Here is a 71,527-nt window from a genome sequence, read left to right as displayed (position 1 = left end):
CCAAGATGGAAATTCAAGGTGGGGCAGGGGGCTGGCGGGGCCTCCCAGAGCATCTCTACAGGCGACTTGTCCTTGGAGCCTCGAATACAACAGAAGAAATAGACAGGGCAGGAAACAGAGAGTGTTTTAATATGCTGAAGATGAAACAACACAAAGGGAGAAATCTTACATATTTCCCCAGGCTAATCAGCAGTTCAGTGTGGCCATCCAGGCTGGGGTTCAAACTCAGGGCATCCCAACCTCTCTAAGACCAGCTTCTTTGTCAGTCTAAGGGTGCTGATGAGGCTGCATCATTGTGCATTAGTCCAGGGAAGACTGCCTAACAAATACTCCAAAACACAGAGACTTTAAAAAAAAAAACAAGCATTTATCGGGGCACCTGGGTGGCTCGATAGGTTAAGCCGCCGACTTTCACTCAGGTCATGATCTCGTGGTTCGTGAGTTCGAGCCCCGCGTCAGGCTCCGCGCTGACAGCTCAGAGCCTGGAGCCTGCTTCCGATTCTGTGTCTCCCTCTCTCTCTGCCCCTTCCCTGCTCACGTTCCGTCTCTCTCTCAAAAATAAATAAACATTAAAAAATTAAAAAAAAAAACATTTATTGCTCATGCCTCCGCAGTAAGCTGGTAGCTCGGCTTTCGCTGTGACTCACTCACATGCCTGGCGGCATGCCTGGCGGCTGGGGCAACAGGTGACCCGGCCACACGTCTCTCATCCTCCAGCAGATGAGCCTGGGCTTGGTCACAAGGCAGCTGGGCAGCTCTGAGAGCCACAGAGCAAGTGTACCGGCGTCTTGAGACCCAGGCTGGGAAATAGAACACTGCCACCTTCTACTGGCCAAAGCAGGTCCCAGGCTAGCCCAGAGTCAGGGGTGGAGAAATGGATTGCACCCCTTGATGGGAGGGGCTGCATCGCATGGCAAAGGGCACGGATACAGGCAGGGATGAGGGACTGGACCCACTTTGTAATCAATCTGCCACGACCCGCCTCATGGGGTTCCTGCAAGATTTATGAGAGCCGGCTCGTAATGTTCTTTGCATGTGCAAGTGTTCAGTAAAGTGGAGGTCTGCTAGTTATTGCGAATAAGAATAAAATAGTGGCAGTGATGAGCATGGACTCCTGGTGCCTGACATCCAAGCCTCTGCCTTTCCCTGCGCAGGGGAGACAGTGGTGCCGTGGAAACACCTAGCACAGACAATGAGTCCCTGTCCCGCCTGCCTCTTGCTGTGTGACGTGGGCAACTCACTCCCCACTTAACGCCTAAGTGTCTGTGGCACCAGGAGTGGCCCCACTCCACGGAAGCAGCACAGGATCAGAGTGGCACCTCGCATGCCAAGACACAGCTGGCCCCCGGCCCCCCTAGCTGTGTCTCTGTCTTTTTAAACCCAAACCCCGCTGCCCTGAGGGCTTTGTATAGCTCTGCTTCCCATTGCTTCCAACATAAGAAAAGTAACTGCTTTCCTTTCCTTTTCCAACTCTTACATCATTCTATAATCTAGAAATGCTTTCTAGAATATCTAGAAACTAAATATTTATTCACAGAGATTCTGGAACATTCCCTGGTCCATCCGGCCCCCTGCCCACACCCCCAGGCAGGACCATAACCCTCATACGCTTCTCCAATAGTCACGACTATTTCTTCCCATAAACTCAGTTGTCATTGTAGAAGTAATTACGCTCTCTGCTTTTGACTGACCCAGAAAATACAAAGTCCCGCGTGCCCAGCCCCCATTGCATGTCCCTCCCCCAGACCCCACCGCAGATGTCGTCTTCACTTCCCCAAAAACCACCACAAGTGCCCACACACTGCACATCCTCAGACCTTTTCCTCTTCATTAACATATATATTAATTTAATTAGTTCTCGGTAATTTACATGAAATATATATGTTCCCATAGAAGTGGGAAGTCTAGTGGGAAGTATATCTTCATTTGCAGCATTCTTTTTTCACCCCGACTATAAATATCTACCTCTGTGGATGCACATAGATCTGGTTCATTCCATTTACATTCTGGTATTCCGTAGCACGAATGGAGCACACTTTATTCATCCATTCCCTACTTGATACTAAAAGTACTCACTGTGGCACTCTTCTAAACAAGCGTTCAGGACAGGTGTTAACACATTTAATCCCTCTCATGAACCAAGGATGGAGTAGACACTATCATTTCCATTTTGCAGTTTTGAAGAAAGCATGGCACAGAGAGGGTAGTGACCTATGTAAGGTCACACAGCAAATAAGGGGCAAGGCCAGGACTGGAGCCTATGTCGTCTTGCTCCAGAGTTCCTGCTGCCTCTCAGAGCACCTGTGTGTGGGTTCTTCTGGGTTTTGTTGGTTTTTAGGGGGGTTGATTTGGGCTTTCTGCCTTTGCAAAACTAGCCCTGCCATTCTCATTTACTCCCAAGTTCTTTTCTTTTTTTATTTTAAATGTTTATTTATTTATTTTGAGAGAGAGAGAAGAAAGGGGGAGGGGGAAGAAAGCACAGGGGAGGGGCAGAGAGAGGGAGACAGAAAATCCCAAGCAGGCTCCATGCCTCGAGCACAGAGCCCAAGGCGGGACTCACTCTTACAAAACCGTGAAGTCATGACCTGAGCCGAAATCAAGAGTCAGAAGTTTAACCCACTAAGCCGCCCAGACACTCCCCCACCCAAGTTCTTTTCTTAGAATCGGGAATTTCTCTTTGTTTCCCATGTTTGAATTTGAAGCCAACTTGCCATCAGAAACCCCTCCCTGCACTTTGCCCACCCCCAACCAACACTCGGCCCCAAAGCACCTTTTCCCACACACCCGGGGGCCTGCCACGGATCATCCCAGGGCATTTTCAGAGATGCTGCAGACGGCCGGAAACCTTGGCTCCCTGCTCTGACCTGTCCCCGAGCCCAGATGGGCTGGGGCCTTTCCTTCCCACCTCACTCTGTGCACCCATCGGGATGCAGGGTTATCCCTAAGGCGTGTGGAGGGTTAGCTCCTGAGAGGGGGCTTCACTGGTGGAGGGGGGAGGATCTCCGCCCGCGTTCTGGGATCAGCCTGGGGCTCAGTCAGTGCAGCATTGAGTGACAGCAGAAGGAGAGCTCTTTCCAGACATTGGCATCCCCGAGACAAGAAGGGCCCTCCGGGTCACTAAGTGCCACTCCCCGAAGGGCCAAAAGCGTGTGCCAAGGCAGGATGGCAGAAGGCAAGGGGGCACATTCTGGAAATTCTACGTGATTCAGTACTGGGGCCATAGTGCAAGGAGAAAAAGGAGCCTGGGAGGGCTGGATGGTCAGAGACTAAACCAGGGAGGCTGTAATGCCAGGTTCAATCCCATAAGCCTCTCTGAAAGATCAGAGCAATGAGGCTGGACAGGCAGGAATGGGGAGGGTGTGGCAGGAAGGGAAATGGCCCGGAGGGGAGAGGAGCAGAGGGACTGAAAGGGTGCCAAAGGACGTGCCATATCGGAGAGAGGTAACAAGGTTAGCGGGAGCCACGGCTTGGGGTCTGAACGCCACACACAGTAAACAGCCCAGGCTCCGTCCTGCATTCGCCAGGAGCCACGGAGGTGTGTGAGCAGGGACACGAGCTGATGGAGTTGGGCTCGGGGAGGGCTTCTCCAGAAGAGAAAGATGGGGGGGGGGGGGGCTGGTATTTCTGAGGAGTAGCTCCACCTAACGGGGCTGGAGCCAGGACCCCATTCCGGGGGGCCACAGGGAAAACAGCCTGCCAGAGCCTCAGCAGAGAGGTGCGTGGGTACGAGGTGGATGTCCTCTGCCCCTGTTTCCTCACCTGGAATCCTCTGCAGTGTCCCTTGAGTCCCGTGGTTTGGGGGGCAGAGCCTTCCAGGAGCGTGTTGGAATTGGCTCCGTGTACAGTGCTCTGCTGCCAGTGGGTAGAGGAGGCAGCAACTCCGGGGAACCCTGCAGGCCCTAGCCCCTCCCCAAGGGTCACCCCCGTCGCTCCCAGGTGATTCTGTGGCCATGAGAGAGGGCAGAGCACCACCTTTAGTCACCCCTAACCTAACGGGGAGGAGGTACAGCCCCGGCACACAGCAGGTGCTTAATAATTACTTTCAAAGTGCCATCCCATGACACAGACTGCAAGCAGGATTCTGAGGTGTCTAAGCTCAGCTCCAGACAGGAGGGAAAAGAACGATCAGGTCCCTCTGGAGAGGAAGGTTCGAATTCTGTAAGCCAACGTCACACGGCCATCTTCATAAAGACACAAACAGGGTCTCTCTTGATCGTCTGAGACATATGCTGGGTGTCTTGAGGGGTGGGGGTGGGAGGGTGATCCTGAGACAAGGGTCAAGTTCAACACATTTATTTAGGAGGTGGCTCTAGGTAGCACCAGTAGGGAAATGGGGCTGAGCCAAGGAAGGGAAGGAGACCAACGCTGTGCAGCCTCAAACAAGTCACCTCGCCTCTCTGATCTTTGTTCCTCGGTAGAACTGGGTACAGCTACATCTCCCTGAGAGGATTCCGGGGAGGTTAAAGGGAAGTGCCTGGCAGAAACAGGGTAGGTCATTATGTGGCAGTGCAGGGGGCCTTCTAAGCGTCAAGGACTGGCCAAGCCCCATAGCAAAGGACATGCTTACACCCATGTATAGCAAGGCTGCAAATTGCTGGCCACTGCCATGTCTGGGGCCCTTTCAGCCTCGCCCAGTGGATTCTGCCCTCTGGGCTCCATGCTTGTCCAGGGATGTGACCTTCCTTTGGGAGTCCGGGACCCTTTGGAACCCCCAGTGGATAGCAGGGGAGGGGAGGGCTTTTCATTCCGAGCTCTGCTGGCCTTTTTAGACTCCGCACCGATAAAGGTCAGTCAATCCATGCCACCCCAAACCAAGAGTACTCCAAGGCCATATTGGGCACAGCCATGAGGTCGTCTGGGCCCATCCTAGGTAGGGGGCCTGGGGTCCCACAGTCCGGCTAATACCGGAGTCAATTGGACAACAACTCGTCATTTGTTTCCCCGCCAGTTGCCCTGCAACCTTGGCAACTTCCTTAGCCCTTCTGAACCTCCTTTCCAGCATCTATAAAATAGCAGGAACAACAATACCTACCTTCTGGCTTGTTGGGAGGGGAACTGAGCTCATGCACGTAAAAGGTCCAGGCACCCAGTAAGTGCTCACAGAAAATGCTGGCTGGTAGTGCTATGTTGAAAGAACGATCAGGGTCCCAAACGTCAGGGCTGCTGTGGGACAAGGAGCTTCAAGTCAGGTGGGGATAGATAATATCCCCGTGGCTGACTTCACCAGGAGCAGGAGGGAAGCCCTGCCCACCCATGACTGTCCAAGCAAACTGAAGCTTAGGGAGGGGCTGACAGAGCCCGCCAAGGGACACAGCCAAGGAGGGGCTGACAGGTGAGCTGAGGAATGAGGATGGGGGTGTTCTGAGCCCCGAGTAGGCCTAGGCTCTGAGATCTGTATATGAGCCAACCTTGGTGAGCGTCGTCCTATGTCTGACATGTCCCCTAATACAGATGACTCCATTCGTGCCCACAAAGTTCTGTCAGGGAGGGCCCAGTGCCAGCCCACCTTTCAGATAAAGAAACTGAGGCCCAGAGAGGTCAGGTGCTCGCCTAGGCAGCAGAGCCGCGATTCTTCTCAGCGAGCCTGCAGGAGAGTTTTTACTTCCCTCACTGCTGCTTTGGAAGGGGAGGGGGAGGGCACTCTCCAGAGTACCCCATATTCTCTTTCCCTGACCTGCACTCCCTCTGCAGCCAAGTCTCCTTGATTAAGCTGGGTCTCTGAGTTTGGGCATCCAGGCTCGGGGAATAGGGGCGGGGGTTCCCTGACCTGGAGGGATGAAGAGAGATATTAGGTATGCTGTCTACCACCCCTGTTTCCCGGGACCTGCCAGGCCCAGACCCCGCTTAGCCCGCTCTGCGTCAAACCTGGGCTCTGCACCCCTGCCCGCCGGCTGCAGGCAGGCCTGGCCGCCCCGCTGCAAAAGGGGCGGGGGGCAGGGGGGGGGGCAGGAAAGCTGCTTCCCTCCGGGCCCACAGCTTCTACATCAAACCCGTCCTCATTAAGAAGCACTGCGTGTGCCAGGGTGACATCTTTATTCGTGCGCCCGGAGACTTCAAAGCCTTCAGGAGATCTCCTCGGTGGATTAGACATGAAAAATGTCGGAGATGAGTTGGAGCAAAGAAGCAGACGGCCGCTCCAGGCGTTAATTAGGCAGGGGGTGGGGGCCCACGGGACGGGACACGTACCCAGGGCTCCTCAGCCTTCTGGCCCGGGGTAGGGGTGCCGAGGGCGGGCTTGTCTGGGGCAGGGAGGTCCAGCCTGCTGCAGGCTCTCTAAGGCCACGTTCCCAGCTGCCTGCAGGCAGGCCTTTCCCACGTGGGAGAATTTACCGTACAGCCACCATGACCAAGGAACTCCGCTCCTGGCCCACAAATGTGGGTTGAGTCTTGGCCGGGCAGGTCCGTGAGGCTGCCGTGGGGCACGTGAGGAAGAAGGGCACCCAGGCCACTCCCAAGGAGCTCACAGTTTGGGGAGGCAGGGAGGACCTGTTCCAAGCCCCTGCAGAAAGTTCTGGAGAGACGGGTCCCGGAGGCATGGGAACTGGGGTTCCGCAGAAGGGACAGCACATGAAAGCTGTTCTCTCGCTGGAGTGTCACCATGGGATCCAAACTGAGACGGACAAAAAACCATAGGTAGTCTTCAGTGTGGGGCAGTGTGGTCACAGTTAGGGTCCTGAGGATGCTTTGATGGCCCAGCTGGGTGTGGGGCAAGGGTCTGAAGCCTGGAGAGCCTTGATCCTGGTGGAAGATGCAGACCCGAAGCAAGAAGCAGCCACAGACATACAGAGGAGGCAGAGGGGGTGGAAACCATGAGGTGAGGGGTCCCGATTGATATCCAGAGTCCTGGCCCTGGGTCCAGGTAGAAACTGAGCCATCCCTCAGGTGAGGACATGGAGAAAGGACAGGCACGGGGAGGATGCTGAGCCTGGTCTGGAACCTGCTGGATTTGACGTCCTAGGATACCGGTGAGAAGGTCAGAGGTGGAAGAACTTTGGGACCAGAGCTCAGAGAAGGCACGGGAACAGGTGGATGGCCCACCATCCACACAACACAGATGTATGGGCTGTGGGGGTGGGGCTGGTTCTCTCTAGATATCCTATCTCCAAAGAGCCTGTCTCAGGCCCTCTGGGGCTAGGCCTCCATTGCTGCTGGGAAAGAGGAGAGCAGCCAAGCCCACAGGGCAGGGCGTGCAGAGCACAGAGGAGCAAAATGAGGGGTTTGGAAAAGGGGGAAATGACTACCATCGGGCCGAGGTGCCACAGGGGACATGAGTCCTGGCCGAGGAAGGACTTTAAAGGCTGGGGTGCAGACAGTCCTCCCCAACCCCACCATGGTCCTTGCCCAGTGCCCAGGAAAGATAGATGTTCAGACCAGGAAGGAGGATTCTGGCGGCCCAGGGGTGCCTCCCAAAACGTCTCCAGGGGGAGATGGAAAGAGGAAACCTGCCAGCTCAGAACGCAACTTGGACGTTATGAAACATTCATAAAGTAGCTCTCCCTCCCCGAGTAGGGTGGGAAGGGGAAAATGGAGCTATTGATTGGCCCATTTGGAGTGTCGACTTTGATTTGGTGTGTGTCACCCGGGTGACTAATTGGAAAAAGCTGGGACCTCTGATCAAGGGGCGGCTTCAAGGTCTCCTGGCAGGTGAGGCCGAATCCGTGCCTGCGGTGTGGATGGGAGCCGCCGCTCCTGCCCGCTCAAGGCCGGGCCGGCAAGATGTCGGACTGTGCTCGTGGACCTCGTAAAACTCGCCCCGGCTCCTCCCCACCCTCTAAGGGCAGAGCACTGGAGGCGAACGACTCTGCTCCTGTCAGGGGCCAGGCCGGGGGCAGTTCTCTCCAACCCTGGTAAAGCCCCACACTGCTGCTGCCACCCTCGGTCAGAGCTCTCTGAGAGTAGGGCCTGTGCCAGGCCAGCTGTGGATCTACTGGCATCCATTCCCTCATTCCGGAAACGGGACCGTAGCCGGTCCCGGTTAAGCCCAGCCTCAGCTGAGCTTATGGACCAGGGCTCTAGGTTGACCAGATGTCCCGGGCCTGGCCAAGGAGAACATTGTATTTCTCGGGTCACGGTGATTGGGTCAAGGAGCGATCATGTGACCCAGACAGAGCCCTTCGGAGGTAGAGAGTAGCCGACTAAGATTTTGTGACACTTTTGGGAAAGAGGAGGTCCTTCCTGTTCACTGGGGGTCACTAAGCCAGTAAGACACTGACAAGGAGATCGTTAGGCAACTTCCTGGGGGAAACAGACTCTGAGACAGATTTCAGCGAGTGGGACGTTTGTTAAAGAGGGCCCTGGGGATCAGTCTTCAGAAGGCAGGTGAGGGCAGCAGGGTGTGCAGAGGAGGACAGCCTCAGCCACCTCATGGGGATCCCTGGAGCTCAAGTGGCCCTTCTCAGTTGTCCCGAGCTGGGCTGAGATGGCCAAGCCTTTTCATCACCACGTCCATCAGCCATTGGGTCTGGGCCACCAAAGGAAAGTTTGTGACCCTAGGCCATGGGTTCTTGGCAGCCAGAGCGGGAGCTAAGAACTGTCTGCTGACAGCCCTTTGTCAAAGGGGGGGGTCTGTGTGTGATACGGGCTCCACCAGGGTGGCCATCTTTGTTACCACGCAGGGGGGAGGGGAGGAAGAAATCCATGGGAAACCAGAGGTAAGAAATGGAGCCATGTTGAGACTCCAAGACCTTGTTGAACCCCTACATGCTGCTCTGTGTGATGCATCCGGACCTTTTGCTTAAACCAGTTTGAGTTGGGTTTCTGTCCCTTGCCAATGAGGGCTGGGCACTCAAATCAAGCTTAGCCTAATTAGTCATTTTAGGGTTTAGCATAGGAAGGACATGGGATGCCAAGGGCTGGGGAGCAAGGAGGGGTCTGAGGGGAGCTTAGGTCAGAGACAACACAGGTCACAGCCAGGGCTGCTGAAACAGGCCAGGGTGAGGGTGGGAGATGGTGGGCACACCAGGAAGGGAAGCAGGGAGCACAGGGCTGGAGGGATGTCTGCTGATACCCACCACACCCTCCAGCCCCAGCCTCCCAAGGCCCAGGGTCACGGTGAGTGTCGCAGACACTGGCCACGGCGGTTGCTTCAGGGGGCGGGAGTGTGACCCTAGTAGAACCAATCAGAGTCCAGGCACATCAGACCCAAGAGTTCTGCCAGAGTTGATATCTCTGGCCAGGACCCCCTGTCCACTTCCTTCCCCCACTCCCACCACCTCCTCTGCGTGTTCCCCCTCCTTCAATCCAGTTAAAAGCAGGCTTCACCTTGTTGAACCCGCAGTCTTGTGCCCTCTGGGTCAGACATGTGGGCTAGGAGAGGAAAGGGGACGTTCCCTGACAGAAACAGAAAAGAAAGCAAAGTTCAGCTCAAACCGATGATCTTGTCCTCAAGGCTCTGTGTAGAATGCCCAGCAATGGGGCTCAGAATTAAGGAGAGAGCAGAGATGGGGAGGGAAGGAAGGGGGCGGGACGGCTGCATTAGCCTTTCCTGAACGCCTCTCTGTATGCCTGGCTTGCCACTGTGTCACTTCGAATGCCCACCCAGCAACCCTCATGGAGGGTTTTGTTCATTCCCTTTCACAGATGAGGAGACTGAGGCCCCATTCCCGTCGGGAAGTGGCTTACCGAAGGATGCACGTCAACTTCATGGCTGTTGCCTTCACAGTAAGGAGTTGTGGGGCGGGGGCAGTATTTGGAGTGAAGTTATAACAGGAGACAGAGACATAAATCTGCAAGAATGATTAAGTGATTCCCAGACTGAGTCTCCAGAATTACAGATGATCCCAGCTGGAAAAGACTCTGGAGTCACAGATTCGACATCCCATTTCACAGATGGGTAACTGAGTTCCCAAGTGGGCCCCAAGTCTTCCAATAAATGACAGGACCAAGCATAAAACCCAGATCTCCAGCTTACCAGCCGGAGGCTCTAGAAACCCCCCTTGGGCTTCTGTTCCTCCTCCCAGAGACACCCCCGCGTCCATCCCTGGGCCGATGAGGGGGGAGAAAGGTCTGCAGAAGGCCCTTCTGACTGAGCTCTGATCTGCCTTCCTTTTGTTCAACCCCATCGTCTTCTGTAATTAGAAAATAAATTACTTTTTCTGAAAGAAACATGCCTGGTTCTAGCTATGTGGATAAGGGGGATAAGAGGGAGGGAGCGGTCCACAGCCTGACAGGTGGAGAACCAGCGCCCTATCAGCGGGAACAGGCAAGAGAGAGAGAGCAGGAGGAGAAGGGGTGGGTGGGTGGGGAGGTGATATGAAGAGGGCCGGGCGGGCCAGCAGCTTGGCTAATGGACCCTTTGTGTCGGCAGCACCGGTCCAGCAGCCAAAAATGCAGAATCCAAGCATCTTTGAAATGGGACCCCTTGGATTAGCACTCCAAAAAGAGAGTGGATAGAAAAGCACCCTCCTTGTGCCCCTCCCCCTTCTGAATTGACAGCATTCATCCAGATGTGGTTAGCTGGCTGGAGTCTGCAAGGCCAAGGCTCCCACAGAGGCCCAGCTGGGTCCCCCCACCTCTCTCCTTCACTCACCCACCCCAGCCACTCGGCCCAAGTGCACTCCCAATGCAGGGCCTTTGCCCTGTCTCTGTCTGCATACAGACATTGGTACCCCCCCTGATCTTGTCCTGGAGATCTCTGCTCAACGGGTCACTGGCAACCACCCCACCCCACCTGGAGTTCTCTTTTCCCTTCCCTGCTGCGGTTTCCTCCGTAGCACATACGACCATACGACCCTCTCACATGCGATCACACTTCTATTTCATGTACTGTCTACCTCCCCGACTGAGATGCAGACTCAGCCCCGGGCCCCCAGCCCTGACAACGGCCCTGAGGGTGCCTTGATGCACATGTTGTAGCATGAGGGGCCAGGCCCCTGGAGTCCTGTGGGAAGGCCACAGACAGCCCTGGTGAGGGATGACCCTTGTCAGTATTTGCCTGGAGCTTCCTTGCGTGTGCCACGCCCGTCTCCTTCCGGGCTTGTTGCAAGCCCCCAGCACACGGGGCTAGAACGCAGAGCACAGACAGGACCCAGGGCTCCTTGGAGGACACCACAGCTGGAACCCGGAAGAGATTCCCCAAGGGAAGGAATCTGGGAGGTCAAGACTCAGGCAGTAAGAACCAGCCTCGGTCCCTACGTGGGGTGTCTCCTCCATGCAAGCTACAGAGATCTGAACTGTGTCCGGGTTAAGGGAACTGTCATCGAAGTTGGCATCCTTTTCTGCTGGCACACCATCTGCCAGGGGCTCCCCAGGCTCCCACCCATGAGGGTCTACAGAGAATAATACCCTTTGGCTGATGAACACCACCGGGTGGAGACCCCCGAGAGGTTACAGCCACCGCTCCGCCACACCCCCAAGAAAGTGGGCAGCCATGCCTGGTTGAGAGGAGCGCAAAAGCCCAGGCCCCTCCCCTCAAGGCGGAACAACTCTGGTGAGATTTATTCTTCAGAGCTCTACCCCACTCCATCCCCAGTGAGTCAGGCTTGAGACCACAGCCCTGCCCATCCTCCCTTACATCCTCTCCCCATCCTCTCCCCTGAGAGTTCCCTCAAATGCATTCAATCCCTGTCTCAGGCTCTGCTACTGGGAAACCAGCCTACAAGAGTGTGATTGATGCCTGAGCCCTTCTTTGTGCCTGAGAAATGATAACCAGGTTCTCTGGAACCCCAATTAAAGAGCCTGCGAGGATGGGAGGCTATAATAGGGAGGTAGGGCCGGAAGTTCCCACACAGGAAGATGAGGCAGGACACACAGGCTGGGAAAATGGGTCAGGGACCCCAGCAAATTTCAGTCCAATCAGGCCTTTGTCAGAGTCCAAAGGGTCAAATCCCAGGACATGGGTAGGATTGAGCTTTACCGCTTCTCCCTTTGGCTTAAGAACTCAGTTTGCCAGGGAGACCTTTCTGAGAGATGGTTGGTGACTCAGGCTCTAAGGCTCTGCTGGGACTCCTGGGCCCCTGATATCAGAAAGGGCCTCAGACATGCCCCAGATGTGTGGAATTGTACGACTGCTGTGCAAGCCTGCCAGCTTCCCTGAGTTAGGAAGAGTAAGAGACGAGACACGATAATGTAAGGGCCAATTTCTTTAATATATAAAGAGTTCCTACAGATCACTAAGAAGCACAATGGAAACTTCCACGGGGGGGGGGGGGGGGGAATAGACAGACATTAGGAGCGAAAAAGGAAATAAAAGAGCAAGAAAGGTGCGAGAAAGGAAATAAAAGTTTTCTACCCTATCAGGAGATGGTTGTGCTCACTTATAATAATATGTACACAAATTCAATAAGCTGGCGTTTTCACCTGTTAGATCAGTGAATATCACCAAGTGTGATAGTAAAACACTGATGAGGGTGCAAGCAAACAGACATGACGCCCTCCATGCAGGGTACCTTGGCGATATCTGTCCGCATGACGCGTACACGGGCCCTGTACCCAACACCCGCTTCTGAGAAGCTCGCCTGCGGGGGTACAGGGACTTGACCTCTGAGATGCACGTAAAAAGACGGCAGGGCAGCAGAGGACAGAGAAGCAATCTCAGTGCCCATCCAGAGGGATTGGCCACATGAGCTGCAATACATCCATAAGGCGGGGCCCTCCACCGCCATTTTCAAAAGAAGGAAGCCGATCTATATGGGTGAATCTGGAACCATCTAGCGTGAAGACTAATAAAGCAAAAAGCCAAAGAGGTAGAGTGTTCTGTGTGACACGCGACTGTCGGTGTGGGGGGAATAGGTCTGTGTGCCTGTGTAAAATACCTCCGGAAAGGTGCTCGTAAAACTGATGAGCGGCCGCCTCGGGGAAAGGAAACCAGTTGTCAGGGGTGGCTGAGACAGTTAGTTACCACTATATATTGACTCTCATTTATGGGACCTTTCCAAGAAAAAAAGTGTAACCGTGTAAAACAGTGACAGATGTCTGAGACCCAGGGGAGGAGAGCCCAGTGTCAGGAAGCAGCGAGGAGGGCCCTGGGCCACACTCAGCAGGAGGGCCCGCAGGGGTACCCATGCAGCCCAGGGGTGCCGGGGAAGAGGGGGTTGGGGGCCAGATCCTACCGGCTGGACCCGGGCCCAGTGAGGGGTGGGCACATTGGGGACCAGGCCTCAGGAGGGTCCCTACCAGAGGGAAGCAGATTCAGGTGGCAAGGGACAACCTGGAAGGATCCACAGGGTAGATGGAGAGGGGGGCCCAGCGACTGGACTCCACTCCAAGGACCCCAGGCTACACCCCCTGCTGCACACACGAATCTTGTACTTAAAGCCCTGAAGCGCTTGTCGTCACTTAGAATAAAGATGAAAACCCTGCTCGTAGCCTGCAGGGCCCTGCGTGGCCGGCTGGCCTGGCCCCTCCTATGGCCACACCGCCTCACCTCCCTATGGATATGCCCCGGGGTTCACCAGCCTGGAACCCACCAACCTCTCCTACCACAGGATCTCGCACCCAGGATGCTCTTTCCCCCACTGGAGCCACCCCTCCTGGTTAACTCCTGTTCATCCTCCCGGTGATGGCCCGTCACCGCCTCAGCAGCGGCCTCCCTTACGAGCACACGCGGTCACCTCGGCCCTTGCCGAGTTACTTGTGCCATCCTTTAACCCGTATCTGCCTGCCCCCCCCCAAAAGACAGGGAGCCCATGCTTTCATTTTGTCTTATTTTCTATCCTCTTCTCACACACTTAGAAGCACATGCACACTGAGCGTCTACAGCATGCACACCTGTGTGTAAACACGCCCACCCTCCAGCAGCCTCCTACGTCACCAGCCCCACCCCAAGGGTGTCACGTAAGATTCCGTGGCGCCGATGTGCTGAAGTTGACCTACGGCCGACGGGCACGGGAGCTGCTCTGGTCTGGGGTCTCTCTGGATGAGGCTGCAAGGCTCCTCCTTTTTTTTAAATTTTTTTTTTTCAACGTTTTTTTATTTATTTTTGGGACAGAGAGAGAGACAGAGCATGAATGGGGGAGGGGCAGAGAGAGAGAGGGAGACACAGAATCGGAAACAGGCTCCAGGCTCCGAGCCATCAGCCCAGAGCCTGACGCGGGGCTCGAACTCACGGACCGCGAGATCGTGACCTGGCTGAAGTCGGACGCTTAACCGACTGCGCCACCCAGGCGCCCCATGCGAGGCTCCTCCTTGTGCAAACCTTTGGGTACACGTGTGTAGACCTTTCTGCTGCAGGTAGACTCCGGTGTGGAATTGCCGGGTCGTGAGACAACGACGTTTTAGTCGATGTCAGACTGCCCAACGGTTCTCAGCGTGGGTGCTCTGAGTCACTCCCGCCGGCACCCAGCAAGCATGGCAGGGGCTCCACATTCTCTCCTCTTCGTCGTGGAGGCTCTGATGAGTGGTTGTGACCCACAGGTAGACATTTAATAAGTGTTTGTCAAAGAAGGGAGACAGGGAAGCAAGGAGGGAAGGAGACAGAAAGGGAGAGAGGGAGGGAAGGACAGGAGGGGCCGTCTCTTAAATTGGTTTGCTTCTGCCTCTGAACCACGAAGCCAGCAGGCTCCGCGGATCCAACGAGAATGCCCTCAGCCCCGGGGACAACTCCTCAGGCAAAGATCAGAAGTCTAGAACAACACAGGCACTTTGATCCGTCTCTTGCTAAGATGGGAAACGTTCCTGGAGGGCTGGCAGGAGGTGGACACCTCTGGACCAGCTCAACCTCCCGGGAAGGAGCGAAATCAGGAAGATGAAGAGAAACGGTCCAGGTGGCCCCTGTCAGGCAGGGAAAGGAGAGCAGAGAGAATCAAAGGTGCTTCCAGAACAACGCTGGTCGGGAGGCGGGGGTGGCCTGGAGCCTCTTGAGGCAGCCAGGCCGGAGGATGCAGGTCAGCAGGCTGAACCCCTCCTTTGTTTACGAGGGCACACAGTGAAACCTGAGGGAGGGATTGCAGAAGGGAAGGACGCAATTCGGGGCCTCACATCAAGTGGAGAAAACGAAGAGGGAAGTCAAAGGGCAGGGAAGGGCCAGGCAGGTCTACAACTCCTGCGTGTGTGTGTGAGTGCGGGGGTGGGGGGGTGTGTGCGTGAGTGTGTTCGATTTAAACTTGAACAAAAGATGCGCCGCTGGTGGGAATGCAAACTGGTGCAGCCGCTCTGGAAAACAGTGCGGAGGTTCCTCACAAACTTAAAAATAGACCTACTCTACGACCCAGCAAGAGCACTGCTAGGAATTGACCCAAGGGATTCAGGAGTGCTGATGCACTTGTACCCCAATGTTTATAGCAGCACTTTCAACAAGAGCCAAATGATGGAAAGAGCCTAAATGTCCATCAATTCATGAATGGATAAAGAAATTGTGGTTTATAGACACAATGGAATACTACGTGGCAACGAGAAAGAAGGAAATATGGCCGTTTGTAGCAACGTGGATGGAACTGGAGAGTGTGATGCTAAGTGAAATAAGTCAATCAGAGAAGGACAGATAACAGATGTTTTCACTCATACGTGGGTCTGTGGAAACTTAACAGAAGACCATGGGGGAAGGGCAGGGGGGAAAAATAGTGACAGAGAGGGAGGGAGGCAAACCATAAGAGAGTCTTAAATGCAGAGAACAAATTGAGGGTGGATGGGGGGTGGGGGAGAGGGAAAAGTGGGTGATGGGCCTTGAGGAGGGCACTTGTTGGGATGAGCCCTGGGTCTTGTATGGAAGCCAGTTGGACAATCAATTATATTTTTTTCAAAAAGCTTGAACAAAAGAGAGCAAAAAGGCGTATCATACCAGACGAAACAAACAAATTGAATATGATGGGGAGGTTCGCTGCTTAACGGAATTAACGATCCCCGGCTATATGCCGGGTGCTGTGCTGACTGCTTCCCACGTGTGAATTTACCTTCTCCTCACAGGTCCATGCAGGGAACACTGCTTCATCCCCACTTTCGAGATGAGAACACTGAGGCACGCACAGGGGAGTCAGCCAGACGGCACGGGGACAGAGCCCGGGTTCGAGCCACCGCAGCCCAGCTCCGGAGTCCACGCTCCCGGAGGATCGCGAAAAGATCCAGGTAATCACGACTTTCCCTTTTGCTCACGCTTCTATACGCCACGTGGTTACAAAACACACCTCTTAAATGTTAGAAATGAAAGGAGAGAGAGAAATTCGATTGTGGTGTGATGCTAATTCACTAATACGTCTTTATGAAATATTAAGTAAACAAAAATGAGCACAGAGGATATGAGCTGTGTAATTAAGAGGATAGAATTAATACATAAACATCTCTCATTGCGCCCCATAGGGAGTGTGCCACTTGGGCGAGTTCCGTGAAACATCTCGGAAAGCTCGTCCTCCGGCCAGTCACAGCGCAAATGTCAAAAAGAAAAAAAAGAAGTTTGACCAGATCTTTCAGAGATGATGGTCTTGACCACAATAAAATAAAGCTGGCGATAAATTCTTTCTAAATACAGAAAGAAAATTGGAGATTTAAAACTCCTCTCCTAAATAACATGTAGGTCAAGAGGAAATCGAGCACACAACAGACTACCTGGGAAACAATGAAAATAAAGCCCCACATATCAAAACCTCTGGGACAGTCCGCGCCGGCCTCAGAGGCTTCTCCATAACTTTGAATGCTTTTATTGTCAAAAACCCACTCGCACACACAAAGGGAACATGAACAGATGGGGCTTTCAACCTCAGATTTTTAAGAAAAGAGCAAACCCAAAGGAAAACAGGAGAAAGGAAATAATAAAGATAAAAGCAAATAAATAAATTAGGGAACATAAAAGCATGAGAATGATAAATAAATAACAGGCCTGGTTCGTTTGAAAAGAAACTAATAACATAGAAAACCCTCCGATAAATCTAATCAAGGAAACCTGTAAACGTGAAGGTCTTCCACTTCAAATTCAGTGCTCTTTAATTTTTTAAAGACGGGAGGGCTATTCTAATGAGAGAAAGAAGAAAAAGAAACAATCTTCGCGAAGGTCGTAGGGAGGGGAACTGTGTGGACACACACATCACATGTTTCTCTGCAGCAGCACCTGTGGGCTTGGGGACACAAAGGTCCCGCCTTGTGTCGGGGGGGCCTTGTGTGCAGGTTCTGTGGGGGGACTGTCCTTCCAGAGGTCCTGAGTGTGGGGAATGGGTGAGGCCCAGTGGCTTCCCGAACCCATTTCACGGATGCAAATTGTAAACTCAGACAAGCTGAGTGGTGTCGAAAGGCACCCCCAGACCTGGCCACCTCTGTGCCCCCTAGAAGGGCCTCCCGCCCTATCCTCCATTTCTCTGTCCTTCATTTTCTTTTATATATATATATATATTTTTTTTTTAAGTTTGTTTATGTATTTTGAGAGAGAGAGAAGGAGCATGCACGCACAGCAGGGGAGGGGCAGAGAGAGAGGAGACAGAGAATCCCAAGCAGGTTCCAAGCTGTCAGCACAGAGCCCGACGCGGGGCTCGACCCCACGAACCGTGAGATCATAACCTGAGCTGAAATCAAGAGTCGGACGCGTCATTGACTGAGCCGCCCAGGCGCCCCTGAATTTTCTTTTCTAATGAATTTCTCTTCTGGATTCTTTTCTTTTTAGGCAAGGAGGCAGAAGTCGCAACAGACCCAAGCAGACTATTGGCAACTTTTATCCCCAAGAAACTACTTCAAGGTTCATGGTCTCCTGGAGTCGAGGATGCCCGTCTCCACGGGGCTGTTCCATCCTCCCCCCCACACACCCTCAGCCCCGCTCACAAAAGAAGTCAAACTGGTTATCATCACCTTGATATAAAGATGAGGTGTGTTATACCACACCAATCGCTTAAAGCAACCAAGTGGAGAGTTTATTTTGATGGCCAAATTTATTTTAAAATGATCTCACAGGGGCGCCTGGGTGGCTCAGTCGGTTAAGCATGTGACTTCGGCTCGGGTCACGATCTCATATTTTGTGGGTTCACGCCCCACGTTGTGCTCTGTGCTGTCAGCTCAGAGCCTGGAGCCTGCTTCGGATTCTGTGTCTCCCTCTCTCTCTGCCCCTCCCCTGCTCATGCTCTCTCTCTCTCTCTCTAAAATAAACAAAACATAAAGAAAATATTTTTAGTATTTTCATAAGAAGGGGCGCCTGGGTGGCTCGGTCAGCTGGGCTCCAACTCTTGCTTTCGGCTCAGGTCATGGTCCCATGGTTCATGGGATCAAGCCCCACGCTGGGCTCTGCGCTGACAGTGCGGAGCCTGCTTGGGATTCTCTCTCTCCCCCTCTCTCTCTGCTCCTCCCCCGTTTGCTCTCTGTCTCAAAATAAATAAATAAACGTTAAAAAAATAATATAAATAAATAAATGTTTTCATAGGAAAGGTAACAGCTACCTGGCTTTCAAATAACGAGGGAATAATGCAGATTTTACTAACAAAGATGGAGTTCACGGGCAGGAAGCTGAGGGCCCCTTTCCGGGGGGGGGTGGGGGGGGGGGGGTGAGCAAGGGGCCCAGGAGGGTGACCCCTGAACAGTCCCACACAAGGGCATTGGCCAGCAGAGGAGGCCCCTCGTGGTTAGGCCCTGCGGTTCTCCGAGAGCCACGAGCTTTCCCCCCACGGGGGGCTGGTCTGCGGACAAGGGACATGGTGTGACATCCGCCCGTCCCTGCAGCCCGGCTCCAGGCCCCGCCTCTCCCAGGCTGCACAGCCTGCCAGACAAGAGAGGGCATTCTCCCCTGGGTGTTTACATCCAGCCCAGGAAGCCGGAAGGGAAAAGGCTCTCCACAATGAGATCGGGCCCTTTCTCCTCCCCGCAAGAAGTGGGTGTGGAGGGGACTTCTATTGTCCAGGGAGAGACAGATGGGGAGGCGGGAGCCATGTGAACGACATATGAAGTGCTGGGCTTTGAGCAGATCCACAAACACTCAGATTCCATCAATGCTTCTTTTGATAAAGAAGGACAATGCATCAGGAGGAAGCAGCACACAGACTCTGGAGTCCGATAACGCTGGCATCACTTGCAGCTCGGCCAAGCCTTTGTTGGGGTGACCGCGGACGATTATTTACCTTCCTTTTGCCTTGACTTGCTCATCTATGAAATGGGGATAGTACCTCCCGACTGGGTTGTGATGATTAAGCAATGCTCCAAGGATCCACAAGGTAAGGAACGAATCGCAGACCACAGGTCGGTAAGCCACTGTTGGAAGGCGCGGGCTGATGGCTTCCCATCCCAGCCCCCACCCCCTATCCTACCGCACAATTCCACGCTCCCCCAGGGACCGTCCCCCACGGCTTCTCTGCCCGAGCACATGGTGTGTTTGTGGAAGTCTTCGGGGTTCCCGGGAAGAGACCAGGAGATCTTGAGGGAGAGAACTCAGTGCAGTGTCCATGGAGCCCCCCCTTCCGATCCCTGGTTGCAACATACGACCAATCGCCAACCTCACAGAGAACAGGACCCAGAGTAACAGCATTTCAGATGCATCCACGACTTGGGAAGCCCCAGGGAGTGCAGACAAGTGCAAGCTAAGACCGCCCCCCCCCCCCCGTCACGAGAAAGTCCGTGCATGCGTGGAGCGGTGTGCACTCCACACACACACACACACACACACACAGGAAATAAACGCAAGAGTAAACAGAACTTTCAGAACGACGCCAACTACTCCGATCCATCCAATGTTTACCATCTGCCCATCCCTCACCCAGATCTCATATCACCCTGGAAGGTCACCCCACTTGATGCTGAGAAGTGGGTCTGAATTTGGGCTCCCCACTGTCACTAGAAGTCACAGATGACTTCTGAGCCACCCACCCCCATGCGTTTCCATCAGGAGGCATTTAGCTGCTTCAGAAACACCCTCCCCAGTCCCAGCCCCGGGACACGTGGGATCCTACAGTGGTTTCTATCTGGCTACTATGCATGTGTCTCCCGGCTGAGCAGCCCTGGCCAAGGCACATGCCCCCCCGCCTGCAGGGCTGGAGGCTCCAGAAAGGGTGGAGTGGCCCAGGGGCTGCTGGAACCCTCCTGCAGGGGTCGGCAAATTAGGACCAAATGCCGCCTGCCTCCTATTTTTGTACAGCCCTGGAGCTAAGAATGGTTTTTACATTTATAAGTGGCTGGGAAAGCATTTTTTAGGAGTAATTTTTTTATCACATTTTTTAATGTTTTATTTATTTTTTGAAAGAGAGAGAGTGTACGTGGGGGAAGAGCAGAGGGGGAGGGGACAGAGGATCCCAAGTGGGCTCCACGCCGACAGGCTGACACCAGCGAGCCCGATGCAGGACTCAAACTCATGAACCGCGAGATCATGACCTGCCCTGAAGTCAGATGCTCAACCGACTGAGCCACCCAGGCGCCCGGAGGGTAATATTTTGTGGCCTGAGCAAATTTTATGCAATCCAAATCTCGGTGCCCATAAATAAGGTTTCATTGGAACGTAGCCACACTTCTTTGTTTGTGTATTGTCCCTGGCTGCTTTCACACTGCCCCAGCAGAGCTGAACAGCAGCGACAGTGACCATGTGGCCCGCAAAGCCAAAGTTATTTACCGTCTGTCCTGTTACAGAAAAACTTTGCCGACCTCTGCATTATCACCCCAGTCCTTCTCTTCATATCACCCGGAGGCAGAGTGTCTTTTCCCAACCACTCAGTGCTGGGTTTGGCCAAATGTGTGAGCAGACGTGAAGGTGCACAGAAGCTCTAAACACGTGTGTCTAGCTGGCTTTGCTCTTGTCCACGAGAAGATTGTGCCTGGGGAAGCCACCGCTGTGAGAGGGTGAGCAGCAGAAAGCAAAGGCAGCCAATAGTGGCATGCCCCTACCCCTGGGCCTTTGCACTGGCTGCCGGTTGCCTGTGCCCCTGAACTTCCCCGGGGACTTGCAAGAGCACTCTCTGTCCCAGGGTCTTTGCTCAAATGCCAATTCTCAGGGAGGCCCTCCCAAACATTCTATTGTAAATCGAAACCCCGACCTGTTTGTCTTTCCCACCTAGGACTTAACCACCTTCTAACAGCACTTATTTTATTATTTATTTCATTTCTTTCCTTTCTTCCCCCTCTAGAATGACAGGGCACAGATGACAGGCCCCTGAGCAAGGATATTTGTTTTGTTCATGGCCAACCCACAGCCCTGATCCTGTTTCTCCTCTCCTTGGGGCCCTTGATTCTTTCCCAGCACACTCAGGGCACAGGCCCCTACCTGGTCTGTCCTGCTGTCACCCTGTGACCTCTCAGACCTCCTCTTCCCCTCACTCACTCTGCGTCTACCACCCCAGCCTCTTCAATGTTCCTCAAACAAGCCAGGCACACTCTACCCCAGGGCCTTTGCGCTGGCTGCTGCCTCTACCCAGAACACCTTTCCCTCATACGGGCACATGGCTGCTTTACCACTTTTTCGGTGAGGCCTTCTCTGAGTGCCTTCATTTAAACTGTAACTTAGTAGGTGCTCAAAAAAAATTCATTGAATGAATACGAGGAAAGGAAGGAGATAAGAAGGGAAGAAGCAGGACCCAGAAATACTGAAAAGCTGTCAGTCTGCTATGGAGAAAATAAACACCCAGGAGATGGAGTTTAGGAAAGGTCACACCTGAGGCATCCCCATCCTTGGATCTAACAATTTACATTCCCAGATGGCCGTATCTCCCCACCACAAACATCCTGAGGCTCCCCTGCCAGCTCAGCTGTCTGGGGGGTTGGTTGCTCGAGAGAAGAAAGGTGGGTTTTGCACGGGGGGTGAGTGGTAGAGTGACACATCACAGACTGGGCTCAGGCCACAGTGTGACTGTGCTGGCAGAGACAGCAGGCCCGGCCTGGCCTGGGCCCAGGGCTAAGTGGGGGGCTTTGGGAACCAGAAGCAGGGCAGGGTTTTCTGGAACAGGTAATTGCAAACCAGGTGGCCGGTGAGCAAGGCCCTCCCCACAGCCTGTGACGTGTGGTCCTGGTGTCCCCGGCACCCCTGGGGGAAGAGTGAGTGATAGGAGGAACAAAGACCCTAACCTACCCTGGAAGCCTCCATTTCCCGTCTGTAAAATGGGCATGACACAGAGCCTGGAGGGCTCCGTGAGCACATGACCTCGCCAACACTCAGCAAATGCTAGCTTGTCCCCAGGCGTGGCTCTAAGTGCTTCCCTTGCACTAACTGCCTCACCACCAGCCCCAGCAACAGTGAGGGACGAAGAATCAGTGCCCTTTGAAGACAGGGAAACTGAGGGCCTGCCCCCGGCGCCAGACCCGGATCCCATTTCCCCGTCCTGTCTTCTCCAGTCTACTGCAGACAGCCTTGCCTCTGTAAGTCCAGCATGTAGAACGGAAGTGCTAACCACAGGCTGTAAAATGTTACTCATCTCTGCCTGGAGATGAGTAAAGGTGGGAGGAAGAATATGGCCCCAACATTCCAGGCTAGAAAGGGCATCCCTATTTGCTGACGACTGGTCCCAGGGCCGTGCCTGGCTTAGCCAGCAGCCCTGGACTTCTGGACACCTGAGGACACAAAGCAGGCGCGGTCTCCCCCTCCCCTCCGGCTCATCTGAGAGTCTCCTGGGTGAGTTACACAGTCCCCCTGAGCCCCACCTAGCAGGGACTGACAAACTGCCCAGCAGACCCTCATCCCTCCCGTCTTGGGCCCGCAGAAGTAGCTGGACACCATGTTCCAGCCTCCTATGCTCGGGGGTGCAGCTAGTGAACACGTGTGGGCAGAAGGGATGCCCATCCCACCCAGCTCAGGACCGTGAGGCCTCTGTGTGACCCTCCACCCGTGTCCTGCCCATGTCTGCCCATCAGATGTTGGCACCCGGGATGACTTAGGAGCCACACTTTGAAGGTGGCCGAGGGACGCCTGGGTGGCTCAGTCGGTGAAGCGTCTGACTCTTGATTTCAGGTCGGGTCATGATCTCACAGCTGTGAGATTGAGCCCTGCGTCAGGTTCAATGCTAACAGCATGGACGCTGGTTGGGATTCCTTCTCTCTCTCTCTCTCTCTCTCTGCCCCTCCCCAGCTCCCGTTCTCTCTCTCTCTGTCTTTCTCAAAATAAATAAATAAACTTAAAAGATTTATTAAAGGGGAAAAAAAAGAAATACGCTTCTATGGCGTGAAGCCGCACGGTTTGTTTTTCTCTGCTACAGCAGACAAGAATCACTACGATGTACCCACATTCCTCATCTCTCAAACGGGGACAATGGGAATGTTCCAAAGTTGTTGGGTGGGTTAGATCAGACGTGATAAAGTGCCAGCGTGCAGGGGATACTCAGCAAACGTTGGATTAAATGTCTGCTGAACGTCTGAATGGGTCCGGGGGTGGTGTGGCGGGAGCGTTAGTCAGGAAGCCTTGGGCCTGTGACCGGCCGGACGCTGGATGAACAGTTGCTGAAACCAGACGGACGCGGATTGTTTACTTAGGAAGTCGTCTGGAAGCAGCAGTTCTGGGGCTCCTCTCGCGGCTCAGCCACGGCAGACCCTTCCCTCAGACCCTTCCCGCCCTTCCGCTCCGCCGTTCTCAGGGCGATGGCTCTTCCTTATCACCCCTGCCACTGCTCGGTCACCTCAGCTCCAGGCATCACATGGCCACACCATGTGCAAACTGAGAAAGCCAGAGGCAGGGGCCGAACGCTTTCTCCTGGAGACGCTCTAGCTTCTTCCCTGGGAAGCCGACCTTTTCCCAGAAGCTGCCGGGAGACTCACCATTTCCTCCCACCGACCAGGAGTGGGTCGCGTGGCCATTTCACCTGCCCGGGAGCCGAGAAAGTCGAGTGGCTAGCGGTGAGCCGTCGAGGTATCTGCCGGAGACGGGGAAGAACGTGAAACATGGGTCACAACCCACAGAGGGGTCACACACATGATATACAGAAACCTTAGCGGCCTTGATCAGGAAGGGCAGCGTCTTTGGGGGAAAGGGGGACCAGGAAAAGATTGGGGCAGGTGGAGGGAGCCGGGCAAGACATCACAGCCCACATGCACAGCCAGACCCAAAGCAGCGGCAGGAGGTACGGGCGGAAATCGGTGACCCAGAGGTGCAGGTGACCCCTGCACACCCAGTGCTGCACTCCACTATCTTTGGGGGTTAGACTGAATTATTTCCTTTGTAAGCAACAGATGCCCACTGGAGCTGCTCTGAGCCTCCAGGATGATGGGCCACCTGAGCCACCCAAGAGTGTCCTGGAACATCAGACTGAGATGCGTCCTTTATTCAGATGTCCCCAGGGCTGTCTCTTCTCTGCGCCTCCCTTCTGTTTTCCTCCAAGCTGGTCCTACCTCGAAAGCTTTTCCCCGCCGCGAGGAAGGTGGTACAGGTGACTTCTAGCAGCTCCCGGACTGTTCATTCCTCGGCTTAGAGACCCTGGTGGGCTTAGAGACCCTGCTGAGCTCTCTTCCCAGAGAGCTCAGCAGATACCCTGAAGTTCACTCGGGGTGACTCATGGGGTCACACAAGCGGCTCTGGGGTGTGAGTGTCCTCAATGCACAGCTGAAGAGCAGTCGTCCAGAGTGTGACAGGCACCGGGATGTCAGAGCGGGGGACAGAGGCTGGCCATGGCGAAGGGCTGGCTGGTGCCCGTGGGCAGGTGCCCAGACTCAGGACAGAGGCGTAGGCTACGGACTGGCAGAACCCACATGGGAGGATAACGGGCCGGGCTGCATAGACCATGCCTCTCATACCCCATCCCCCGACCTGCCTGGGAGTCCCTCCTGCGATGGACGACCGCAGCCGGCCAGGCTTGCTGGGTCACCTCCAGAGGGGGAAGCCTGCTGGCTCTTCCCTGCCTTAATGCGACCACTGACATTAGTCATTGTTTGCAAACTTCTCTGCACTGGTGGGTCCCACCCCCAGCCTGGACTCTCTTCAAAGCTCCAGACCCCTCTACCTGCCTCCTTGTTGGCACAGCTTTAAAACTCTGCCCAGAATCCAGCCAGAATTCCCACCCCCTCCTGCTGCCACCCTGGCCCGAGTCACCGCCAGCTCTTGCCTGGACAGTTAGAGCAGCTGCTTCTCTGTCCTGCCTGCAAACCACAGCCAGAGTGAGCCTTTAACATGTGCATCAGATAACATCTCTGCTCAACCTTCCCCAGTGTCTCCCCACCCCAGAGGACTTTCAGTGGCTGACAGGGCGCTATGATCTGAACCCCCACCATAACCTCATCCCCCACCACTTTCACCTATCACTCTGCTTTACCATACTGGCTTCTATGCTCTTTCTCAAATATGCCAAGAACATGGCTGCCTCAGGACCTTTGCACCTTCTACCTGATTGCTCTCCCCCCCACCACCAGCCGTCCTCTATGCATGGCTGGCTCCTTTTTGACACTCAGATCTCTTCTTAAACATCAATTCCCACCCTAAGTCCGCTGTCTCCCTTCCCTGGCCACCAGGGAGCATGTAGAGCTTGCTTCCACCTTGCAGGGATTTCAAGGATGGGAGAGGAAGAGGAAATTGGAGTTACAGCTGTGAGCAGGACCAGGTTGCACCCACTAGCAAACAGCAGGAAGCAGCCAGCGACAAATGCCCTGACCTCTGTCCCCTTTCTCTCCCAGCTCCCGTTGGCCACACCCAACTTGAGAAAGTCTGAGCATGCCGTCCAAAGAGTGACCAAAGACAGAGGAGGGTACCCGGGAGAGCAAATGGAGAGTTCCCATCTCGACTCCACCACTCACTAGCTGTGTGCGTTTGGGCAAGTTTCTTAACCTCTCCGTGCCTCAGTTTCCTCATCTGCAAAATAGGGATCATAAAAGTGCCTACCTCACAGAATCTCTTTAAATATTAATGAGCTAGGACAAGTACATCACTTAAAACAGTGCCTCAAAACAATCAGTGCCGTGTAAAGGTAGCATTTATTACTCTGGAAGGGGCAAAACCAACATTAAAAGAGGCCATGGCAGGTTGGACCCAGTGGTTCAACATCATGCTCGGCGCCCCCACCGGGCCTCAGCGGCCCCCCCTCTGCCCCTTGAGGGCACCTGCATGTGGCAGCTGGTGCCTGTGAAAGGAGAAGCTTGAGGGCTTTCTTTTCTGAGCAGCTTGAAAGCAGGCGGCCTGGATTCTGGTCCTGGCCGTTGCGTGGCTCACTGCCATCTTGGAGCCTCAGTTTCCCCATCTGTGCAATGGAGGGCTGAGGGCCGGTAGTGTGCACACCTGTGGACGGCACCAAGATGTGGCCCTGTCTTCCTTCTCTGGGAGCGATCCCCTCCATAATCGTTCCCAGGAAGCCTGTGGCTGGTCTCCCAGGCAACGGGGCATCTGAACCACAGGGAGACTGCGTAGAGGACCGCATCAGATCAATACCACATCCTGGCAACGCTTGCGGATGTCATTCCCGCCTCGGCCGCATCCCCTCCCTCTAGCACAGCAGAGTGACTCCCGGCCAGCTCGCTCATATGCCCTGCCTCGGACCATACTGGCCTCTGCCCTGCTTCTCCCGGGCACAGAGGGGCCGCAGCCGGATACCTCTCTCCCATCAGCACCCATCTGCCTGGCCTCATACCAAGCCCTGGGCAGGAGGTCAGGTGCTATTTGCAGATGAGGAAACCGAGGCGCAAAAAGCAGTGGCTTTGGCCATGGTCCCCAGCTTCTTTTTTTTTTAAGTTCATTTGTTTATTTTGAGAGAGAACATGCGGTGGGGGGGTGGGGAGGGGCAGCAGAGAGAGGGAGACAGAATTCCAAGCAGGCTCTGCGCTGTCAGCCCAGAGCCCACTGTGGGACTCGAACTCACCAGCTGTGAGATCATGACCTGGGCCAAGATCCAGAGTCGGACACTTAACCGACTGAGCCACCCAGGGGCCCCTCCCTCAGCTTCTTAACTGTCTTCTAACGCCAAGTCCCTGGGCCTTCCTCTTCATCTGGTGGCCAGTGGGACCAGGAACAAGGAGGGGAGGAAAGACAGGGGACGGAAGTCAGAGGGAGGTTTTCAGACCTGTGGATCCCATAGGTGAAGCAGTGCCAGGCGAGGAAATGGCATAAGAAGGGCCTAGAACGACGCTGGCCCACATACCACCATGTCCCTCCCAAGCCCACGGCAGACATTGTTAATCAATGAGAACACCCTTTCCTGCTGAGCCACCCTCAGAATCCTACTCAACACAGCACTCCAGGCAGCCTGGCACTGTTGGTCGGAGTGGGTGCTCAGGAGGAAACCACACGCCTCCTGGATCATCGTCTGAAGGATGAAGAGCGGGGGAGAACGCAGAGGTCTCAGGATCTGAGCAGATGTCCTGGGGACCAGGGACATGGAGCAGGCTGTGGCGGGCGGGGCAGGAAGAACTTGCCGCCCGCCTTGGGTGGGGGGGGCGGGGGTTGGCCAGCAGACACCTTCAGGGCGTGCCTTCAGCCACCTTGCTCTGGGATTTGTGACTGTCCCCTCCCAAGTGGGGGAGACAGAGACCCAGCCACGAGGCACCTGCCACAGGGAAGGTGGACAGCTCATCTCCCACAGCTTTGACATTCTCAGCTCCCACCTCACCCCTGCTGCCTCCTCACCCGGGCCTCGACCCAGCCCCGGTCCAGCTCCAAAGTGACGGCCAGCCTTAAAAACTTCCAAACTAGATGCGCAGCTCTGCCTGGATACTCCGTTAGGAAACATCTAAGCATCAGAAAGTGACTTCTCAAGGGAGCCCCTGCCTTCCCCGGCCCCCTCCTAGCCCTCTCGGGAAAGGGTATGAAATGACTCTACCGTTCATCGGCAGATGAATGGAAAAAACTAAATGTGGTCTCTACATACAGTGGACTCATCCCACCTTACAACGGAAGAAGTTCTGACACATGTCTCAACACGGAAGTCCCTTGAGGACGTCATGCTAAGTGACATAAGCCAGTCACAAAAGGACAAATACGGGACGCTCCCACCCACATGAGGAATCTAGAATCATCGAATTCATAGAGACAGGAAGTAGCATGGCAGTTGCAGAGGACGGGGAGTTCACGTCCAATGGGGACAGAGTTTCTTGGTTTTTTTTTAATGTTTATTTATTTTTGAGAGAGAGAGAGAGCGCGAGCAGGGGAGGGGCAGAGAGAAGGGGAGACACAGAATCCAAAGCAGGCTCCAGGCTCCGAGCTGTCGGCACAGAGCCCGACGCGGGGCTTGAACTCAAGAACTGTGAGATCGCAACCTGAGCTGAAATCGGATGCTCATCCGACTGAGCCACCCAGGTGCCCCAGGGACAGAGTTTCAGTTTGGGAAAATGAAAAAGTTCCGGAGACGGCTGGTGGGGACAGTCGCCCAACAGTGCGAGTGTATTTGATGCCCCTGAAAAGCACGCTTGCAAATGATGAAGGGGGTCAATTCTATGTTATACGTTTCTCACCACAGTAACGAATACAACAAACAAAACACAGCAAAGACTCCGGGCGTGGGAGGAAGGGAAACGAGCTTCATGCTCCAGAGGCATGGGGAACGTGAGGGCAGACCTAGGTCGGTGGGTCCCAGGCCCTCACCAGCAGGACGATGGCAGGTAGGAGGGGAGCTGAGGCTACAGGAAGGCTGGGCCCTGGAATAGAAAGGGTCGTGAGCCCACACCATGTCCCCGGGCCTCTTCCCTCACTGGTAAATGGGAACAGCTCCTGTGGTCCTGACAGAATGCCCACTGCATCAGTGCTGGCTGTATCTAATCCCCCACCACACCCTGTGGAGTGGGTTCTGAGAGGTGCACATGAGGAAACTGGGGTTCCGAGGGGTGACCTGACGCCCAGTGCACATGGCAGGTCTGTGGAGAAGTTGAGAGTCCATCCAGAACCTGTACTTCCCACGGTTCTACTGTGCTCCCTGGGCTGGCAAATTCCGGTCCCAGAAGGGTCTGGAGGCCGGGCCCATGCTCGCCGTGTAGCCTAGAGTCCCCTCAGACACATGCTCACCAAGTGGCATGACAGGCTTGATGTAACTCACTCTTCCAGGTTGGGGGGGGAGGGGGGACTGGTACAACATGGGGACCTGGTATTAGAACGGATGCCCGGGGTCCCGCCTTCGGCTTCTTCACCTATGATTCTTGACTGCCTCCCTGACCATAGCTGACTGGTCCAGGAACAGAAATCTGCTCTCCGGGAAAGACAAAGATATTTTCATTGATGAAAGAAATTAAAGAAGACAAAAAGAAATGGAACGATACCCTGTGTTCGTGGACCAGAAGAGTTATTATGGTTGAAATACCCATACCGTTCAAAATGATCTACAAATGCGGTTCAGTCCCTACCAACATCCCAATAGCGTTTTTCACAGATATAGAAAAAAAAAATCCTAACATTTGTACAGGACCACAAAAGTCTCCAAGTGGCCAAAGCAATCTTGAGAAAGAATCACAAAGCTGGAGACACCACATTTCCTGATTTCAAACTATTTTGCAAACTGCTAGTAATCAAAACAGTATAATAACTGGAATAAAAACAGACACACAGTCCAATGGAACAGAACAGGGAGCCAAAAATAAACCCTAGCATATATGATTAATCTTTGGCAAGAGCGCCAAGAATGCACAATGGGGAAAAGGTCAGCTCTTCAATACATGGTGTTGGGACAACTGGATATTCACATGCAAGAGAATGAAATTGGATTCGTATCACACACCACGCACAAACATTAATTTCAAACGTATTACATTCTTGAACGTGAGACCTGAAACCATGAAATTCCCAGAAGAACACAGGGGGAAAGCCACTTGACATTGGTCTTGGCAATTATTTAAAAATAGAGGAGGCCCTGGCTGCCTCAGTCAGCTAAGCATCCGACTCGTGATTTCAGCTCAGGTCACGATCTCACGGTTCGTGAGATGGAGCCCCACATCAGGCTCTGCACTGACATCGAGAAGCCTGAGAGTCTCTCCCCCCCCCCTCCGCCGCCCCTTGTGTGCTCTCTCTCTCTCTCTCTCAAAATAAATACATAAACTTAAAAAAATTAAAAATAGAACTGCCATATGATTCAGCAATCCTGCTGAATCATTTTCCAAAGGAAATGAAATCACTATCTCAGTATCTACACTTTGATGTTCATTGATGTTCATTGCGTATCCACAACAGGCAAGATATAGAAACAGCCTGAGTGACCATTGCAGGTGAAGGGATAAAGAAAATGCGATGTAGACACACACACACACACACACACACACACACACACACACAGATGTATTACTCAACCATAAAGAAATAAGGACATCCTGCCATCTGCAACAACGTGGATGAACCTGGAGAACATTATGTTAAATGAAATAAGCCAGAAAGAGAAAAAAATAGTTCTGTATGATCTCATTTAATATGTGGAATCTAAAGAAGTTGAACCCAGGTGGCTCTGTCGATTGAGCATCCAACTTCGGCTCAGGTCATGATCTCGCGGTTCGTAAGTTCAAGCCCCGTGTCGGGCTCTGTGCTGATGGCTCAGAGCCTGGAGCCTGCTGCAGATTCTGTGTCTCCCTCTCTCTCTGCCCCTCCCCTACTCATGCTCTGTCTCTCTCTCTCTCTCTCTCAAAACTAAGTAAAAACATAAAAAATATACATATATATTATATATATAAACTTTATATATATATATATAAAGTTTATATATATATATATATAAAGTTGAACCCTTGTATATATATAAAGTCGAACCCATGTTATAAGACAAATAAGTTTATGGTGACCATAGTTGATAATACTGTATTGAATACTAGAAATCTGCTGAGAAAGTAGACTTTAAGTGTTTTTACTCTACACACACATATTAATGGTAGCTGTGAGATGACAAATGTGTTAATTAACTTGATTGTGGTCATCATTTCACAACATATATATATATTATCATCATTTTGTACACTTCTTAAAATCACACTGTACAACCTAAATATACACAATTTTTATTTGTCAGTCATGTCTCAATGAAGCTGGCGGGGGAAGGAGAAAAATGACAAAATATTAAATGTTCTATTAAACTATTAGAGCAATTGAAAGTACAATTAAAAATTTTTCACAAAGTACATTCAAGACCTAGATGGCTTCACCAATTTCTACCAGAAACTTAAATCCAGAGAAGAGGGGAAAAGGGAACACTTCACAGCTTGTTTTATGAGGCCAGAATATAATCGATACCAAAACCCAAAAGGACATTATGAGAAAGGTAATAATCACTTAAGAAAATAAATGGAAAAATCCTGAGTCAACTATTAGCCAATCAAATCCAGTGACATATCAATTACACCAAACCAGATTTATCCCAAAAATTGTAGGTTGGTTTAACATCTAGAAGTCACCATATTAACAGAAAAGAGTAGAAAAACCTATGATTATCTCTGAAGATGAAGAAAAATGGATCACATTTAACAAACATTCATTAATTTTTTAATCTTACCAAGGTAGGAATAGAATGGAACTTTCCTAATCTGAAAAAGGAAATGTATTAGAAACATACGCAAGTATCATATTCAATGATAAGGTATTGAATTTTTCCCATGTGAGATCAGGAATCAGTCAAAGGGGCTCACTATCACTACTCCTATTCATCATTTTATCAGAGATTCTAACCAGTGTAGCAAGGCAAGGAAAAGAAAATGTAAGGAAGAGAAAAGAACTAAAACTGGTCTTATGTATATATTATATGATAACATATGTAGAAAATAGAAAAGGATCTCAAGATTAATTATTAGAATTAATACAAGGTTAATATATAAAAATCTATTGAATTCCTTTTCTAAATTTTTTTGATGTTTATTTTTGAGAGAGAGAGACAGACGGAGCACTAGAGGGGGAAGGGCAGAGAGAAGGGGAGACACAGAATCCGAAGCAGGCTCCAGGCTCCAAGCTGTCGGCACAGAGCCCGACGCGGGGCTCGAACCCATGAACCCGAAATCATGACCTGAGCCGAAGTCAGACACTGAACCGACTGAGCCACCCAGGTGCCCCCGTTAAAAAAAAATCTTAAAAAAAAAAAAAAAAAAAAAGAAGAGCAGTTGCAGTGGAATTGTAGATCTAAATATTAAAGGTAAAATAAAGTTTCTGGAAAATAATATAAAGAGAACATGTAATCTCAGGGTCAAAAAAAATGTTTTTCAATTAGATACCAGAAAATCTAATCTAAGGGAAACAATGACATACTGGAATACATGGAATATATTTTCTATTTGTGAAGATATATTTATATTACAAAAATACAGAGGCGTAATACATATTGGAATATATTAAATTAAAATTAAGAAATTCTGGACATCTAAGACACCCCTAAGAAAGTCAAAAGACAAGCCACAGAATGGAAGAAGGTATTAGTGACATCTGTAACAGACAAAGGCTCAGATCCAGAATATGAAAAGTAGTCCTACATTTCAATAAGGAAAAAGACAGAAAACTCAACAGAAAAATGGGCAAGAGACTTGAACAAGCACTTCACAAAAGAGAATACCCAGAGGATCTACAAACACACAAAAAGATGCTCAGCTTGTTAGTAATTATGGAAATGCAAACTCAGACCACAATGAGATACCTTTATACATCCATGAGAATAGGATAGTATTTAAATTTCTGGGATGCCTGAGTGGCTTAGTAGGTTAAGTGTCTAACTCTTGATCTCAGCTCAGGTCTTGAACTCAGAGTTCAAGCCCCGCATTGGGCTCAATGCTGGGTGTGGAGCCTACTTAAAAATAAAATTAATAATAATAATAATAATAATAAAGTTATGACAATATTAGCTTTGGGCATGCTGTGGAATATCAGTAATTCTCACATACTGCGGGCGAAAGTAAAAATGGACACAAGTCTTTTGCAATTCAGTTTAGCATTATCTACTAAGTTGAAGACAAGCACGCTGTGTGACCCAGCAATTCCACTCCCAATAGGTTCCCAAATGGAAATGCTTGCACATGTACAAAAAGACTTCATGGCAGTGTGTGCAAAGTGTTCAAGACAGGTGCGAAAGTATTCATAGCCTCATTATTCACAATAGCCCCAACCTGGAAATGAGCCACACGTCTGTGAACAAGAGAACAGAAATGTAAGCTATGGAGCATTTACAGAGAAATAATGCACAGCAAGGAAAATGAACAAAGCCGCCAGGCAGCAGCACAGATGAATGTCACAAACAATGCTGACGGGAAGGTGCCAGACTAACAGGAGACAAACTGTATGACTGCACCAATGGTCTTTTTAAAACCAGCAAAATGAAGCAATCCTGTTCTAGGGATAGGTGCCTAATAGTGATAAAACAACTTCAAAAAGAGAGACAAAGAAAGGGTGCCTGGGCAGCTCAGTCAGTTGAGTGTCCAACTCTTGATTTTGGCTCAGGTCATGATCCCAGGGTTGTGGGATCGAGCCCCACATCGGGCTCCGTGCTGAGCGTAGAGAATTCTCCCTCTGCTCCTCTCCCCAGTTCACGCGTTGTCTCTCAAATAATAATTATAATAAAATAAAACAGAGAGAGAGAGACAGAGAGGAAGTAACCACCATAAAGTCAGGATGGTGGTCATTTGAGGGGAGGATGGAGGAGGTAAGGATTAAGAAGGGCACGAGAGAATTTCTGAACACTTGTAGTGTTCAATTTTTTGCCCTTACAGGTGGCTCCCTGGGTATTTGCCTGGTGGTAACTCAGAGATACATTGCTGTTTGGTTCAATTTTCTGTACGTGTTGACAATTCACAGTGATGGGGTGCCTGGGTGCCTCAGTCGGTTAAGCATCTGATTTTGGCTCAGGTCATGATCTCGCGGTTCATGAGTTTGAGCCCCGCGTCAGACTCTGTGCTCACAGCTCGGAGCCTGGAGCCTGCTTCGGATTCTGTGTCTCCCTCTCTCTCTCTGCCCTTCCCCCACTCGCGCTCCATCTGTCTCTCTCGAAAATAAATAAAAAACGTTAAAAATATTTTTTACAATTCTCCGTGAAAAAAATTCCTTTAACTACTTCTGTTTCTTTGGCCCTGATGGATTCATATTCACATGGACTCTTACATTCTCGAAAGCGCTATGATAGCGGGTGGCTGTTACCGCTTTGTCAGATAAGGAAACTGAGGCTGGGGCAGACACAGGGGAGGGGGCCGTGACCATGCTCCGTGGCAGAGCAGCAACAGAACGTTCAGTCACATCTGATCTTTCGCTTTACACGACTAATTTGTTGAGGGGGGAAGGGAGGTGCAAATCACGTTTTCATAAATTGATTTCATTTCATTTAAAATGCACTGGAGAGCCTGCCACTTCGGGAAACCCCGGAGTGTATTCATTTATTAATTGATTCAGCAAATATTTATCAAGTGCCTGTTTTATTCACAGAACTGTTAACCCCACTGAAACCGAAAAGGCTTGCTTTTGAGTTTCTCAATGGGGTCTTTTGATGTGTGGAATTCCTGCATTTTAATTAAATATATTCCAATAGGATCCCACATCCCACATGTATGTATTTTTTAGGCAGGTAAAATGCATTCCACATGTATGAATGCCTTCCGGTACGTCAGTGTTCTCTCTTAAAGTTAGGTTTATTTTAATATTATTTACGGTTTTTTCATAAAAATATTTTTTTTCATAAAGTGAATAAATGTGCCCTTAATTTATTGGTTGTGCAAGTCTATACTTTCAGATGTTGACGCATTTGTTTCATTTTATTTATTTATTGTTTATGTTTCCTTATTCCAACAGTAGTACGTGTTCTGCACAACTGTAGAGCGTTTAGAAAACGACAGTGGGGCCGGGGGGGGGGTGGACAATGGGGCACCTGGTGGCTCAGGTGGTTAAGCGTCCAACCTCGGCTCAGGTCACCATCTCACGGTTTGTGGGTTCGAGCCCCGTGTCGGGCTCTGTGCTGACAGCTCAGAGCCTGGAGCCTGCTTCAGATTCTGTGTCTCCCTCTCTCTACCCCTCCCCTGCATGCACTCTGTCTCTGTCTCTGTCTCTCTCTCTCTCAAAAATAAATAAAAAGCATTTAAAAAGGGGGGGAGACAGAAAGAAGAAAGTAAAACCACCTATAGCCCATCACCCAGAGATAACCATTGTTGACATTTCGGTCTATGTCTCTCTGACAGGTTTTTTTTCTATGCATATATATACTTTTCTAACTGACATGAAATCATTTCAGGTTTCTTTTTAATTTTAACCTTTATTTGATTTTAAACACCTAAAGGAAATCTATCCAGGAAAAAACAAAGAAGTATCTCAAATACATGAGCCATCCCGCTCCCGAGGGGGTGGGAAGGCCACGGATGTCAGGGGGGAGATTAGGGATATATCTTGTGCACCTGCTAGTGGTGACTGGGTATCCCTTTCCTGGGGCACTGCCTTGGGAACGGCCTCGCTGTGCGCCCACCCTGATGATCTCCATCGTCACTGTCAGCTGAGCACAGCACTGGGTCTGTGCAGAGACTCAAGTCCCTGCTACCAGAGGGACCCAGGGAACTGCATACAATTACCGGAGAACCACCGGTAAGAATGTACAGCCAGCTGTCTCTGGATCACCTTTGAGGTTTCTCCAAAATTCTCCTCTAGCCTTTGGGTGACACGGTTCTCTGTTGACCCAAGTGTCGCCCCCAGAATTCCGGCACATTCTGCTTATCATCCTGTGGATATATTCTATTTTATGAAAGCCCACAGTACCAACCCAGATTGTTGGCAGGACCTCAACACTTTTCAAAGAAGAGAAAATTCTGTCGCACCTATCAGGCAGAGACCGTGTCTTGCCAGGAAGCGGCTGTCAGGAGTAACGCTGTCCTTGTCCTCTTGGAAGGCTAGGCACCGATGGGGGAAAGCAGATACAGTGCGTGAGGGAGAGAAGGGGGCTGACGTCTGGAATCCAGGAAACCGGGACTTACCATCACAGAGAACTTCATGACTCTTTACAGGAGAAACAGTGTCTGTTAAGACCCAAGAACAAGTGACACAATGACCTTGGGATGAGGTGATCATGTTCCCAGTGGGTTACGTACCAACACCTCCTTTGCCAGAGCACAAGTTCTTGTATCTTTTCTTACGGCACCAAGAACAACCTAAGAAAAGTTAGTGTTTCTGGAACACAATTCTTCTAGCAAAGACAAAGTCAATGATTTGATCAGATGCCAAATGAATTACAAGCAAGGATTAAAATCATCTTAGCCGGTGAGCAATTTACTTCTTCACCAACTTGCTTACAGTTTACAAAACGCTTTTCAAGAAAACATCTCAGAAAATGAACTGGAAACAGTCAGAGGTGCCCAACCATAGTCCTCCTTTCAGGTTGGTAATTAGACCCAGTTTGATGACTCTTCTAGTCTTTTTGGATACTCAGCACCTGACCCTTTCTTGGTGTTTGAAGACATTTCACCAGAGAAGGAAAGGGCATTCTCCTCAAGACCCTCGGCTTGGACATGAATACATATACTTTGAAACTTTGGGAGACCCTCTTTTTAAAGGGTGAATGTTTTCGGTAATAAGATAGTTGTATTGTGTCAGCGACACACGCATTTAAATATGTCGAAGTCAACGTTGACATTGGGTCTTTCAAAGAATGGGGTAGTGAAGGAAACCTGTTTGCTGGCTTGTTTTGAATGAATCTCGTTTGAATTCTTTTGGATGAATGAATTTGTGGCCCCCACAAATTCATATGTTGAAGCTCTACCCTCACAATCTGATGGTATTTCGAAGCTAAGTCTTTGGAAGGTAATCAGGTCATGAGGGTAGAGCCCCCATGAATGAAATTAATGCCCCTTCCAAGAAGAGACACCAGAGAGATGATGTCTCTCTCCACCATGTGTGGACACAGGAAACCGGGAGTCTGTCGGCTCTTTGATCCCAAACTTCCAGGCCTCCAGTACCGTGAGAAACGTAATTTCTTTTTTTTTTTTTTTTTTTTTAATTTTTTTTTTTTCAACGTTTTTAATTTATTTTTGGGACAGAGAGAGACAGAGCATGAACGGGGGAGGGGCAGAGAGAGAGGGAGACACAGAATCGGAAACAGGCTCCAGGCTCCGAGCCATCAGCCCAGAGCCTGACGCGGGGCTCGAACTCACGGACCGCGAGATCGTGACCTGGCTGAAGTCGGACGCTTAACCGACTGCGCCACCCAGGCGCCCCGAGAAACGTAATTTCTATTGTTTAGACCCCACCCCCCCAGTCTATGTATGTTTGTTACAGCAACCTGGACTGACTAAGACACCCTCCCAAGAGTGACGAATAACTGCCTTATGAGTTTTGGCAGGGGCAGAGCCACCCACTTCTTAGAAGCAGTTAAAAAGCCAGGATCCCACTTACCAGATTTGCTCAGAGTTAGCAAGTGCACACGACCCAGCGTCTGCCAGACCAAGATGTACAGATAGGGGCTGGAGGAACAGTCCCAGGTTCTACAGCAAGATGCTGGGAGTGGTTTCCAGAGATTGAACCATATAAACAACCCTGAGATCCTTTGAAACTTCTGTGAGATACCCAGTATTCTTGTCACAAGCTCTATTTCTGAGCAAATCAGTTGAAATTGGTTCCTGAGCTTTCCAACGAAGAAGCCAGATTGCTAGAGTATGAAAATAGTAACATGCTATGCAGTAATGAACATTACACTGTCTTCTAAGATGTTTCATTTAACCTCGATGAATAACCTAGGATTTTTTCATGAAATCTGTATTTTCTAAAGACGTAGGTATGAATTTGTCTTATCAGCTATACAAAGTATGATATATACATTAGATGACATTGATTGGCAGCAAAATTGTGACAAAATTTAAAAATACAAACAAGACTTTTGAAAACAGCCCCATTAAGTTTGTGTTCACTCCTTCTTACTGAAATCTCTTAGAAACAGCCAGAAAATAAAACTTTACCTTGATTAGAACTAGAAATTACCTGAAACACCAAATCAAAACATAGGTGAAATATTAAACAACAACAAACTTGAGCAGGAATTTAGGAGGAAACAGTGTTCAAGAAAGTGCCCATGACTGCAGGCACCAGGAAGAGTTGATAAGGTATATGAACCCAAGTAAAAACCAACATTCTTTATCATAAAGCCAAAATCCTTTCTGATGAAGAAAAATATATATATTATCTTCTCTGTACTCTGTTTGGGTCTGAAATACAATGGGCTGATCTCCACAAGCAATCCCGGACAGAGGGAGAACATATTTACAACAAACTACCAGGCCATGTGGCCAGGTAAAAAGAGACACTTTGCTCTGTGACCAGACCTACAGGTGACTTCACTGTCAGGTGGGAACGAGTGGACACTGAGAGATGCACCCCATTAACTACAGCCAGCCCTGGGCACAACCCTGGCTCTCCTCCATTGAACCTGCAATAAACAACTCATCCATGAGAAATTTCCTTATGCAGAGATGAGTAATCAAAACGAATTGATTAACAGATGTTTATAACGATGTCATGATAAATGAAAAATGAGAAGTTTCACAGAAAAATTAATGGCAGATAAATATCACTCACCAGAAAACATATCACTTCTGAGCAGCAGAATACAAATACTGAACTTTACAATAAATAACCGAGATTTAGTGAAGTCACTGCCAATATAAAACAAGAGTACAAAGGAGATACAAGAGCTCAACAAAGACATAGCTAAAGAAGATAAGCCATGATGAGCCGGCAGAAACAGAAAAGCTCAGAAGCAGCACAAAAGACTTAGACGGAATCCATCTATCATTGATCTGAACCCTCTTCCACACAATTCTCCAAACTTGCCCACAGACCTTCTACATAATATTTCCCTCCCTGTATACTGTGACTACTGAACTGACCTAGTTACAAGGATTTGTCTTCTATTTGAATTCTCTCATGCTGAAAAAGCTCTGAGAGGTCTCTCACCCTCATTATTTCTAGATCGCTCCTCACAATTTTCACCTCTCTGATGACTGTTTACATTGTTATGCAACCCTTGAACGTGCTAGGTATGTGAGCAGAAAGATGAAAATGCACAAAACTCGTCTCCTCAATCACATGGTCCTCCCTGGCTCTCTCACGAGTTGGAAGAGCTTTCTTCTGGATGATGGCCACTTCCTTCACATGTGTTTCCTGGTCTGCTTTGTGTTTCTCTAACTGATCCCCACAATGCCAGACCTCTCCACATGGGAAACAAGGATCATCCTGGCAACTCTTTGCAGCTTTACTCCATGAGATGGTTCTCCATCATAAATGTCCTGGGTTGGGTCTACAAAAGATATATGGACACTCATGTTCATAACAGCATTATTCACAATAGCCCAAAGGCAAAACAGCATAAGAGTCCATCAAAGGATGAATGAATAAGCCAAGTGTGGTCTCTACAGACAATGGAATGTTACTCAACCCTTGAAGGGAAGGAAATTTTTTTTTAATTTTTCTGACGTTTATTTATTTTTGACAGAGAGAGACAGACAGAGCTAAAAGGAAGGAAATTCTGACACATGCTGCAACCATGGATGAACCCGAAGGACATTGCGCTCAGCGAAACAAGCCCATCACAAAAGGACAAATCCTGTATGATTCCACTTATATAAGGTGGTCCAATTCATAGAGACAGATACAATGGAGATTTTCAGGGGCTGGGGAAGGCAGGGAAATGGGGCGTTGGTATTTAATCAGGACAGAGTTTCTGTCGGGGAAGATGAGAGAGTTCTGGACGTGGATGGTGGTGATGGTGCCAAAACAGTGTGAATGTGCTTAACACTACTGAACTGTACATTTAAAAACGATTCAAATGATAGATGTTATGTTATGTGTACTTTGCTGCAAATAAATTTAAATAAAATTTTTTAAATGCCCCACGTTGAAGCTGATTTTTCTCATGCAAGCAGGGTTCACAAATCTGGATAGCTGCCTTGAAAACACCTTTTTTTGAACTTTCAGGATTTATCCCTTTGACCCAACTGGGACTTCTCCCTCAACCTGATCAAGGAGGGCTCAAGGAGGGCTGTCCCCAAGTCAGACACTGGCAGTGGCTGGATCCAACCTCGGCTCCAGAGTCACCACCACCCCTGTACCGTGCCACCCCTCCGGTGATGTACATTCAAATATGCTCTCACGTGCTCGGAAACTTCTGGAAGCTCTGTCCAGGATGTGTGGGCAGGTTTTTCCTGAGCCTTGACGTCTCTGTCCTGGGTGCCCACCACATTCCCTAAGTGCTCTTCCCCCCTAAACTGCCATGTCTTTTTATTTTTCCAGACTGTGGATGTTTCTAACTTTTGCTATTATAATTGCCCCTACAGGGAACACGCTTGTAGTTACATCTTTACTCCCTTAATTATTACTTTGGAATAAATTACGAGAACTGGAATTCTTGGTTCAAAAGGTATGCGCGTTTTAAGGGTTTTTGATACACATTGCCAAATTACCCTCCCAGAAATGTTCTACAAATGTGCACTCGGACCAGCAGGGTATGTAAATTTCCCTATTTCCCTACACACTCCCCAACACCGGGTCTTATCTTTTTGTTCTCCTCATCTCTTGCCAATTGCTCTGGTTTAAAAAAAAAAAGTATCTTATTGTGTCTGCATTTGCATTTCTATGATCACTGGGAATGCTGAGCACTTGTCATATATTTATTAGCCACTTGTGGTTTCGTCTTTTGTCCGCATCCTTTGTCCGTTTTCCCATCGAGGCGCCCATCTTCTCCTTAATGATTTATAAAAGCCCTAAGCGTACCTGCTCTCCTGAAGCGGGGCCCAGCTGCGCTCGGCACCCTCTCTGGTTGCTATGCAGATGTGCCAGTGGTGCGACCAGTCTCCATGGCCACAGATGCCCGGGTCTCAGCGAGGAGCGGAGGAGGGAGAGCGTTGCCATGGCGATGCTACCCAAGCGGTGCCTGGCTCCCCTCCCACTCGCCGCGCGGCTTTCCTGGCCGAGGGGCCACCAGCCCAAGCAGAGGCTTTGCAGCCTGCAGGGAAGGAGGCACAGGGACAATCTCCTGTCTAGGCAGTAATGCCCAGCTACGTGCCTGGCAGGGCTGGTCGCAGAGGGCTGGCCACCCGGACTCCGGGAACCGGAAGTTTAGACTATCCCAACCCTAAATCTGAGACGTGTGACAAGATTCAAAGAATAAAACTGCTCACTGCCAAACTTACAGATCGTGTCCTGTGGCCACACCAGATGATCTGCAATGCACCGAATGGATGTTTTATTTCAAATGTTGGAATTATCTTGTTATTAGCACAATCGTGGTGCATCCTACGTGTGAAGTGTGCACGTGAAGTGCTAATTTGTTAAAGTAACCGTTTAAAATATAGACTAGTTGTTTAAACCCTTGAGGCATGCCAGCATTCTTGAATATGCCAAGATCCTAAAAGAAAATAAAAATAAAAACAAGGTGACTAGACCTGCCAGGGTCCCTCTTAACCTTGGAGAGGGCCCGCCCTCCCATTTCATGAATTGAATCCAGCCCCCCGCCCAAGTCCTCACCCCTAGCGCCTCAGAATGTGGCTGCACTTGGAGGCAGGGCTTTTACAGAGGTAATTACATTGAAATGAGATCATTTGGGTGAGCAGCATCCAGTGTGACTCGTAATCTTATAAAAGAGGAAATTTGGGCACAGATGTGCACAGAGGAAAGACCAGGTGGACGTACAGGGAGAAGGCGGCCATCTATAAGCCAAAAGGCGAGGCCTCCAATGAACCAATGCTTCTGACACTCTGATCCTTAACTTCCAGCCTCCAGGACAGTGAGGCAATACACCTCTGATGTTTCAGCCACCCAGCCTATGTATTCTGTCCTGGCAGCCAGAGGAAACGAAGGCACCCCACGTGGTCCATTTCGCTTCATCTGCACCACAGGGAGCTGCTCTTATGATCAAAACCATTTACAGACGCAGACACAGGGGTTCCAGGAGGTCGGGGGGAGGTGTGTGGAGAGAGGGACTGGCGTCAGGCTTGTCTTTGGCAACTGTGTTCTCCCCACTGCGCACACTTTCCGAAAAAGACTCTGACACTTTCGCTAGGAGGCGGGCAGGCTGCACCATTCTCTTGCGTATAGTTGGGATAAGCGAGATAGGGGTTGACGTGCTCCGTAAGGTCAACACTGCCCCCCCCCGCTCTTTAGAGCAGCTGTAAGGAAAGACTATGCTCTCCTCAAACACCCCTAGCTCCAGGCAGTCCCTTGCAGGCCTCGATGAGGGTTATTTGTACCTTTTGCACTCGTGTATTCATTCTCCATAACCTGACTCGCATTTATTGAGCACCTACTATGTCCCCGACACTGGGCTGGGTGGTGGGGAGACAACAGTGAATGACAGAGAAAAATCTGTGCCTTCACAGAGCTCACATTCTAGGGGAAACAGAATATACTCATGTAACCCAGTAAAAGAAGATCATTTTAGAGAATCGTAAATGCTAGAATAACACAAGTGGCTGGATAGAGAGGGGCTGGGGCAGATAGAGTGGTCAGAGAAGATAGAGTGGTCAGAGAAGGTGACATTTGAGCTGGGATCCTAATGACCTGGGGCAGCCAGGCATGTGAAAGTTTGGAGGAGGCATGGTCCTGGTGGAGGGGACAGCTAGTGACATCCTTAAGGCTAGAGTGAGCGTGGGATGTCCAAGGCACCGTATGGAGGGTGGTGTGGCTGGGCATATGACAGCGTGGGGGAGTATGGGACATGAGGGTGGAGTCATCTAGGGTCCTAGGAGCAGTGAGGAGCTCGTCTTAGTCCTCCCTCAGGAGAACATGCCAGGGAGAATCCCGTACCCAGACCCTTCCCCTGCCAGGACTGCCCCTGGGAGGCAGCAAGAGACCTAAGGAAGAACATGAATGTTGCAGACAGAACTAAATTGGAATCTCAGCTTTGAACCAGCATGCTATATGACCTTGAATACATCAGTATGTAGGGGACACTGTCCTGTGCAGCCCAGATCCCCACTTCTGGACCAAAGCACTCGTTCCCCCAGGGGCTGGAGGTGTTGAAGGTGGACGGCTGGTGGCCGGGTCCCTGGGAATTGTCCTCAGAGGGTGGCAGCCGCTTTTCCCCAAGATCATGCCCCTCCTAGAAAAGAGGGGGGATGGGGGACGGGCATCCCACATCCGGGAGCTGGCTGATGAGGGGTCCAAAGTCCTGGCCCCTAATTAGGAGACCAGGGCCACTCTGCAGGGCCATCCCAGCTGGCCCTGGCTGAGACCATGATCACAGCCCAAGTGCTTACTCCGACCAGCCCTGATCTCAGGGCTCATGAACTTGAGTCCCGCATTGGGCTCTGCACTGACAGTGTTGAGCCTGCTGGCAATTCTCTCTCTCTCTCTCTCTCTCTCTCTCTCTGCCCCTCTTCTGTTCATGCTTTCTCTCTCTCTCAAAATAAATAAACTTAAAAAAAAAAAGAATACGGCAATTCTTCAATAAATGTTGCTCTTCCCCTTTTCTGACCTTGACGCATATTTGTATTTCCCATGGGGCTGAAGTCGAAGCCTCGTATGGAGCAGGTGCTCAGCGTGTTCTGCACTGAGTCACCACACAACACATGGCCAGTGAGGCACTCGCCACACGTATCAGGAGATGGGGCAGAAACTGTTTGTTGTCCCCCAGTATCCACTCTTAACTTCTCTCTCTCATGGAAATAGAACTCTAGACTTTTAGCAGGATACAGGGCTTCCCAGAATAAATATTACATTTCCCAGCATTCCCTGCAGCTAGCTGTGGCCATGTGTCTACATGCTGGCTACTAAAGCGTGAGCAGAAATGACGTGTGCAACTGTGAGTTGTGTTCTTAAAATGAAGGGTCAGTTTTCCTCTTCCCACTGGCTGGAATGCAGATGTGATGGCTGGAGCTAGAGCAGCCGCCTTGGACTCCAGAATAGCAAAGCAACCATAAAGCTGTCATATGTATCCTGAGCTGAATGTTCATTGGCTATGCTCATCATGGCTTACTTCTGGGAGTCTCTTACCTCAAAGAACCTCACTATTTGCATATGTAAAATAAGAAGGAAATTCTAAGTGAAACCATATGTGATAAAGTCTCATTTTACCCAATTTTACCCAGGGAGAAAAAAATCCCTTAAACCGTAGGGTCTGGGACTGTTAGAAATTCTTAATTCTAAATGAACTCCTTCTTAATGAACTCATTGTGTTTCTATCTGCTTTGGGGGTATGGTCTTCCCTTCCCTGGAACGTTAGAGATCTAATAAGACCAAGAAAAAGCCCAAGAGGTAAAGAAACAGATCTCTCCTTCTCTAAGGGAACATTGAATTCATGTAAGTTAAGTGTGAGCCCAACAGGACTCCAGCAAGGCCGGCCAGAGACCCCATGGCAGTCCCCATGCTTGTTACTCTGTGATGGTTTGAAATGTCCTGAGACCTGCAGGCTCTGTGGGAAGGAGGTCTGGGCAGGTGCAGGTGGCCCAGGAGTTGTGTAGCCTCTGGGCATAGAAGAGGAGGAAGGGCTTTCCAGGAGAGCAGAATGGCTGAGCCAGTGGTGTAGAAATGAGCATGAGAATGGCAGGGTGGGAGAGGATGGAAACTGGCCTGGGTGGAGTAAAGTGTCTTTGAGAAATTTGGCAAAAGGACAAACCCAAAGGTGTGAGAGGACAATCAGTGAGTGGATGGAGTTAGTGTCCCTTAGATGTGGAGCCCACGAATCCAAGGACTGGCTTGTCCCCTCCTGGCTACCCCCTTGCCCCTGCTCTGCCTTTGGGATTCAAGGGACCTTTCAAGAGAGCTCAGTTCTGTTCTATGCACCCCAGGGGTATGACACAAGGTATATCGTATTCAAAATTTTCACAAGAATATTTTGGCATAAGAAGTGAACAATTAGAGCAGAAACTCAGTATGAACAGGAGTCATGCAGAAATCAGAATCTTGAGGGAACCCCTGGGCAATTGCAAAAGTCCCTGACCTTGAGGACTTTCACACACCGAGAGCCGGGATGGAAGTACTTTTCCATTCTTCCCACTGAGGACTGCTAACAGTCATGGACGTTATATATAACCTTTGAAACATGGAGGGAAGAAAGCAGACCCACTAAGGATCTTGGGGCCCGAGGAATGTTGGTGAGTTCCCTGAGTCTTCTCTACTTCTCACATATCCCAGTCCAGATGCTGGAGAAGCCGGTGATCGAGAAACACCAATCGGGTCAGGAAAAATCTCCGAGAGAAATCCGCTCCCCCTGGTCCAACAACCTGGAAAGAGGTAACCCAGAAAACTTTCAGACAAGAGCTGGACTGCACCATCAAATAACACAGAAAGAAATGAGGTCTCACCTCCACTCTGGCCAGCAGAGGCCGGATTTCCACCCTCACCTAGCTGTGATGAGGTACCCTTCTCCTCACTGGGGAGGCATCAGAAGGTAACTGGGAGCTTGGTACTTTGAGCATAGCCCGACATCCACAAGGCACCCCCGCTGAAATGTCAGCGGAGGCCACAATGGGTCAGTAACAAGGTGTTCCTCCCAGCAAGGGTTGCATCAGCAGAGGAGAAGCCCAGCCCTGCCAGCTGTAATAAGAGCCCCCCTCCCCCTAATATCAAAGGAAGCCTGGTGGGGGTACTAGACGTCCACCCTCATCTAGCAACAATGAGGTGACACCCCACCAGCCCCACCAGAACGGCGTCAGAGGAGGCCAGTGGAGACAGAAGTTTTAAATAGAGCTCAGAATCTCATAGCATATGTCCCCAAACATACAGGTTTCGATCGCAAGTCCCCCTTTATACCAAGATCTGGGAAAAATGTCAACTTGGATGAGAAGAAATCACCAACAGAAACCAATCAGAGGACGGGCGCCTGGGGGGTCAGTAGGTTAAACAGTCGACTCTTGGTTTTGGCTCAGGTCATGATCTCACATGTTCATGGGTTTGAGCCCCCCACGTCAGGCTCCATGCTGATGGTGTGGAACCTGCTTGGGATTCTCTCTCTCTCCCTCTCTCTCTGCTCCTCCCTTGCTCTCTCTCCCTCTCAAAATCAATAAAATAAACTTTAAAAAAAAAGAAACCAGAGGATATAGATGTTAGAATGATCTCACAAAGATTTTAAATCAACCATATGAAAATGTTTCCACAATGAGCACAATTGGAAAATATGAGAAAAATAGAAAGTCTCAGCAAAAAATAAAAGCTTTAAAGAAGCACCAAGCAAATTTTAGAACTGAAAACTGCAATGACCATATTTAAAACTCAATGGATGGGCTCACCAGAACAGAGGGGAAAAAGGAAAGAATCAGTGAACTTAAAGCTAAAACAATAGGAATTACTCAATCTGAGCAACAGAGAAAAAAAATAGACTTAAGAAAATGAACAGAAATTCAAGGACCTAAATTAAGGGGCTATAACAGAAGATCTAACATTTGTGTGATCAGAGTCCCAGGAAGAAAAAGAAAACCAAGGCAGAACTGAAAAAGTTGTCAAAGAAACAATGGTTTAAGAATTCTCAAATTTGGCAAAAGACAAAAACCTACAGATTCAGGAAGCTGAGCAAACCCCAAACAGGATAAACCAAAAGAAATCTATGCCAAGACATGGCATACATATTAAAACTTCTGAGAACTGAAGACAAAGAAAAAACCTTGAGAGCAGTGAAAGAGAAATGACATCTTATGTAGAAGGAGAGAACAATTTGAATGTCAGCAGATTCCTCATCAGAAACCATGGAGACGAGCAGGAAATGGCAGAACATTTTTCACGTGCTGAAAGAAATGTCAACCCGGAATCTTATATCCAGTGAAAATATCCTTCAGGAATGAAGAAGAAATCAAGACACGTTCAGAAGAAAGAAAACTAAGAGAATTTGTCACCATCAGACCCACCCAAAAGGAATGATTAAAGGAAGTTCTCTAAACTGAAAGGAAAAAAATGATAAAAGAAAGGACTCTTGGAACATCAGTCAGAAAGAAAGAGCATAGTAAGCAAAAATATAAAGAAATACAATAGACTTTATCTCCTCTTTCGTCTTCTAAGTTGTGCTTGGCAATTGAAACAAAAATCATAACACTATCCGACATGATTCCCAATATATGCTGAGGACATATGTGAGAGAATCATATTAGAAATTGGAAGACTAAAGGGATGTAATGGGATTTAAGTCCCACTAAGAAAATGGCAGCATTAGTAAACTGATAAGTTATGTAGGCGTAGTATAATACCTGGAATATCACTAAAATGCCTGTATACACAGATACACTGAAAAACGCTACATATAAACCAAGTGGAATTTTTTTTAAGGTTCAAGTAACCCACAAGAAGGCAGAAAAAAGAAAACGGAGAGGGACACCTCGGTGGCTCAGTCAGTTGAGTGTCTGAATCTTGATTTTGGTTCAGGTCACGATTCCAGAATCGTGGGATCGAACCCCATGTCAGGCTCTGTGCCGAGTGTGGAACCAACTTAAGATTCTCTCTCTCTCTCTCTCTCTCTCTCTCTCTCCCCCCCCCCATCCACTCCCTCTCTTCCTAAAGTAAAAGAAAAAGAAAAATATTTAAAGAAAAAAGAAAACATTAAAAACAGGAAGAATAAACAAAGACAAAAAAATAAAATGATAGACTTAAGCTCTAACATATAAACAATAATATTAAATATAAATGGTCTAATATACCAACTAAAAGACAGAGACAGGCACAGTGGACAAAACACCCACCACCACAACAAAACTGTGTGCTGTCTGTAAGAAATTCACTTCTAATTTAATGATATAGGTAGGTTGAAAGTGAACACGTGACAAAATATAATGACAATACCAAACACTGGAGAGGGTGTGGAACAGTAAGACGCTCACCAGTTGCTGGACGACCACTCTGGGAACAGGTGGGCAGTTTTTTATAAAATCGAAGGTACATGTATTGTACAACCCAGCCATCATACCCCTGCGCATTTATCCCAGAGAAAAGACATCTTATGTCCACACAAAAAGTTGCACATAGTTGTTCATAGGAGCCTTATTTATAATCGCCCCAACGTGGAAAGAATCCAAACGTCCTACGACCAGCACAGGTGAATGTTTAAGCAAACTGTGGCATACCGGGCACATAGTTGTTCATAGGAGCCTTATTTATAATCGCCCCAACATGGAAAGAATCCAAACGTCCTACGACCAGCACAGGTGAATGCTTAAGCAAACTGTGGCATACCGGGACCAGCAATAAAAAGGAACAAACCATTAATACCTGTGACAGCTCGGGAGGATTTCAAGGGCATTGGGCTGGGTGGGGAAAGCCAATCTCAAAAGTTCACATGCTAGGGAATGCCATTTCGATAAAATGTGTGAGGTGACAAAACTGGAGACGGGGATCAAATTAGTGGTTGCCAGGGTTAAAAATCGTGGAGGGAGGGGTGGTTACAACCATAAGGGACAGCATGAGGGGGATCTTTGTGGCAAGGGACGGTTCTGTATCTCAATCACTGTGGACTTACACGAATGGACTTGTGATAAAGGAAGTAAAACTAGGCACAAGCAACCTCGCAATGTCAATTTCTGGGTGTAATAACAGAAGATGTTGCCATCGGGGAAACTGACTGAGGAGTACCAGGGATCTCTTTATAGGACGGTGGCAACTCTCTTCTCTAGATATATTTCGAAACAAAAAGTTAAGAAAAGATTAAAGTGCAAAATCACTTTCTGTACTTTGACTGCATCCACATGTATTCGTATAGATAACAATCAGGAGAGCCCCAAGATTTGTATTCAGGTTAAAAAAAAAACTTAGCCATGAAGATGCTCTTTGTGTTATTATTTTGTCAATCTGTAATGAAACACTATTAAGTTGGAAAAAATTGGTTCGTGTGGCACAGATGTATATGAAAGCATGTGTGTATTCACTTATTCATTCCATAAATACTGAGTACCAAAAAAAAAAAAAAAAAAGCATCTGGCATCTTCAGCAATTTTCTGCAATTTCCCAACCTGAGATACAACAGCAACCCCCCAATTCTCAGAAAGCTGTCAGTACCCACGAGATCCCTAGCTGTTGATCCTCTAGTCCTTCTGATGATTTGTAAGCCCCTCCCTCCTCGTAGTAAATCCTTTTCTGCTTGGGAGGGAAAGGGGTACGTTGCCCGAATAATCCTGACATGGTGTGTGTGCACACAGCCTGCACCGGGGTGGGAACTCTGGAAAAGCACAAATCTGATGGCACCACTCCCCTTGCATGGGACCATGAAGGTTCCTGTGTGCCCTTCACCCTTCTGCTGGGAACTCAAGGACATCCCTCCCCATCTAGCTTCATTTCCTGCCACCCCTTGTGCCCCCTCCAAGGCAATTCCACGTCCTCTCCTTGCCTCGCTTCTGTTCTCCTTCTGCTCAGAATGCTATTCCCCGCGCCCTTCCCGTGTCTGTCTCTGGTCAGATTCTGAGGAAGGGTTTTTTTGTTTTGTTTTGTTTTTAATGTTTGTTTATTTTTGAGAGAGAGAGACAGAGCACAAGTAGAGGAGGGGCAGAGAGAGAGAGAGAGAGAGAAAGAGAGAGAATCAGAAGCAGGCTCCAGGCTCTGAGCTGCCAGCTGTCACACAGCACAGTGGGGCTCGAACCCGTGAAGTGTGAGGTCATGACCTGAGCCGAAGTCGGATGCTTCACCAACTGAGCCACGCAGGCGCTCCATTGGAAAAAGCATTTAAGCACATGAGTAAGGGCATGGGGAGCATGAAACATAGCAGGTGAGGAAGCAAGCAAAGTGTAGAGCCAGGGCTCCAGTGTCTGCTACGCCAGAAACAAGGGAGCCAGGCTTTCCTACTACCGCACCCATCGCCACTGGCTGAGGGTCACCTGGGGGCCTTTGTCACTCTCTGCTCAAAGTGGCAGAACAGCTCCAGTGGCTCTAGAGAAACCTTCACAAGAAGGGTGACGAGTGAGGCTGCTAGAATGCAAAGCCCAAGGGAGCCGGGGAACGGGTGCTCAGAGATGGTCAAGGGATTCACGGGGATCTCAGCTGTGTCTGAGGTCTTGTCCCTGCACATGCAGAGCGAATGTCACCTCCTCTGCAAGCCCTCCCCGGCCAGGACTCACAATGGGAGATGGGTGGCTTGGTGGTTTGTTCAGCATGCTGGGAGCAAGCTGTGGGCCACACAAGGACCACAATGTTAACTTTTATCATAAGCAGGAGGCCAAAGACATCCATGAACATTGTACCTTCAGGCATCACCAACCTGAGATCAATGTTGCCGTGTGTCTCTGTCGCATGCTACAGTTTTGATTATCAGGCAGAGACGGGCTGCCTGTGACAGACCCACGCACACCCTGGAATCTGGCTCTACCCACGTCCCGTACAGGACACTGCCAACTGTGGATAAAAGACAAGATCCCCAGTGGATGCCACCGCAATCCAGATGGCCGGCCAACCTTCTGTCTTCCTGAGACGGCGAGCCCTTTGAGGACGGGGGCTTGGTCAGCTTTCTCTGCACCACCCGAAACCAACATTGGAGAAAGCAGGGGTCTGATCCTTTTTCTCTTGAGTGCACGACTGAGTGCTCTCTCCAGGGTCCAACTGTTTTCAGCGGAGCAAGGTGGGGAGGCTTCTGTGTGGTCCCATCTCCAAAGCCAGAGGTTGGCAGTCTCTCTTCAAGGTCTGATCCACGAAGCAGCTGGAGACCCTCACCAGCAATGCTACACCAACAGCCTTAGACAGAGAGGCGGTGGGCCCCTTCCCCGGGGGGTGGGAGGCCCTGTATTCCTCTGCCACGATCTTTTCTCCCTAGAATATTCCCTGGGCCCCTCCCATGCACAGGTGCCAAGGACGCAACAGCAAACCAAAAGGACAGCCCCTTTGTGGCCATGCTCCCTCTGCCTCAGTGTCCTCAGGGATAAAGAGGAGATGATAATTTCTCCTATGTCACACAGTTACTCCTTGGGTAACAGAGTTAAAATGCATCAAGTGCTTGAACAGTGCATGTTTGGCACCTAGTAAGTGCTAAATAAAACTGCCTTGCCCTTTATTATTATTATTTATGAATAATTTTTATTTTATCACTAGCTTAGTAAATAGGGTCACCTTTGAGAGGGAGAAGCACTAGGTAGAATAAAGTAGGGGAAGGATGCAGGTTGTTGGGAGGGGAGCCGCCTTAGATGGGCAGGCCTTACCAAAGCTGTTGCGGCTGAGCGAGACCCCGAATGGTGGAGCGAGCTCCATGGAGCCCTGGAGGAAGCATGTGCAGGCAAAAGGAAGAGCCGTGCAAAGGCCCTGAGGAAGAATCGGTGTGGCCTGTCAGCCATCCTGGCTGGAGCGAGGGAATGGAGCGCACCGGAGAGGAGGCTGGCATCCCCGGAAGAGAGCGGGTCTCACGGGACCTTGAGAGCCACTGGGAGGCATGGGGAGCTCTTCTTTTTCCTGTCCCCCAGGATCGCCAGGCCTTCACCCCGAAGCCGCAGGTGAATGCCCTCTGCCTCTGGCTTCTGGGGAAGGGAAGCACATCCCCGGAGGAGCGGCTATGGATGTCCGCCTGTCTGCGTCCAGAGCCACTTGCCCAGCTCCTCGGTGGGCTTGCGCTCACCAGCACACGCTCAGTGCCAGGCCTCAGTCTGTGGAGCCAAGAGCCACCAGACCGTGTGCCCGGCGTCCGTGCCCATCTTGTCCTCACGTCCCGCCCAGCAGAGGCCCACACAAGGCTCCCTGGAGGGTGGGGGCGCGTGTGGGACCAGCGGCTGTGCCAGCCCCAGGAGGAAGGGGGAGGGGGGAGGGGCCACCAAGAGAGGGCTCTCCGGTGACGCGGGATGAGCTGGTGGAGGCAGCCCTCGGGCGGGCCCAAGTCTCGACTCTGAGCAGAGTCTAGAGACCCTCCTCCTCCCAGCACAGCCCTTCCTTCCAGAGACACTGTCTTTGTCTTTGAGACCCCCCCCCCCCCCGCCCCCGTCGGCCAACTGGAGTCCCCCGGTTGCTAGGTGACGGGAACTGCAGAGAAGAGGAAGATGGCGGGGCAGAGCAGGGTCCGGTGGGCCCCCTGGCAGGGGTCCCCGAATATCCAGACGCTCCAGGGGCGCACAAACCACCCCCACCCAGCCCTGCCGGCGCTTGGGGACACACCCGCCCCACGGCAGGCAGGCTCAGATGAGCACAGACGTGCCCCCACAGAGGCACCCGGCGGCCCCCCTGTAGGATCACACCCACGCCCGTCAAAGCGAACCAAAACAATCACACGCTCACACACAAACACCCCCGCCCCCGCCCCACGCAGATCCAGACAGACGCAAAGCTCACCGCCCGCCACAGCGGGGCTGATCCACGCAGGCATACAGGTAGGGCTGCCCTACTCCTGGACGCACACACGTGAGCGGAAGGCAGGGAGGCGGTGGGCCTTCCCTTGGCCCCCTGGCCAGGGCTGGAGACACAAAGGGAGCCGCCCCCCAGGGGAGGGAAACCCGGGACACTGTCATGCTCTCGGGACACACTTGCCACCCCCCCCCCCAGCCCACCCTGGACCTCCAAGGGCGTCCCCAACTGCAGAGGCCACCTTCAGCCCAAACGCAGGGCCTTGCCTAGGTGTCACCAGCCAGCTGCTCACTACGCCCCGTCTGTTCACTTATGTGTGCCTTGAATGAATACTCACTGGATGCTTGGAGACACAGCTGTGGGAGGAAAGCTACTTGCTCTGCCCGGTGACATCCACAATTTAGTGGAAAGCGAACACATCATGCTTATAACACAGGAGGCCTTGACCTAGTTTGGGGGGTGGTGGCCTGAGGAGATGACCTTCGAGCAAGGGTGGATGTGGCAGAGGTGGGGAGGTTCCACGCACATGTCAGGGTCCTGGGGACAAAGATGGTTCGAGCAGAGACCAGGGCACAAGGAACAAATGAGGGGAGAACGGCAGGGCCGAGGTGAAAATGGGATCTGCAGGTGAGCCTCGCGCCTGGTCAGGATTTTGCTTTATTCCAAATGCAGTGGGAGCCATGGAAGAACCCAGGCAGGCAAGTGGTGTGAGATCTGTAGGAAAGTCCAGAGGGGACACTGCAGGTGGGGGCAGAGAGGAATGGAGAGGGACGGATTTGAGCTGCATGGCCACACGGCTGGTGTAGGGTCATGTGCCTGGTGTCTGTAGGGTAGAGGAGAGAGGAGCAACACGCACAGAGGTTCCAGGGTTCCAGCTCCGGGGGTGGAGGGGGGGGCCCTCACTGACATGGGGCTGGCCTCATCGCAGGGTCTGGGACATGTGCCCAAGCCAACCCCGGACTCCCCCTTGCCCGACCTGTGTCACTCCTCTCTTCCCCGGGGACCACCACCTCTGCCTTCCCTGCACATTTAAACTCTTCCTCCGTTCCTTTGGCACAAGCCTTGTGCCCGGCAGTGTAGGCATAGGGACCAGGGCCTTTCCCTCACGCCCTCTGACCTCTATTCTGGTCACCACCTTGTCCTAAGGGAGGGTGGTGGCTATGGGACCAGACTGGGAGGGGCGCGGCCTGGGAGACCAGGCGCGGTCTCCTGGGGGAGCAAGCCGTTACCTAGAGGCTAGAGGACACTTTAGCCTGGTCAAAGTTGGGGTCAGGCATCCCCCAAATGGAGCACCAAACTCGGTGCAGGTCAAGCCGTAGCAGATAGCTGCAGAAATAAGCTAGAACTTCTATGCATACCTACAGGGTGTGAGAAGAGAATGCTAGAACTTGTATTTTGAATGGATGCTTCTTAAAAAAAAAAAAAAAAAAAAAAAAAAGGACTATAACCAGCCTCTCTCTACATCTGACGAAAGGTGACATATCACCTTCCTGTGGCCCTGCAAGCCCCAGATGTCGCAGGAGACGGGAGACCCACAGAGCAGGGGACACACGCACACAGCTTCATGCTCCTTCAGCGCACTGCCAGGGTAAATGGATCTGCGGATTCCGGTCTCGGGTTTTAATGAAACTAACCCCAACAAAACGACCAAGGAGCTGAAGAAGTTCCCTGCAAGGGACATGTGGACTGAATTTGAGACAGGCGTGCGCTTAGGCCAAAATAATGCTGGCACTTTCTTTCACTCCTGGAACGAGCATGTCACTAGGTAAACACGGGGCCTGTCTAATCGGCGCTGACGAGGGGCCGAGCACAGAAATTACAAACTCACGGAGAAGTCCATTGGCAGTGTGGGTTTGCATCCGTGACCGTGAGCGCCCGTCCTGACCTGGCAGACGTCCCCGGGGGAGTAACAGGCGAAAACACAGGTGGCAGGACAGAGCGTGCTTTAAATCCCCCTTGTGATGAAAACAAAGTAATGAGAATAATATACGTTAACATGTGCACGAAAGCCGGAGGGACGGACGTCAGACCGGGCTCCCCTCTGCAGGGGAGGGTCGTGGCCGTGCCTCTCCTCTGATTGGAATCATTACACTGAGCGCGCATGACAGTTTTAATAAGAGACACAATACAGAATTTTCAGGCGTCTGAAGTTTTTTAATGTTTCATCTTGAAATTATTTTAGATTCGCCGAAGAATCACAAAGATGAAATGGAGTTCTCAAATACCCTACCGCAGCTTCTCCTGCTGTTAACTCACTACACAACCAGGGTGTGTTTTTCATCACTAAGAAATAGACGTTGGTCAAGAGTGTTGACCAGCTTACCCACTCACGCCCAGTCCAGGCTCCGTATCGCACCTGGTCAGCTGGTCTTCTCGTGTCCCCCACTCTGGGACAGCTCTTCTGTCGTCCCTTGTCCTTCATGACTTTGACCCTTATGAAGAACACTGCTCAGTTACTCTGCGGGATGTCCGTGGCTTTCTCAGGATTACACAAGAGCTGTGGGTTTGGGGGGAGAACACCACAGAGGTGGGTGCCTTCTCATCACCTCACATCGGGGGGTGCCTGCTACCTGAATGGCCGATGGTTGGTTGCAGGTGCTGTTGACCTTGAGCGCTGGTTGAGGTGGGGTCTGCCACCTCCATGTCAAGTCTTAGCCAGCTTTCTAGCAGCATGAAATTTCACAGGGGTGGAGGGATGCGAAGCAGGGAGAGCGGCAGGGCAGGCCAGGTCACCGGTGACCTTGACTGGGCGCCCTGACCTTCTCTCAGAGGGAAAAGGAGTCTGAGGAGTGGCAGCCAGAGACACAGCAGGGTCAGCTGTGAGGCGTTTAAGCTGTGATGGTGTCTGTGTGCAGACAGGGTCCAGAGGCAAGGGAAGATCCAGGGGGGCAGCGGGAGGCCGGGGCAGGGACGTCCAGGTGACAGGGGAGGAATTGGAGAGAAGAGGAAGGGAATTCAAGAGCAAAGGAGGGGTAGGACAGGGAGCGCTTCTCTCCCTGGAAGGAGCAGAAAGTCTTAGAAGTTGCGCTCCTGGGGACACAGTCTGCCCTCCCCACTAAACCCACCTCTGCGCAGAGGTGGCCGCACCCGCTGCGGCCAGTGCATAAACAAAACATGTCACCCCAGCTGCCTACAGGTGCCTGGTGGGCTCCCCGTGTTCTGGGCCTGCTGATCCCCGTGCAGGGATTTGGGGAGGGAAGGACTCTGGCCCAAGTGACACAGTCAGGGCAGGCCAGGCCTGGGTCATGGTGGAGTCCAAAGCCCAAATCTCTCCCCAAATCCTGCAGGCCTTTTCCTCCGCCTCAGCCACTGGAGGTGTGGACAGGCTACCCTCCTGCAACCATCCCGGGGCCCTCCAGGCCTCCAGGCTCCCTGAGTGTTCAAAGCGGGCCCAGAGAAGCCCTCAGGCCCAGGGGTGGAGGGTTTGTGGGTAGCAGGGTCAGAGTTACCCTTTGTTGTGTTAACAAACCACTGGGAATTTAGTAGCAAACAACAGCAACCATTTAATTCAGCACTGGGAGTCTGTAGGTCAGGAAGCCTGCCAGAGCCCAGTGGGGTGTTCTGCCTGTGCTTCATGTCTGAGACCTCAGCTGGGAAGGTTGAAGGCTACTGGTGACTCAAACCTCAGGGTCCGGACGGGGGGGTCCCCTTCACTCTCGAGCCTGGAGCCTGGGCTGGGGCGACCGGAAGGCTGGGTGCGGATGTGGCTTGGGCTTCGACGCAGCATGGTGGCTGGGTTCCCAGAGGAGCATCCTGAGAATGAGTATTCCAAGAATCGAGGTAGAATCCTGGGACCTGCTGTTCCACCACATTCTATGGATGCAAGGGAGCCACAGAAGGCCAGCCCGGATTCAAGGCCAGGCATGGGGGCAGCGGAAGGACGAGGTCACACTGCAGAAGAGACTGGGGAGTGTCATGGGACTCCCTTTGGAAACGAGACCGGCCCCAGCGTCCTTCGGCCCCTGTGTGGATGGTCCCAGGCCCCGGGGGGGGAGAGTGAGTGCCTCCTTGCACGTCACACACCCACCCTAGTCCGGTTCACACAGCGGCCTCCCTCCGTGCACCCCCAGCCGCCCCCTTATGCACCTGGAACCCAGCCCTGCGGGAGGCTTACAGCCCACCCCGCTCCTGGAACCCAGGCCTGGCTGTGACTGGGGTGACCAGAGCCTGGAGTGGATGCTGCTGCAAGCTTATCCACCGGTCGGGAGGTGGATGGTCCGCAGCAGGTGTCACGGGTGCTGGGGGCACAACCCCGCCCCCATGGAGCCCCCGCCCCAGGGCAGGAGACCGACAGTATACATCAACCAAATCAGATAAACACCAGGCCAAGGTCAGTGCAGCTGAAGAAAGACCCCACCGGGCAGTGAAGCCGGGGAGCGGGAAGAGGACCCTGAAATGGAGACGAGCACGCAGGGGTTAAGGAGGGAGGGCTCTGGTGGATGATGTCTTAGTGGTTCATCAGTTCACAGTTCGGGAGGCTAGAAGTCCAACGTCAAGGTGTCAGCAGACTCCGTGTCTGGTTCACCGAGGGCCCTCCTCTGTCCCTGTGCTCCCGTGGTGGAAGGGGCGGGGAAGGGGGCGGGGTTCGCTGGGGTCCTTTCCTAAGGGCAGAATCTGTTCCTGAGGCTCCTCCCTCCGGGACACAATCGCCTCCCTGAGGCCCCGCCCCCCACCGGCCATCACCCTGGGGTTAGGATTTAACGCACTGATTTGTGGGGGACACACTTCCTAGTTCGCACGAAAGGAAAGGGGAGGAGGAGGCAGGACTGGCAGGGACAAGCCGGCTGGGAGACGTGGCTCCAACCAACCTTACAGGAAGCTCTGTAGTCAGCCGATCCCTTAGAGCCGCCCGCGTTGGGAGGAGCCCCCACATCAATCACTCACAGGAAGGGGGTGACCTCCATGGGGCAGGTTTCTGCACCTGAGGGCAAAAAGCTCTCACCCCAAAGCTGCGGTCTGAACAGCCTGCCATGGTCTCCCTCACAGGTGCTATTTTAATTACTAGGAAGGCTTCCGCGGCAGTTGACTTCATGCGTCAACTTGACTAGGCCATGCTAGCCACGCTGTGGTCGAACACCAATGCAGATGTTGTCGTGAAGGTATGTTTTTGGATGGGATTAACACTGAGGTCAATAGACTTTGAGTAAAGTAGATTCTCCTCTGGAACGGGGGTGGGCCTCATCCAATCAGTCGAAGGTCTGAATTCTGTGGGCAGATGGCCTTCAGACTCAGGCTGCAGCATCAACCCTTCCTGGAGTCTCTGGCCCGCTGGTCTGCCCTAGAGATTTCAGACTTCACCAGCTCCCACCATCAGGTGAGCCAGTTCCCCGAATTAAATCTACCTCGATCCGGGCACCTGAGTGGCTCAGTCGGTGAAGCATCTGACGTCGGCTCAGGTCATGATCTCATGGTCTGTGAGTTCCAGCCCTGCGTCGGTCTCTGTGCTGACAGCTCGGAGCCTGGAGCCTGCTTTCGATTCTGTGTCTCCCTCTCTCTCTGCCCCTCCCCTGCTCATGCCCTGTCTCTCTGTCTCAAAAATAAATAAAAACATTTAAAAAAATTTAAATGTACCTCGATCTCTCTAGATCTCTCTGCACGCACACACACTCGTGGCAGGATAGCAAGAAAGGCCTGAGCGGCGGGGAAAGTCAAAGTCGTCAGCAGAGCAGCGTGAGGCCTGTGAGGGGCACAGACTGGCACTTGGTTCTATGTGGAGCCGTGTTTGAGAGAAAAGGGATGCTTCCTCTGGTCACCTGTTGGAGGACAGACTGTTGGAGGCCCAGGGGAGGCCGCCACTGCCATCCAGGTGCCAGAGTGGTGATAGTGGAGTGATGGTGTGGTGATTTTAGGTGGGTCAGGAGACAGAATCAATGCCCCCTTCCCCACTGGTTTGACTGTGGGCTTGGCGGGCTGAGAGGTCTCAGCAGGGAAAGAGGATGGGCTTAGGCCCCCATTCCAGACCCCACATATATCCAGGGTGGGTTATTTAAGCCTGTCTTGCAGCGGAGTTCTAGGAGGGCAGGGGACGGGGCATCTTCAAATCCCGTGTATTGCTGTGCCCACAGGGCTGGATAAATATTTGCGGCGTGAATGGGGGAGCGGCCTCTGTCCCCTGCCCGGCCACTAAGTGCCAACACGGGGGGGTTCTAGGCTCAGGGCGTGGCTGCCTGCCCCAGCCCAGGCAGCGAGGAGCCCTGCCTGCTCAGAGGGCTGTTACGGGCCCCAAGAGTGTGGCTCTGCCTCGCGGAGCTCACACGAGTTGAGGAGATAAGGCACAAAATAATTAGTGAGCAGAGTGTATAATTAAGTGCTAAATTGTGTGTTTCAGACTCGCTGATCTGCGGGAGCGCTAGGTAGAGGGAGTCATGCCAGGCTGGAGTGGCTGTGGGAGGTGGCTTGTGTAAGAGGCGTGGCCCTACAGGAGCAGGGGTCACGCAGGCAGGCCCCCACCCCCATGAGAGCAATGGGGACTTGGGTGGACAGGGTCACAGGAGTACACTGGGGTGAGCACGGGGCGACCTCGGTGGGCTGCAGGGGTCTCATCTGTGAAATGGGCTGCCAGGGCACCCAACAAGACGGTCTGTGTCCAGATGCCAGCACAGGGTCTGGGACCCCAGGGATGTCCAGGCAGGCAGACAGGGGAGCAGTCGGATGGCCAGACAAGACAGTGAGACACGCGGGAAGACGGACAAGCAAGACACATTCAAATAGACAAATGGCCGGATTTGAGCCTCCCAGCTCCTGGCCCTACAGGAGCCCCTCCGGAGCGGGTCCTACCCACCCCTGTCCTGTCTCAAGAGGCAGGAAGTCTGAGGCTGCCAGGTGACGCGGGGCCTGCCCGGGGGTCTCAAGGGACCCTGGGTGGCAGCAGATGCTTGCCGAAGCCTTCGGAAGCTGGGAGTTCTGGGAGAGCACCCCAGCGCTGGCTGCTTGGGGGGCCGGGGGCCACAAGTCGAGAGTCTTCCAGAGGGGCGTAGGCAAACAGCAGTCAGAGCTGGAGCAGAGGTGGGCCTGGGCTAGAAGGATGATGGGGAGGCAGGGGCTGTGAGGGTCACTTGTGTCCCAGCCAAGCAGTCAGGCCGGACACTGGAACAGGGGCAGCAGCGTGTCCCTAGCACCGCGAGGGAGCCCAGCGGACACAGGAGGCTCCCTCTTGGCAGCGCTGTGTTTGCAGCCTGGCTTAGCCCGCTGCCGCCTGTTAAACAAATATTGTGACAGGCCTGCTCCGTGCACCCAGGGACAGTGGCAGCACTTGGCTGTCACCAGGGGCAGCCTGTAATGGGGGCACTTTATGCCACGGCAGAACCTCTCCTTTCGATGCAGAGGCAAGGCGCTCTGCCTGAACAAACACTGGGCTTGGCCACCGCCAAATGAGACACACCACACTCCCTGGAAGAGGCGTGGGCATCCACACGGCCCTTCTGCCCCACTGGCATCTGTCTATCCATCCAACAAATATTTATTGAGCACCTAATGTGTGCCAGGCAGTGGCCGGAGCCTGGGATACAGTAGGAAACAAAGGGACCAAAAGCCCTGCCTTCGTGGAATTTACATCCTAATGGGGGAAGCTGACGATAAATAAAAATATAAAATGCCTGGGTGCAACAACAAACTGAGAAGGAAAATCACAAGGTAAAGCAGGGGGTAGAGTGTGGTCAGGAAAGACATCTGTAAGACTTTGGGATAGAGACTCAAAGGAAGTGATGCATCCTGGGGATACCAGGGAAGGGCATCCAAGCATCAGGAACAGCTTGTGCAAAAGTCCTGGGGCAAGGCTGGGGTTGGCATGTTCTGGGACTGACCTGTAAGAGATGAGTGTGACTGAAGCAGAGTGACGGCTAAGTACAGAGGTGAGCCCTGAGGCCTGAGAGGTCCTGGGGCAGATTGTATGGGCTTTTCCTCTGAAGAAGTCGGGGCATGGAGGGTGTGGATCTGAGCTCAATCTTAATACCATCTCTCTGGGTGCTGCAGGGAGCCAGAGCAGAAGCAGAGAGGCTGCTTTGACAATCCAGGACGGAGCGGGTAGGGTAGTTCAGACCAGGGTAGTAACGGTGGGAGTGGGGAAAGAGGGAATTCTGTGTATTTGGGAGGTAGAGGGAGCAGGATTTCTTTAGAGACCAGATGTGGGGAGGAGGGTACCCCACTGGGTCACGGGTTTCCCCAACAGTGCTAAGCATCCTCACTCATTCACCCATTCATACATTTATTTTTTATTTTCAGCAGGGAGGGAGCAAGGGAGAAACAAAGATGTTCACTGCAGCATTAATTACTGGATGTAAGATACTGGCCTTAACAGTGGGGTAAGAAATAAACTGTCTCAGCCACACAACGAAGGAGTTAACAGCTCTGAAGTTCAGGTCTTCGGAGAGCGTCCCATCCAACCATCCCTCTTTCTCCAGCCAGAACCCCTGCCTAGCTGTGTGCAGAACCCTGCGGGCCCTGAGACAAAACAGACCCAGCCCAGCCCAGAGTGACAGAGGCCAAGCTGGAACGGGTCTTGACCAGACTGGGGGGTGCCTGCTGAGGCAGTGACAGACAGCCCAGTACTGGAGGACGAGGGGGACCAAGGGGAGATGGCAGCAAGGATCGGGAGGAGAGGGGGAACTTCTGGGAGGTGCAGCCAGGCCGTGGCTGGGAATGGGGGGCTTGGTCCTGAGGCCTCGGGCAATCACTGAAGGCCTGAGACATCGTCCCCTGGCGGCTGTGTGAAAGGAGACAGGAGAGACTGGGCAGTGGTGGGGAAGCGGGGGGGGGCGGGGGGGGGCTGGCCTGAGCTAGGACAGGAGGAGGGCTCCCTCTGCCACAAACTCCCCCAAGTGGACAGAGTTCCCTGTACCCTACCACTTAGACCCCCGCCAGACCCCTCTCCTACCCTTACCTGCTGAACCTGTCCCTGCCCTTCTCTTCACTCAGCCCTGGTCCCAGTCTCCCTGTGTGACTGTGGGCAATTCCCCTGCCTTCTCTGAGCCTCCAGGAAAGGGCTGGAGCGCAGGGTCTGTCAGCCCAAGGACTCTCGATCTGGGGCCACCCACTCCTATACCCACACTTTTCCTTGTGGAGCCTGGCAACGCTGGGCCAGGGCGGGCCTGCAGCCCTCAGGAGAGCCTTGTCTGCGACGGTGGTACAGCTGAGTGGCCGATTTCTGCATCTTTAAACAAAGCCTCCAGATGGACCTCGGTTGCTGGGGAGGGCTGGACGGGCTGCTGCACTAACCCGGCCGGCTGCTACACTGGCACTCAGGGACTTTCCGCTAATTGGATCCCTGGGGAAGAAGAGCCACCATCCCCAGCCAGCCCATCCATCCATCCATCCATTCATTCATTCATTCATTCAGAACCTACAATGTGGATGAGGGCACTGAGCTCGGCTCTGGGGACTCGGGGGTGAATGAGATAAAGCGCTGCACATATGGCGATCGCACGCCATGGGGGGAGCCCACAAGAGTGCCCAGGAAGAGGTCCAACGCAATATGGGGCAGGAAGAGAGTTAAGCAGGTGCAGCACTAGTGTTGGACTGGGGGAGGGGTGCCTCTCCGAGGAGGTGACATTTCAGCTGAGACCTGAATGGCCAGATGGAGCCACAGGGTCAGGAGGTGGGGCTCTAGGCGAAAGGAACACCAGGTGTAAAAGCCAAAGGCCCAGCTCCGAGTGAGGGGCTGGCTGTTCAAGGACCAGCGAGGAGGCTGTGTGGCTGAACCAAGTGGGAGCGGGAGAGAGGAAGTCGGAGATGTCCGCGGGCAGGAAGAATTTGGACTTTATGCAGAATGCACTGGCAGGCCCTGGCGGGTAGGTGAGGGCAGAAACAGTCCCAACTTGCTGTGAGCCACTCCCCCTGCTGTGGTGCCTCTCACCCATGCACAGCCCTTGCCTCCGAGCCCTCCCATGTCCACTGGCCCCCACAAGGAGGCATGGTCGTGCCCATTTAACAGATCAGGAAACTGAGGCTCGGGAAGTTCAAGTTACAGAACCGAAGTGATAGGGATCTGAACTTGATGTTAGCAGGGACTCAGGGTCCGGCCATCCAGCTGAATACAGCCCAGAGAGGTATTTTTGTTTTCCCCACAGTTTTTAACATGAGGGTCAGTTGCGAACATTGAAAAATGAGAAAACCTCACCTAAAATATTTCCCGGCTTTCGTGTCTCTTGAATAACCGGTCTGTGGCAGCCCTGACCCCTCGCCTTAGATAGAATCGACCTCAGCGGCCCCTTCGGACAGCGGGAGGGGAGACACCTGATTTGGCACAGACCTCCTTCCCCAATTGTATCACATTTGGCTTTGTCCCCCCAATCATCCCCAGGAGTCCCTCTGCAGATACACTGCAAAGAAGTGCATTCTTCCTAGATTCCCTGGCTCAGAGGCCCAGCCCTGCTCTGCTCAACTGTGAGACTTAGGCGACAGGCCTCAGTTTTCCCCCTCTGTTCACTAAGGGATACATGGTGATGCTCTCTGAGGCCTCTCCCATCTCATGCACCCATTAGCTGAGGACAGGAGCAGTTTGTCTCTCTGGAATCAAACTCAGCCCCTTCTACTTCTGTCTGTGTGACCTTGGGCTGGGCTTAACTTCTCTGAGGCTCAGTGTTTTCATCCATAAAATGGAAATGTAATTTCTGGGGTTAATGTGGGATCCCATCAGATGATTCAAGAAACGCACTTAACCCGTAGTAAGTGCTCAGTACATGTGAGCACCTCTGTTCCCCCCCCACCAAGGGCTTAGGCCAAGGTCATGGCCAACATGGCCGGGGGTCCCAAGGCCAGGTTCCAGGGCACCTCAGCAGGTGTCCAAATGTCTGAGCAGTAGAGTCCCAGATGGAGGTCGCCCTTCACTCCTATGTTACTGAGTCCCTCCCGTGTGCCAGGCACCCTTGTCAACATTGGAAAGGGGGCCAGTGGAGACCAAGATGCTCTGGGTCTGCTGAGGGGGCTGCCCCTGGCATTCTAAGGGCGATGGGGGAGGGGAATAAAACAGGAGTGGAACAGAAGCGTCCAGGTAGGAACTAGGGCTTCTGCAGATGCAGCGGTCAGGGGAGAGCTTTCTGAGGATGGCGTATGAGGGACGCGGGAGCGGGGCAGCAGGACAGGCCCTCCAGGCGGAGGGTGCAGGAAGCACACAGGCCTGGAGGCAGTCACAGCACCGAGGTGTCGCTGGGACGGCCGGTAGACGGTAGCGCGCACTGTCAGGAGAGGACGGTGGTGGGAGATGATGTCAGCCAGGCAGCAGGGCGTTCGCGCAGCCCTTTAAGCAGCGGTAAAGCAAAGCGCCGGGATTCTATTTTAAGGTGACAGGGGCCCCTGGAGGGTTGAAGGCGAGCTCCGTGGTGGGCTTTTCATTTTGCTGCGAGGCCAGTGGCGGGGCCCAACTGCCGCCCTTAAGAGTCTGGCTCCAAGCCCACGGCGCCGGGCAAGAAAATGAAGCCTGGGGGAAGGATCCCCGGGGCCGAGGGGGCATCGGCTGGGGGAGGGGCACGGGCCGGGGCCTGCGGTGGGGCCCAGGTGGGTGTGCCCGAGGGCACAGAGCTTGGGGTCCAGAGGAGGGGTGGGGATTACACGCTAACCGCGCCCCCACTGCCCCGAACTAGGCAGCAGGGCGCACGCAGCCCCATCCACGGGGCTCGCCACCGAGAGGGGCCTGTCGCAGCCCCAGCGCCCCTCTCCCACCCACCCCCGCGCCGGCCTAGCGCGCCTTGCCCGGTGCGGCACCGCCCCCTGCTGCCCGCGCCGAGCATCGCGCCCAGGCTGCGCCGCGCCCGGGCTTCGTGGGGACCAAGCGGGAGTCCCTGCAGCCAGGTGGCCGACTTGGGGGCGCAGATCCCTGGTGATGCCCGGCACTGCGAGCAGCCGAGCGCGGGCAGGAGGCTCACGCTCAGCCCCAGCCTGGCTGCCCTCCTGTGACCTTGGTACCTCCCAACCCTGGATCTCGCTTCCCAGAGGGGCATGGCCAAGGTCACCAGGGCTGTCCGGCACGACTGTCCACCCAGGCCTGCAGGCTGCACGACTTTCTGAGCTTCGGTTTCCTCATCTGTAAAGCAGCGATCATCATTCCCCCACCTGGCTTAAAAGCTTCACCTGCCAAGCCATTAAATCTCAGCAGTTAGAATCCAAGTGCTAAATTCTCCAACAGTTTCTAGATAGATTTAGTTTAAATGTGCCTTTTTCGTGCATTTCCTTTCAGCTCTGGAATGAAGAAGTCCCACTGAACTGTAGGGTCTCCAAAGTAAAGATGACGGCTTTCCAGAAACAAGACCCTCCAACAGTCAACTTTGTAGCCCAATTAAAGACGTGCAAGGGGGCGCCTGGGTGGCTCAGCCGGTTGGGCGTCTGACTCTGGATTTGGGCTCAAGTCATGATGTCCTGGTTTGTGGGTTCGAGCCCCGTGTTGGGCTCTGTGCTTGACAGCACAAAGCCTGCCTGGGATTCTCTCTCCCTCTCTCTCTGCCCCTCCCCTATTCATGCTTGCCCTGTCTTCTCTCAAAATAAATAAATAAACTTAAAAAGGAAAAGAAGATGTGCAGACCCACCTTAGAAGTCAAAAGATAAATGACACACAGGGGGAAAAGCTTTGCACCTCCCAGCATAAAAGTCTAATACAGAAGTCAGCAGACCTTTTGTGTAAAGGGCCACATGGTAAATATTTTCAACTTCCGGGCCATAAGGTCCCTGTCAAAACTACTCAGCTTTGCCATTGTCGCGTGCTCGTTACCACAGACAATGAGCATGCCTGTGCTCCAATAGAATTTTGTTTACAAAATATAGGTCAGTAGGCCTGATTTAGCTTACGGGCCATAGTGTGGTCTAATTTAACCAATATATAAAAAGCTCCTAGAAATCAAGAAAAGACAACCCAATGAAAAATGGGCAAAGATCATGAACAGATAGTTTCAAGAAAACTCAAGGGACACCTGGATGACTCAGGCAGTAAAAAGCTGCTGACTTCAGCTCAGGTCATGATCTCGCAGTCCGTGAGTTCGAGCCCCGCATCCGGTTCTGTGCTGACAGCTCAGAGCCTGGAGCCCATTTCAGATTGTGTCTCCCTCTTTCTCTGCCCCTCCCCCACTCCGTCTCTCTCTGTCTCTCAAAAATGAATCAATGTTTAAAAAAAAATGTTTTTAAAGAAAACTCAAAAGGCCCCCAAACTATATTACTTAATGCCCAACTTCACACATATGAGACGTGGAAATATTTCTCCCTTATCAGAACGGCACTTCCGTTGACACTCTGTTGGTGATGCCAAGGGAAACAGGTCCTCTCCGTGTGGCTGGCAGGAGTGCAAAGGGGGCGCCCTGTACAGGAGAAGCTGTCTGTATTGATCCACCACGGTTACCTTCTGACCCAGCAACCCCCTGCTACCATGGAAGACTATGTTTCAAAGTTATTCCAGTGAGCCACTGCCCGTGTGTTTGGAAACACCCCACCCAGGATCCAGTTACATAAACTCTGCTCTGAGTGCGGGGTGGAGTACCACACAGCTGTTAAGGGCAGGAAAGAGGCTCCAAGGTGGATACGGAAAATATCTGCATGCTGGTGGACACTGAGGGGTGAAAACGCAAAGTGCAGAACCGTGTATTTAGAGTAAGGCTCTTGCGTAGGAACAGGATATGGGAATAAGAGCCTATTTGTATGTGTTTGTATTTGTGTGGGGAACAAAAAAAACCACAACAATACTGAAAGGGTCCCTAAGAAACCAGTTCAAGTGCTTACCTGTGGGGAATGAGCGGTCAGGGGCAGGGAGGAGAGAGTACATTCTCAGCACAGATCACTGAAGTTTTTAAACCCTGTAAGAATATATTTTCTCTTCAGAAATTCAAGATGCTTAAATCAACATCTATGGCTTTGATGAGGAGTGAGGGAAAGAAGCCAGAAGAGTATATATAGATGGCTACAGTTTGTGTGGGAAAACACATATTTCCTTATGTGTGAGTGTTTCTGGAAGGGCAACCCCCTCCCCCACCCCCATAAAAAAAAAAAAAATGCTGGCGAAGGTGGCCTGGGGGAGGAGCACGGGGCCAGGGGTTAGAGGGAGAGTCACTTTCCATTGTTGATCCTTTGGGGTGGTTGGATTTTTTAAATTAATTAATTATTTTTTCTTTTACCATATACATGTTTTGAAGCTTTCAAATCAAAAGAAAAAGAGATGAAAAAGAAGGCAGAGGAGAGCCTACGGGCCGTTAAAATAATACAACAGCTCCCCAGGCACGGTGTTTGCCCCGAGCCAGGTTCTGTTCCGACAGTTTGCAAGCATTTGCTACTTTAACGCATCTAGGAAGTACCAAGGAAACTGAGGCCAGGAGAGATGGGCGTCCTGCCCTGCATCACACACGGGTGGGCGTGTGCCCATCCAGTCCCTGGGACCAACCATAGGCCAGCAGGTGGAAAACAGTGATGGGGTCCCTCCCTGCTCATAAAATCGTCTCGCCTTGTTGCCCAGCCTTTGCTTGAATACCTCCCAGCACGGGGGAGCTCACCACCATGCAGGCAGGGCATTCCGTGGCCGGGTGGTTCAGGAAAAACGCCTCCTCACTCAGCAGGAGTGCCTCCCTGCCCCTGGCTCTGCCCTCCGAGCCATTTGCTCCCTCTGCCAAGGAAAGCCACATGGGCACACGAAGATGAGGACCCCTGGGGCTGTTCTTCAGGCTGAGCAGCCCTGGCTCCTGAAGTATCCCTTGTCGGGCGGTTCAGGCAAGTCCCTTTCCATCTCTGAAGCAACATGCAAATGTGCCCCCTTCTACATGATCGAGGACCAGGGCCCACACACAGGGAGCCCCAGGCTCCTGACCCCTCTCGCCTCCAGACTCCTCTTCATTCTGTGCTTTGGCCATAGTAACCTTTGGTCTTGCCCGAATTAGCCACGACTGCGCATAACTCAGGGCCCTTGCACTTACTGTTGGCTTTATTTGGAAGGTTTTTATTATGTGTGCGTCTTCTCATCCTCGGTTTCTTAGCAGGAACGTGACCTCCTTGCACAGGCCTTCACCGAATGCTCTAGCTAACATAGCTCCCATCCGTTCTCTTTCCCGTGTCCCCACTTCCCGTTGGAACCATCTTACTTATTTGTCACTTTGTTAGTGATAGAACATGGTCTCCAGAGGACAAGGGCCTTGTGTAGTCACCGCTGGCTGGATCCCAGCGCCTAGAACAGCGCCTGTCCTATAGTAGGTGTTCCCTACACGAATGGGTGAGTGAATGCGAGCCTTCCCTAGCTTGCAGGGACGAGCCAGGAGGGGCTGCGTGCCCACAGAGCCGTGGGTCTAAGTGTCCACCGCTGGAGTCCTCCCTGAGCTGCCCCCACCCAGGCACCGTCATCGGTCTCTGCCCTTTGGCCCCTCTGCTCTCTCATCCACTGCACAGGGCGGAGGTGAGGCCAAGAGGCCACCCTCCCAGAGAAATATCAGGGCTCTAAATTCAATTTAAAACAGTTTAATTGCCTAATTGCTCTGCTCTTCGGTGCAGTTTGTTAACAGAAGCGATTCTGCAGCAGTCAGACCAGCCTAGCAGAAAATTGGCATTTTAGCCAGAGGGAATTAAAGAGGCAGAGAACTGAACTGCCACTGATCCCGGCCATCCCACTGCCCCTGCACCGCCCCGCCCCCCACCCCGCCCCGCATGAGGCCACAGCCACATTCAGGGCTCGGACAAGGGACGGGAACGCCAAAGCTGAGCCTCCGTGCGTGCAGACACGCACGCGGGTCGGAGCAGTATCTGCGTGCTAAGAAAAGCAGGTGCTTCTGCGAGCCTGTCTGGATCTCTCTGTTGTGTGCTTCCCTGAGCGTGGCTGTGCTGCCTCTCCCTTTCTGTTTAAGCCCTGCTTTCCAATAGGGAACACACGCAAATGGTGTTTTTATTCACGGTGTAAGTGGGTTTGCAACAAAAGTCTCCCCTTCCCCCCACCCCTGCCTCCATCCTTCCCTACACACAGACTGTTGTGTTTCCTGAGGGTCCTTCTAGAGGTATTTTATGTTTATACATGCACAAGACTGTTTTTACACAGATGATTGCATACATTGATCTGCTTTTCTCCCCCACTTGCTGTATCTCGGAGACTGTTTCTAATCAGAACTTATCTAGAGCCTCCTCATCTGTTTGACATTGAATGATCGCTCTTAATTTCTTTCCTGAATCCCCTATTGCTGGACATCAAGGTTGGTTCCAACCTCAAGCTTTATAAGCAACGGCGTTACCTCAGTGTGTGCACGTACCTCGTTTCTGCACGCAGGAGGGTACATGTGCACAGAGTGCATATTCCGTTTCCAAATCCAGGGTGGTTTCCCACCACAGAGCACCCTAGAGGACCTGGAAAAGTGCCCCAATCCTACCGCCTCGGAAACAACCTCAATTACACCCAGACTCTAGTGCATGCTGATTCTGACTTCTATTTCACCCCAATGGATTCATGGCATTTAGACTGTTTTGCAAGCTGCTGGCTTTCTTCTTTCACTCAATAATCAATGACGCTCATCTTCCCACGTAAGTAAACAGCTCTGCTTCTGGTTTTGAGGGCTGAGTAGCATGCCACTGTGCTCTCCTACTACAGCGGATTTAACCACTCCCTTATTGGAATCCAGATTGTTGCCAACTTTTTGTTATTAGAAGCTGCACTGCAGAGAGATTCCTTGAAGCTAAGTCCTGGCACACGTCCTTTATGCTGCCCTCAGGGCAGCTTCCCAGAAATGGAATTTCTAGCTCAGAGGGTGTGTACTTTTGGGGGGACTGCACCTTTTTCAGCCATCTGAAGTGTGCTTGTGCGTGTGTGTGTCTGTGTGTGCCTGTGGGTCTGTGCCTGTAGGTCCCTGCAGGTAACCAAGCAAACCTGCTGTGCCGATTTGCATAAATGGGGGTATGTGCTCTCTCTCCACCCTTAGGCTCTGGGACTACTCAGGGTGAATAGCACCGTCCTCTGCCTAATAGCTGGGAAAGCCCGGAGCATCTCCCATGCCGGTGCTGTGCGGTTCTTACCCTCTGAACACAGCTATTGGAGGGTCTGTAGACCTCACTCATTCCCAAGCTAAGCCCAGTTTCATCTTCCCAGGATCCTCCTGGTAGCCAGGGTCAGAAACCCAACCCAGACTGGCTTTACGCTACGGGGAAGAAGTCTGAATCATCAGAAGTCCGGGACCCCCGGTGCAGGTGGGAGCAGGTGTTGAAAGAAGTCCATTCAGACTCAACATCTGTCTCTGGATCCTGGTTTGCTGTGTGCCGCCTGCACTCTTGTGTCAGCCCTCATGCGTGCAGGCAGAGACAGTGTGCAACCAGCTCCAGGCTTCCAGCTTCTCGCTTATGACCCCAGCTCCTTCTCTTTTCCATGTAGTCCCAAGCAATGGCTTGGGATTTCCTCTGAGGGACCAGCTAAGATCACATGTCCACCGGAACTGTCACTGGGTCCTAAGGGACCGTGGTGCTCTCGCTGGCCAGCCTGGGCCACAGGCCACCTCTGCATCCGGAGGTCGGAGCCAGCTCTCCTGCCCCACCCTGCCTGGCTCTGCCAGCTCCACCCTGGGCCCAGCCCTGCTCCTTCACCCCTGCCCGCGTCTGCTCACCTGGCAGCTAACAATGAAGGGGTCAGTGCCAACCACTCTCATCAGTTGACTCACCCCCAGGATAGCTGCAGTCTCAAAGGAGAACCCCAGAAATCCAAAAGGCTTCCAGCCACAGAGGAAGAGAAGAGCTGGGGACCAAAAGCAGCTGTTTCAAGTAAAAGGAGTCAAAGGGAACAAGGCTTGACTTTTTTTTTGAAAAGCACTAAATGATTTGGTAGAAGGAGTGACTGGAACAAACATTTGAAAGTTTCACTGGTGCACAGACATCTGTAAACATCTGCCCTGCTGTCCTGTCTTCCTTCGTTGCCCCCACCCCCCAACCTGAGTGAAGGGCAGAGGCTTGAAACTGAGAATGACCTTCACCACAGATGATGCTTCCAACCCCAGATCTTATCAGGCTGGATGGCTGTCCTCAGCAAACTCCTACTCATCCTGCAAAACCCATCTCAATGTCCCTTCCTTGGGGAAGCCTTCCCTCGCTCCTTGTGGCAAAATTGGCCCAGAGTGATCCATCTCTGCCCTCTGAGTCTCCATCATCTATCAGTGCCCTGGGCTCTGGATCTGGTCTAGGACTCCTGACTTCCCCCAGCCTCATCTCCCCTTGTTCCGTAAAGGAGGAGCTTAGGGTAAGGTGGATATTTCGATCAGCAAAAGGAAAAAAAATTGTTTTCATTCATTCATTCCTTCAACCAATATATCCTGACCACCTACCAAGGACCAGGCCTGTGCTGGATGCCCCAACGGACATCACAATCACCAAACAATACCGCAAATAAATGCAGCGTTACAAAGAGTGGCGCGTGAAGGACAGACGGCATAATACAATGGCCAAGGACACGGGCCTGGAGCCAGGCTGCCTGGGTCTGAATCTCCGCTCCACCACTGACCAGCAGGATGAGTGTGGCCAGGTCACTAAACCTCCCTGAGCCTCAGTTTTATCACCTGTAAAATGGGGATAGCCACAGTGCCTGCCCTGTTCATCCGGGGGGGAGGATTAAATGGAGCACTGGACATAGAGTACCTTGAAGCCGTGCCTGGTGCATAGCAGGAGCAATCCACGGGTGTGTTCAGCAAACACCTGAGCATAGGTAGCACGGAATGCCCATCTTCCTTGGTGGGTCAAGGAAAGCTGGTGTTTGAGCAGAGGCTGGAGGATAGCTGGGAATGAACCACGGAGGGAGACAGGGGCATGCCAAGCACAGGGTGACTGCATGTGCCAAGACGCTGATAGCTGGTGCCCCAGGCCTGGGCATGCCACCTTTCCCACCAAGGCTCACCTAGACAAGAAGCAACGGGGAGGGGGGCGGGCAGCCTCCATGAGGTGTGGCGGAAAACGGATGGCACTTTCTTTATATCATAAAGCCCGACAAGAGGAGCAGAGTGTGAAGGCTTTAAGGAAGAAGCCAATATTGGATGTGCACTGAATTTCCAAAGAAAACATTTTCCAATATGTAAATGATCTTGAGTTGGCTTCTACCCACATGACTGTGTTCACACCGCTATATCACGTTTCGTCCTCGCGATGGCTATATACGGTGCCTAAACAAGAATTCGTTTCATTGACCGGCTCTTTCGTGGGTGAGAAACAGCCGGGGACAGGTGGCGGCCAAGCGGCGAGGCGCAGCCAGGACGCTACGGAGCGCCCTCTGGTGGCAGGTGGGAAGCCTACAGAGCCAAGTCCCAGAGACTGAATTTGAGCTGGCAGGTCGCCAAAATAATGTCCCAATGTAATTCCAAATGAATTTAATCGAACGGTTGCAAGAAAGCGATTTTGCAACTATAAAAATTTACGCGTACAAAAATCCACTACCCTCGACGGCTTGCAGGTTAGTGTTGGAAAGCTAAATTAGAGGGGCCCAGAGTGGGGGGGGGGGGGGGGCGGGGCAGGAGGAGGGGGTGGACCTCTGGGGGCCTTGCTGAGGTCTTTGGGAGCAATGCCAGGGAAGCCGTGGGAGGGCACAAGGAGCCACAGACAGAGCTGCGTCCACATCCCTGGCCCCAGTCTGCAAAGGGAAGGTAGGAGGGGCAGGCTGGAAATGACAGCGTTGCTCTAGAGGTGAGGGGTGGCATGGACCAGGCTGGTGCAGGAAAGGGGGACAGGTAGAGAGAGGCTGTATTTTGAAAGTAAAATGCTCAGGACTTGGTCACGGATGTTCGGGGTGAGGGG

At 51.9% G+C, this 71,527-nt stretch overlaps 1 long non-coding RNA gene across 1 annotated transcript; it reads right to left on the bottom strand.

The window, feature by feature from the left end:
- Window positions 1-44,416: 44,416 nt before the first annotated feature.
- LOC122236409 lies at window positions 44,417-51,443 on the bottom strand. The gene is made up of 2 exons (XR_006214466.1): window positions 50,707-51,443; window positions 44,417-44,832 (listed from the first exon to the last, which is right to left on the bottom strand). It is a non-coding gene; the product is annotated as an uncharacterized LOC122236409 (long non-coding RNA).
- Window positions 51,444-71,527: the final 20,084 nt, after the last annotated feature.

This window comes from Panthera tigris, chromosome A2 (genome assembly GCF_018350195.1).
Source record: "Panthera tigris isolate Pti1 chromosome A2, P.tigris_Pti1_mat1.1, whole genome shotgun sequence".
NCBI lineage: Eukaryota > Metazoa > Chordata > Mammalia > Carnivora > Felidae > Panthera > Panthera tigris.
The sequence above is the reverse complement of the archived record's forward strand: the minus strand, read 5'-3'. Positions and strand labels throughout refer to the sequence as shown.